General features: G+C 47.5%; 1 protein-coding gene across 1 annotated transcript; it reads right to left on the reverse strand.

The window, feature by feature from the left end:
* Window positions 1–1,517: 1,517 nt before the first annotated feature.
* LOC135908752 (protein toll-like) lies at window positions 1,518–35,237 on the reverse strand. Its single transcript, XM_065440599.2, has 6 exons — window positions 33,940–35,237; window positions 15,910–16,777; window positions 12,403–12,971; window positions 11,902–12,040; window positions 10,499–10,823; window positions 1,518–4,757 (listed from the first exon to the last, which is right to left on the reverse strand). The coding sequence occupies exons 1-6, from the start codon at window positions 34,675–34,677 to the stop codon at window positions 4,460–4,462; spliced, it is 2,937 nt and encodes a 978-aa protein (XP_065296671.2). The 5' UTR covers window positions 34,678–35,237; the 3' UTR covers window positions 1,518–4,459.
* Between the last annotated feature and the right edge of the window lie 15,571 nt (window positions 35,238–50,808).

Here is a 50,808-nt window from a genome sequence, read left to right on the forward strand (position 1 = left end):
CCGATGGTTCCTATCGAACCAGGTGCCCTGAGCTCAGCAACTCAATGCTTTGCTTAGCCGACCATAGCCTACCCAGTGTTCGAATTTGGTGGGAAATGTTAAAATGCACAGACAGACAGACAGACAGACAGACAGACAGACAGACAGACAGACAGACAGACAGACAGACAGACAGACAGACGGACAGACGGACGGACGGACGGACGGACGGACGGACGGACGGACGGACGGACAGACAGACAGACAGACAGACAGACAGACAGACAGACAGACAGACGGACGGACAGACAGACAGACAGACAGACAGACAGACAGACAGACAGACAGACAGACAGACAGACAGACAGACAGACAGACAGACAGACAGACAGACAGACAGACAGACAGACAGACAGACAGACAGACAGACAGACAGACAGACACCAAAGAGTACCTGAAGGATCCTAAGAATGCTAGTAGCATTAAAATTTGTGCAGAAACCACCGGAAATTATTGTCATGCGACAGAATAGCGAAACGCTTCTGGAAAGCTGTTTGCTTTAATAAATAAGAGATCTATTTGCTTTATTAAAGCCGTTCTGAGAGAACTACACGACACACCAGCTGCGCGACTGGGACACCTCGGCGTCTTTCGTACCTATAGTACGGCACTGCTTTTTCTACTCCTGATATAAGCGTTATACCACTTGAGGTCGCCGCTTGCCACCTATGTTAATTATTTCGCAAGAAGCCATCCCTGCTCCAGGATGGTTGCCTGCAGCCACTCAGCATCCCAGCGGAACCTTTATTATGTCGGCTTAGACCTCGGAGAACATGCATAATACATAATACACATCGTACTATACATACATAATATTCATCGGAGAACAAGTCTACTGCTGTCACTGCAGATATTGAGACTCACAACGCCATAAGACGCGCCATTCCTACTAGTTGCACAACTTATGCAGCGGACTTCTCCCACATGATGTTATCTGTTATGTCAAACACTCACAGAGCATGGGCGTATGTGTTTGTCAAAATTCATTGATGGCATCATCCATGTCCTCTCTACACAGCATACAGTTACCACTTCCTGCTATCTACAAACGAGCGACTTAAGTGATCGCTTGCGCCGAACCCTTACAGACATGCTATCAAAGTACTTTTTCAACCAACCACCATGAATATGACTATTGTTTACATTGCATTATTTTACTTCTGCACTTCCCGTCTTGAAACTGCTGGCTATTCCCCCTTCCACCAGAGTTATCTCTAGAACCAACGCTCCCGGCAATAGGCCTTTATTCGCCATGGCATTAACTGCCGATTATGCCCGTGCACTGGTCACCAGCGTTTACTGCGCACGCCAACTTGCAAGCTTACCTTAAAGATCCGCAGCATTTTGACACCATGCAACATGGGTCAAGTGCGTCCACGCGCAAATGAGGCTCCGCAGCTGTAAACTCGGATCGGGCTGCAAGTGTGGTGCAGCCTCCATAGAGTGCGTCTATGAAAAGTAACAACACCAGTCACATAGCAGGTGCAGGATTGAAGTTTATTTATTCTCGTGACAAAACATGCACAGGGGCATCAGAACGAAAAGCCACGAAAAGCGACTTGAACTTGTTCGAAGCACGAGAACAGCCACACCAAACAGCAGCATAAGACATGTGCAAGAGTACTCATTAAAAAGCATCAAATAAGCTAAAGCTATCAACACGTCCGAGAAATCACGTGACAATGGGAATGTTATATGGAGATAAATAGCTTTAGACTGACAGCTTATACAGGCAAAGCGGGCATTTATTTATTTCCTAGGTAACTGACAGTGATTTGAGCGTTGCAAATTAGAAAAGTCATTTACCGCGACATATTGGAAGTCGCCAAGCAACTAGGCAAATTTGCGTACGTAAGATCCCAAGGTATTGGAACATTTCAGTTATTCTGAGAAAAACGCCATTTTTAGGTTGGATTCGGCCAAATGTGTCATTACTTGTACTATACTTTCTTGTGGTTATTAATTATAAGTAAAACAAACTCGAAGCTTGGCTTCCTGTATTTGTTCCTTTCTCATTCAATTGTGTCGGGACGTCGCTCTCAAAATTAAAAGGCACAGCATACGAGCGAGTATGTCGACCTAATTCTGCACCTAAAGTAGTTCGCGTCTCTCCTGCTGAGATTGATTCGGCAAAAATGTGCTTATTGCGCCTACTGTGGTCTTCAGACCAAGAAATATCTGAATACGGGTTGTTGATTAGACTTGCTCATGTATAATTACTCTAAGCATTGACGACGATAAGTTTTCCTTCGCACATATTCTCCCCATCTAGAGCAGTATGTAAGCCTTCGGGTGCACAATAATTTGCCCACCTAAAAAGAATTCTGATCGGGGGGATATATATCCGACTACTAATTTTTTATGTAGAGAGCTGTAATGCCAAAAGACCCACAAAGCGAGGACAAGCAATGTACTGATTTTACGAGCTACTGCGGGAAATGATAATAAAGAGAGGACGTGGACTACATAATTTCGCGGATAACATGGCTGAAATGTAGGCGCGGCCAATGAAATCTTTTGGCATGGCGCATACTCGACGCTGGCCCACCAAATAATGCGGACAGATCGATCACTGGGCGAACGCCAGGCGACAGGTTGGAGGCTGACTCGCTGAGCCCCGGCGCAGAAACCGGCTCTGGTTGCCTGCGTTTATTTGGGAACAAAGTTGAATGCCGAGAGCGTAGGGGCGGCTGCGGCGATTAGCCCGGTGCAGAACTAGAGCGCGTTTCACGTTTCTCGCGCCACATGCAGACACACGGCGCTGATTAATAAAATTCCGGGTTATACGTGCCATTACTACATTATGATTATGAGGCGTGCCGATGTGAGGGACAGCTTGTCCCCAGGGGGTCTTTACCGCGCTGCCTGTGACGGTACACGAGTGTTTTTCTATTCCGACGCCATGGAGGCGTAACCACTCCCACCGATATTTGATCCCCCGGCCCCTTGCTTAATAGCGAAAACGCCCAAACAACATCGGCGGGTTTATTGCGCTTGTGATTGTGGCAGTTGAGCTCTCGCGATGATACAGATGACGCTACAGATGGCTTCCCCCACAGAGCTGAAGTCTAAATAAAGCTGAAATTGCGGATGGACAAGGTTGGCTGTCAATCCGAGTCATCAACGTGTGGGCAGCGGTTGAGGTTGTGAATCCCCTCGGAGACGAATGTGAAATAAGCATAGTGGATGAGGGCAGCAACAAAGGCACGCTCTACGCACGATCTGGCGAGGCCGACGTGTTGGTCTGAAGCGGACATAGCCGTACATACGACCAGCAGAAGTAAAGTGGAACAAGCAGAGGCACAATCTATCCGTGCCTATGGTTGCACGCACGACACTACTGCACAGTAGGGCACAATGTTCTTTTTGGTGGAAGGGTACCAGACCATGGCAGGGCTAGAAGGGCGACGCGAGGGTCTCATCGATGGCACCAGCACTACCTTAGTGGGTGCCACAACTTCCAGTATTTTTGGATCTCGGATGGTGGGCAGGCATAAGCACGGCTGTAGACACAAGCAAAGGCGGCGCAGGGGCTCACTCTGGGTCTGCGGTCTTACCGCTGCCGCGGACCATCGCCGGCGGAAAGAAAGCCGTATAGACGGCAGGCAACTCAAATTAGAACTTCCCCGGACGTAAAAAGGGCGCGCAGGCTTTTATGACGGACTCAGTGCGTCAGAGACACGGGCGAAGGACTCCGGAGTAGCGCATATCTCCATCAATGTAGCATTAGCCGAAGCAAGCTGGTGCGGCTCGACGTGGTGCGATGGCACAATAAGAGAGGCGGTCGGTGCTACACCTGAGGCGATGGACGCCGAAGGGGTTGGTGGTGGCAGGTGTGGTACCGCATGGTCGAGCTCTGGAAGCGGGAGGTACCGGGAACCATAATAGTCCAGCACCGCAGGGCGCAGATCATCGTAGAGTAGTGGGCTGTCGGATGGGACGACAAAAACTTGATGAATTTTGCACGCGAGGGTGTTCACAAGGATGGCGTGTTTCACGTTTTATGCACTAACCCCATTCAGCTCCACGATGACGTCCATCTGTTCGAGCAGCCCTCTAATCCAAAACAGTGGAAGCAGCGGGTATAACTGCGAAGGATTCATGGCAGTGGTCTGCTCGGCGAACGGCGCATTATACTTGGTCCACATAGCAAGAATTCGTGATGGCGGCTAAAGCAACCTGCAACAATTCCTAAATTTTTTTCTGAAAATAAGTGAAGGCGGAATACTTCGCGGTGGCTGCGGCAAGCCGGATCCAGAACGAGAGCGCGTGCGTCATGGCTCGTGCGATACGCAGATGCGCGGTGCTTATGATTTTCGCTGATCAGTATTCGCGATGACAAAAATGACACTGCATTACTTTGTAATGTGCATCGTTTCCTTTTATCCTCTCTCTTAATTCTATGGTTGCAGCTAAAAAGCTATTCAAGCTCAATGTCGCCAGTGCTGTTTGCGGTCAGCTGCGATGGCACTCCCTCGATGATGAGCTTTCTATTAGCTTCTTTCGTGGGCAGCGAGTGCAGCAGCCTGTCCCAGAAGTTCGGCTCACCCCAACGCAGGTAGTTCGCTGCACGCAGATACAGCTGCAGGTCTTCATCAATTGTACCAGGCACTAGCTCGTCCACAACGACAATGACAAGTCGATTGACGTTGTCCAGCAGAGCACGCTGGTGTGCCAACCGGAACTCCAAGCGGCACCAGTCACTCTCCAAGAAGTTCCTGCGACACCGGACGCAAACCATTCGTTTATCAAATTTGTTTTCACTTTTTATCCCACTCTAACGTCAAAATGAAGAGCAGCCAGCAGGAGCAAATACATGTAGAATGCCTCGCTCCTCTGGATGACACGCTTTCACATGTACACCTTTATGCAAGTCCCAATGGCAGGTATGCCCCCCAAGAATACATACCGCAATCTCTATCGCAGGTCACCGAAACCCTAATAGCGGCCAATGAGTGAGGCGAAGGAATATCTTGTCGAAGCAGGACCCGATATTTATGGGCTCTGGTTTTGCTCCGAGAGCACTGGAAAACAGCGATGATGGAGCAATGATTACCTGTGCATTGGAATCAAGCCAGTGGAATGGAGTCTGATGGAATTCAATATGTATTTCATTTCGCAGAATTCCATCAATGTATTAAGGGATAGTAACTTTGTCGGAATGAGTTAAGGAAAAGAGAAAGCAATTGGAGGAAATCCTTTCGGGTCAGCAAGACAAGCCTTGCCGTTGCTACCCAGCCTGGGGAAAAAGAGAAACAGTGAATGAACCCTGCTGCATAGTAGGACTAGAAACTGCCACTCAGGCCAGTGCACCTAAAGAACCGCACTCTACGCGGCTGCCTTCCTTCGCTTGATATTTTGCGCAGTTCTTGCGATTGATACTAACTAAAAGATTGCACCTCTCGATATCTCATACCCTTATGGTTCATTGAAAGGCGAGGTTCTTGGTTTCGGCAGCATTTATACCAAAAATAGCATAAGACGTTATATTGGCCAGTCGCCTGCCCTTCAGGGCAAGCATTATGGGGCGCCTGCTGTTCAGAGGACGTTCCGCATACCCTACCCTTGCCATAACTATGCCGCTCACATTTCCTGGATAAGTATAGTATGTACAAACAAATGCCCCTGAATTCAGGATGGCAGGATGACCACCGTGGTTGCTCGAGGGTAGAGGATCGAATACATAATGCGAACAATGTGGGTTTGCGTCAAGTTGCCTTTTCATAAGCTATTTCCTTTTATCGCATCATTTCTGCATTTCAATTTTCGGAAACTGTTCATTTCCCCTGGGCTTTTCTTGTATTCATTGTCCTTTTGCATCGTGTGCTGTCAGCTCAGAATCGAGATCCTTGCCTTTCCCTATTATCCTAGCTCGCCGTCTGTCATGCATGGTCCCAGCTCAAACGAACCATGTTGATAAAGTGTTGTGGACAGTACTCATAGACCCGCGCGATGGAAGAAACAAGACACTAGACTCGCGCCTTCAGGCATATAGGCTCGAAGATGGTAAACGCACATCAACGTACTCACTTGATAAATACAGGGCAATTCTTTGTGGGCCTTCTGTTCTACAAGTTGGTGAGCCGGACGTGATACCACATCACATTGCATACGTCTACCAAGTTTCTTCTCAACGTGATGGTACCGGCCGTCGATATATGACGTCTCGAGTAAAACGGAATGTCTTCCGTCACCGCACTGAAACTGCCTGATTTCGGGCACTCGGACTTAGAACTCTGGCTCGTCCACATCGAGGCGCAATTTCGCCGTCACCTAGTCACATCTCCGGGGGCCATTTACGAAAATGTCGTGAGTGCGCTTAGCCCGACCACTGCAGTCCGCGACATTTCGCTAGCTCTTCCGCACGATGATCTCTACGACACCTTCAAGCGGGAGGTACTATGGCACAGGGCCGACTCTGAATACCGACGGATTCAACAGCTCCTCTCATCGGAGGAACTTGGCGACAGAAAACTGACTGAGCTGCTCCGCCGCATGACACAACTCCTAGGAACCAGCCCGACATCAGCAGATTCAAAAATCCTTCAGGATCTCTTCTTCCAGCGTCTACTGAACCAAGTACGCATGATTTTATGTGCCTCACCTACTACCACGTCTGACGAGGCCTTAGCGACAATGCTAGACCAGATTATGGATTCTTTCTGTCCTGTGATATCCACTGTTGACAGTTGTAATGCACCAGCTGCGACACAACACTACTTACAGCAGGACTTTGACGAACCCGACAGTTCAAGTACACACCTTGTTCTTCAAATAGAGGAGCTAACTGACCAGTTGGCTGCCTTACTATTCGTGCAAATAAGATCAGCAATGGCATCGCTCGCATTACCAAAATGTGTAACGCCCTCCGTCTCTCTTTATTTGTTGGAATCACGCCATGTATGGCAGTTGCGCACAGCAATACCGTCCGCCATTCAACTTTCCGGGAAACGGTCGGCCTGTTACTGATGACGACTAGCGCTACTGGCCCTACATCAAGCCGTCTCTTCTACGTCACTGAGCGTATTACGAAATTTTGGTATCTTGCAGGTGCTGGTGCGAAAATTTGATCCATTCCCTTTACTTTTCACGGCCACAGAAGACATCGCCATAACACGTGTTTTCTCACTGCCGTAAACGCTTGTACTATTAAATTTTATGGCCGGAAATCTATCACTCTTGAACTAGGTCAGCGACGTCCTTTTCAATGGCTATTCAACATCGTCGACGTCTGCCGGGCGATCATCGGCGCTCACTTTCTGTGGAAGTTCAACCTTCTCGTCAACCTTCCCAACTGCTGCCTTGTTGACTCCTTAACAAACCTGTTCGTACAAAGTATCTCCACGTCCGCACCACATTTGCTTCTCGTACAAGCACACACCGAGGTACGGAAACCGTGGTCCACCATGCTACTGGAATTTCCAGAGCCGTTCGAACCGCCCTCGCCAGATCATCCCATAGTGCACAACGTCACGCACCACATTGTCACTAAAGTACAACCAATGTTCGCCCGACCTCGCCGCTTAGCGCCAGACTGTCTGAAAATTACAAAGCAAGAATTCGAGTATATGCTCGAGTTGGGGTTGTCTCGTCCTTCCGCTAGCCCTTGGTGATCTGCTTTACACATGGTGCCTGAGAAGACGGGTGGTTGGCTGCCGTGTGGCGATTAACGCGCCTTAAACAATGTGATGATGCCGGTAGGTATCTTATGTCCCACATGCACAATTTCAACGCATCACTTCATGGTTGCTACTTCTTTAGTAAGGTGGATCAAGTTAAAGCCTCCCACAAGATTCCTGTCGAGCCTTTTGACACTCCTACAGCCGCAATCATTACCCCTTTTGACATGTTTGAATACCTGCACATGCCATTCGGCTTCCGTAATATCACTCAAACATTTTAGCGGTTCGTCGATCAAGTACTCCGTGGCCTTACTTGTGGCTTCTTCTATTTAGGCGACATTCTTGTATTCATTCGCTCTGATGTGGAACACGAATCTTACCTATCTAAGTTGTTTGAACACCTCCATCAATATGGCCTGGTCGTAAACATCTCGAACAGTGAGTTTGGCGTTGCTTCTATCGATTTGCGAGGCCACCGAGTAGACGATCATGGCATACAACCTGTCCCATCCCGTGTTCGAGCCAATAAAGATTCTCCACGTCCGCCTTCCACCAAGCAATTACGGGCATTTGACGGCCTCATCAATTACTATCCCCGTTTCACTCCTCGTTGTGCTTTACTCTTCCACCTTTTGCACAGTTCCAGCTGGCACACCACGTGCAAGCACGCCTACATTATGGACTAATGCTGCTGAATCTCATTTTCGCCCTGCCGAGAACGCCCTTGATACTACTACTCTATTTGCATAGTGGCTGGCGTCGTGTTTCAACGTCTAGTAGGCAAGACATGGCAGCCTATGTCTTTCTTTTCAAATAAGCTGACGCGTCAAGAAACGCGCTACAGGACATTAGATCGCAAATTGCTAAGACTGCACCTCGTAGTCCTCCGCTTCCGTCACAACATCGAAGGGCGTGAGTTCTTTATGAGCACCTACCACAAACCGCACATTTATGTTATTACCTCTTAGAGTTCCTCGCACAGTCCCCGCGAAAATCGCCACCTTGCATATATCTCCGGATTCACTGCAAATATTCGGCATATCAATGTTGCCGATAATCCCTTGCTGACGCTCTGTCACGGATCCATACAAATGCAAGCCATGTAAATCTTTTTGACGCAGAACAGTGCCTTTTCCACGGGGACAAGCAGGGAGAAACGACACGGACGAGCGCTGACTTGCAACTGAAGTTTATTGCTTGGAACGAAGAATATACAAAAGCTCCTACCAAAAGAAGAAACCGAAAAACCCACACATATATTCACAAACAATCTTACACGCTGCGTCGTGCCGGCAATACATCGTGCCGGCATTGACTTCGACCGCCGCTCTACCACTGAGCGCACTGCCCATGAACTTCAAGTACTCCAAACTGCCAATGATTCTCTGCGCTCAGCGGATACCTTACTGGCCGGCTGCAACGTCCCAGTGATACGCGACATTTCTACGGGTCATCTTCGCCCGTTTGTACAACAGTAATTTCGGCAACAAGTTTTTGACTTACTAGACTCCTTATCGCACCCTGGAGTACGTGCCACACAGCGTCTTGTTACTTTCCGCTATATGTGTTCACCTGTGAACGCTGACCTCCGCTGCTGAGTTCTGTGACGATAAAGCCTTCTGTGACGTTGAAACCATCAGTACGACTTTAAGGGCTTCCTGTATCTCTTGGTCTAATTAATAAAGCAGTAAGTACTAAATAATAAGCAAGTTGCCACTGTTAACCTCACGGCTACAATGTCAATGGAAGGTTTGTGGAGCGCGTTTGCGATAATGGCTTTCAGTTGTTTACGTATGGCTACTCCTTGCGCAGCTCTGTTTTCATGGCTTAAACGAAAGCCGCCGTTGCACGAAAGCGATTGACCGCAACAACTTCATCATGGTTACTCGAAACGAAGGTCCTGGGTACCTGACCCGACGGCTCTTCAGCCCAGAAAGCCATATGAGGTCTTTTATAGTACTTGAAGGCAACAAACATGAGTGCCCAACCATGCATAGTGTGTGCGATTGACCTACACTCTTGTATTTCCTCTCTCCCTGTCTTTAGATGTTACATCTGCGTCCAACGTGTAAGGTAGCAATCAAGAAAGTCCAGGTGACCTGCTTGCCCTTTCTCTCAGGCTTTCCTTAAGCAGGATAAAAGGGACCTACGTAAATGGTTACGCGTCGAGTACTACGGAAACTCGTGTCTGCATATCTGCTATACATAACTTTGCATAACCGCTGCGCTATGTGTCTGTACCTACATATTCAAGGTAGTTTTTGAGTTGGGATATCATCGAATTGTCGTCCCTTGCTGTTTGGCCGCTGCCCTGGCTAAGGCCTGCTAACTAGCGCATTTTTCTCTGTTATACAATTATATACTGAATACACAAGACAGTTCAACAGATATAGAAATTTGAACTGAGATTTCGAATTTCTCGAGCAGGCCTAGTGCGGGTGTATGTCAAATTACCTCCGGCAGCAAATGCAGAATGATACAAAATTCTAAAATTTAGGCGTACGATGCCTAATCATGGTACGAGATTTAACACTCAAACTCCCACATTATTGTGAATGCGAGAAGCGAACAATAGAGCACGGAAATGGGGATGCCAAGCTGCGTTGAAATAATTTTAATAAAATAAGTGTTCGCTAAACTATACAAAAACCTTGTCCACACTGACAGCACACATGCTTCGTTGGGCGCTAGAGCTCGTTACCAACATGGCACACGCGTGTCTACCAAGTACATTCACTTTTTTCACAACCAAAAGGAGAGTTCCATCCCAGACAATCACCAAAGGTTTACTCTAACATCCTCTGTTGTCAGATGCACGTGAAAGAGTAACTACTTACTGCGTGAGAACAAGAAGAGTCCGTCGTGAGCACGCCACAGCATCGTGAATGATGTCCTGCAGAAGGAAGCCGCCCTTGAAATTGCGCTCGTAAGTGCAGCAGGAGAAGCCGTTGGCCTCCAGTCGCGGAATGATTTCTTCGTGTATCCAGTCGGCGTCTTTGCTGCTGAACGACACGAACACATCAAACAGCTTATCCGTGTCCAGCTCGTCCTCCGCGGCGCCCCACGCCAAACCGCACACGCCACGACCGCGTAGCCATATCTTCAGTGCCTGCTTGTAGCGTAGATAAGCGGCCGACAGCGCTAATATGATCGCCAGGATACCTGCTCGCCAGCCAATGCCACGTATCAGTTCAGAGCCATGGATGGACATGTTGTCCGTTTGGTACGTCAAGAAACATTGACGCCTGTGTGAATATTTCTCCGATTGAAAGATAGAACGATATTACCTGGTTAAAGTTTTTCGCTTATTTTGCCTCATTGCGACAATGACACAGATGCTCTACTCCCGTGCACCAATAGCGCTACCCTATACGGGGGGTTACCCTGGTGACTGTTATACGCAGAGCGCTTAAGTTGATGCGCCGCTTCTCGACTCCCATGAGTCACAATGTGAAGCTGCTTTAACCAAGGTGTAGAAAATCCTGATCCAGTCACAGATAACGCACATCTTATGAAACCTCAGCTAAACAAACCATCACTGGGGAATCATTGATCAGAGAATGTGAAGTTCGCCCTCAGAATGCATCCGCAAGTTACCGCCACGTACTTGCGAAACCGAATAGATTCCAGTCTCTTCTTTCGTATTTGCTGTGAACCATCGGCATTAACGTATTCACCGCGGAGCTACCTACAACTTTGAGAGGCCTCTTCAGTAAGCGCTTGGGCACGTGTATCCTCTTGTTTACCCAAAATCCAGTCGATGCATCCGAGCAGTTTAGGCTTCTTGGTTGTGAATCATAGCTCTCGCGCTTTGAGAGGACATTGTATAATTTTACCTTAGATAATAAAATTGACGTTCAGTTTAAGTCAACGAACTACGTTTCCACTGTTCTTGTGAGAGCCCGCGCTCAGCACCTTCGGCAGTATGTGCCCAACCGGCGATCCCCCGCCTTCGCATCCGTCCACTTTCGTGTTCTGATCCATTGAGAAGATCCTGCCGCGCTTTCAAGCCTCCCACACAACTGTTCCCGCAAGGGTGGAATAGACGCTAACGTCGTACGGCCGCCATCGGCCATTGAAATACTCACGTTCAGTTTCCAACGTAGCTATTACAAAACAAGCATAACGAATAAATTACATCCATTTCACCAGGTTGCTGGGATCATTAAGATCACTTTGCTCACCACATAACTCGACTACACAAAGCTCGAAACATTCTAGGAGCTCATAGCTCACTTACCGAAAACGAGCAGGAGGTACACCACTCCTCTTGGTATCACGGGCGGGCAGAGGTCTTTCTGTCCCAACGTAACGAATTTCTTTTGAGACACGAGATGGTTGGAGTTTCTTGCACACATGATGTTTCTGGCATCCGGAACCTATCGAAGATGAGTGCAAGATTACAACCGCATCAGAATCCACTGCATCGGCTTGAAAAAAACATATATTGCTTAATAATTGAGGTGGCATATTGCAAAACATGTTTTCTCTCTTATCCGTACTTAAGAATATTCGATGAACTCCCACGAAGAACTTTTAAATCTGCAATAGCGATAATGATCAACACAGCCTGTAGAAAGAGGTGTACGAGTAGAACAATTTAGTTTACAAAGCAAATCCTAAGCTAGATCCCCACTTTATAGAATAATATTTATGCCACTGGAGAGATGTTTGAGCATCCTAGTAAAAACCTCATATGACAGATACTAAGTAGCACTAGTCACTAAGTCAAAGTTCTCACCACGTTGCCATGAGCTTGAATCCACTGTCTAAACCTGTAGTCCACGCACTCGCAGGCATAGCGGTTGCCAGACAGCCAGATGGAGCTGAGGTTCAGTTGTGTCACCAGCGAGTACGGTAAACGGTTCAGCTTATTGCCGCGTAAGTCGAGGGAATGCACTTTCTCTGGAATAGAGGACACGTTTAGACGAGACAAGGCGTTGTTGTTTAGCGACAGCACTTCGAGATGAGGAGCTGCTTTTTTGACAGTGCCGTCCAAGTATCCCAGTTCGTTTCCGCTCAGGTCCAGTCGTATGGTGCCGTCCGGCAACACGTTCGGAATCCTGCCGATAGTCGCCGACGAGCAGTTCGCATCAATTTCTCGCCTATCGAGAGATTCATCATTGCATCTGCAATGACATCCAGGGTCGCATCCATCCTCCCACCTGAAGAAATCTTCCTGCGCTAATTCGCGCAGTTGCTTTCCTTTAAGCCACCATGGCTGCATGCATGTTGTCATTCTTGTTGTCCGGATCTCACTGTCCGCTTTGATAAGCCAAGCCAACCTGCAGTCGCAGATCAAAGGGTTGTCTAGGGAAGATAAATCAGGAGAGAATCAGAAACAAGTAAGCAGTTTCAACTTTCAAACGTCGCTTCGTAAGCGAACGCTACGTGGGGACAAACTTTTCAGCAGAAGCCGATCAACAAAGTGCTTCGTATTTCCTGTAAGAGTTTCGCGAACAACTAGGCAGGCTGAAGTAGTCTATAATGATGCTGCAATCTCTTTATATCAGCATGCGCACTTGAGTGATTGTCAGTCATTGAAGTCCTGTGTTTAACATTCAGCATTAGGCTATATATCATGTATATTGTCTGAAAGAGTCTAGCAGCGATGACAATCGGTCCGGGCGAACTTTTGGGTTCAGTTACGACTAACAAGCACCACTTCACAAGTTACCACAAGACCGATCACAAGCCAAACGTTGAAGCATTTTAGAGATAAACTTTAAGTAGACGCTGTGTCCGTATAGCTGAGGCAGCTTATTTTTCAGCATAACTTTGCATAAACATTTACACTTTTTTTATTGGTTGCATTGTTGCTGCAATACCTGTTCAACGTTCTCTAACAGCAGATTTCATCGATTGTAGGGGCACCACGCGGTGCACTGCCAACTGGTTTGCTGCTTAGTAGACAGCAGTCGCCTTCACGGATGGATAGCAGCCGTATTCCAATTGCGTCTGCTGAGTCCGCAACAGCCCAGTGAAGCAGTGCAAAGAACGCAACTTTCCCTGTACTAAGAGTATTTTCTGATGAACGCAAGCTCAAAAGTGTGAAAATACAAACTAATATGGCATGTCCAAATGCCGACATCAGTGCTACGGCTGCGTAGAAATTATCAAAGCAAATAGGACATAGTAAGAAGACGGGCGCAAAATGAATTTATTCATTACTCTCAAAGTCACCGCACTGTCCTCAAGTCCACAAGGGATGTGCAAGCATTCCTTGTATTAGGCGTGGTCGAAATTATAACACTGGTATAAAATTTATACCTAGCCTCGGCGATTGTGTCTAAGAGAAGTCGCCAATGCATTACGTGTCGTAATCTCCGAGGTTAAGTTTCTGCTAAACAGCTGTATCTAAAGTTGTTCTCGGTAGTGTGAACCCCATGTACCCGCTGAAATGCAATAGAAGAAAACTACTTTCTGCAACGGTATTAATGTAGTGCCTCAGAGAGAAAAATGAATCAACTGCAATTTTCGTCAGCGCCGGTAAGCCATCGGGACAATGTTACACGGTGGGCGCCGCAAGCAATCGGTCAGTTGAATAACTGATGTTTGCGTACAGTGCTATTTCAAATGGAATAAAAAGAACGAGTAAACAGATTGCAAGCAAAAAATTTCAAAAGAGTTCGGTTTGCGAAAGGTCACTCGCGCGCGTATTTGTCTCTTATTGAAATGTTAGCGTGAAAAGCGCATATTCGCATAAAAAGAAGTTGGCGAACGTTGGCGCGCCAATGCGAAGCCCCAGTATATCGGGTGCCTGTTTTCTTAAATATCACCAACCCCGTTTTCTTTCAATGATGACCCATGCTTGCCCACATAGGCTGCGTTCAATGTGTTTGAGCTGGACTATGTTTTCCGTAAGCGCGACAGGTTCGTGGCACTTACGTAAGTGAACGATTTCACAAGTAGCGGTTGACACGCGTTCTCGGAGTGCCACCTGGCAAAACCAGCATGTTTATGAAGAAGTATTTAAGGCTCATTCCGACTCCGAACAACAGAGATTCTCCCACCCCTTACAACGAGGCCACACAACACTTTTAGCTTGGTAGGAGGGGCTATCCGCTCCCTGATAAGGAACAGACCAAAGCGCAGACAATCACTCACAGACTTTTGTAGACGGGGATATACCCCAGCCCATGTTTATTACACTCGATCTGTTCAGCTAACTTAGAACATATGCTCTGGCGTTGCTCCTCGCTACGAGGCACGGATAAAGCAGACCAGCCAACATGGAATACCTGACTGCGATGCTCTCACTACGGGAACGAAACCTAGGCATTGTCTATGGGGCTGCCCGGCTCGGCCTGCCTGTCCCTATGTGGGAGCGGCCCACTGTGTGATAACCGCGTATCTCAGGACTCACGATAAATTTTTCTATCCATCCATCCATACATTCAGACTCAATCATTATTCGGCATTTTCAAACTTCATTTACAAATAGCGCAGGTTTATTGCTATGCTAGGTTGCCAGTAGTCTTGCTTGTTTCACACGAAATGTAGTTCATGACATTCAAGGCAAAAGTTGTCCATACAGCTTGTACTTAGGTATACCTGTTTTATGCGAAAAAATCACAGCCTTAGTTCTTTGTGTACCATTCTACCTGCCCTAAAATTACTCCGTGGTGATCTCGTGATCATGTTTCTTTGAAGTTATTCAGTACCCATGCCAATCGTTTCATCGCGGGCACTATAACACATATTTATTGAATGTCAAATTATTAATATTATTAGTCATCTCCATAATCATTCCGCAGGCTGTTGAAAATGCTTAGCGACGCCTTTACGCAATATAACGGTACGCTGACCTCCTTCTGCACAGAGTAATGCAGGAAGATAAAAGCAAGTTAATTAAGGCGAAACATCACACAAACACAGCGTTCAACAATGCTCATATGGCTCAAGTTCTACTATCGTCTGTCGCCTATGTATCGACCCTTGGCGCCTCCTTCTCCGATTTATAAGTCGGTCGCTAAAGCTCGTAGTAAGCAAATTTAGCAAGGTGGGCTAGGTAATTGCACGGATTGCTATCGCTCGGTTCCATAACGTTTTGACCATGCGCGGTTTACTGGAGGCTCACAGATCCACAGGATAACGAAGGCGCAGCAGCGCTCGGACCACAGAACAAGTGTTACGAGGAACAGTACAGGAATTGTTTGATGGCGTCATCAGAGCCAAGCATTATTTAGTGGAACAATGTGGGCTATATTCAGGGAAAGGATCCAAGAAATCAAAGGAGGTACGTAACTGTAAATAGTCACAGCCAGAGCGCCCGAGATTTCCAGCGCAAAATCACTTCTTCGGAGGAGCTCCACTTGATTATCGCCTAGGTTCAAGGAAAGCAGGCCAGTCACACCGATGAAAGCCCCTTCCACGTTGGTGATGTTGTTCGCCTGGAGACAAATGGCAGTCAAAGCACTGGTACTGCCAAACTCCCATTTTTCCAAGCTCGATATCTCGTTAAACGCAGCACCCAGATATTGCAATTGGGGCAGATTTCTTATTGAACCGTTGAGGGAAAGCAGTAGGTTTCTGTCCAGGTGCAATCTTCTTAAAGACAAAAGGCCTTCAAATGCGTTCTTTGCAATCCACCTGATATTGTTTGAAGCCAAGTCGATGTGTATTAGGCGAATGTTGTCTTGAAACGTGCGATGCTCAATGCTTGAAATTAAATTGCCCTTCAAATAGAGCTCACGAAGTTTTGTCAGTCCAATGAAGGCAACGCTGATGTCCAGAATCTGGTTGAACGATAGTTTCATTACTTTAATCATTCGTGTCCTATTGAATACGTTCGAAAGCGTCGTTACCTTATTCATAGAAAAGTCTATGTGTTCAAGAATGGAATCATGAGCAAAATAGGAGTCGTTTAAGAATGAAATACTATTATTTTTTAGGTCCAGCTTGGTCAGCTTGCCGAGTAGCTTGAAAGCTCCCGGCATTATATCGGTGACGGCGTTATTGCTCAAGATGACACGTCGAATTCCAGAGTTACGTGATGAAAACTTCGATATAACATTAATGCGATTTTGTCCAAGGGCGAGTTCCTTCAAACATGGGAACGTGGATCTTGATATGCTGTCCGTATCACTGATGTTGTTCTGGGTGAGAAGAAGGACCTGCAAATAAAGAATATACGTTTGTGAGCGTAAAAATTAAAGCACAACTCATTACACGATCACTGTCGACACTAATGTGTTTAGCACTCAAGCAATGTAACAACAGCCCGTATTGATGAAGTCTTGTTTATCCGAAATCCGCAGTGGCCATTCTGAGGCTGACTTTGCTTCGTCTATATGTGACACACACCGTCTCCGGTAGCAGCCTACTTTTGTATGGAAATGGCTTGCAAAAATGTTGCACGTCAGCATGACGGCATGATGTTGACGCAGTGACAACTATGAATAACGAAAAAGGAATAACGTCGATCGAAAAAGAGAGAGCGGCATGATGATGGCAGCAGGATGACAATGACATAACGATTCCAAAATGATGTTTATGGTGTAACGGCAACAAGACAACGACGACATGAGGTTAACGTGATGGCGACGACAGCATGAGGACAACCAGCTGACGAAGCTGCAATGCCAATGATGGCGAGGCCACGGTGGCAACGGCATGAGGACGAACGCTTGACAGCGACTGTCTTACCACCACGCAATGACGACGACAGCATTCCAACCAAGGCACAACCACAACTGAATGAGGTTAGGACGATTACTCTTGGATAATGGGAATTAAAATTAAATTTATCTATGGGGTTTTCGGTTTCAAAACCACGATCTGATTGTGAAGTACCCGTTGCGGGGACCACCGGAAATTGGGACCACCTGGGTATCTTTGACGTGCACCTTAACCTAAGTACGCCGCTGTTTTCGCATTTCACTCACACATAAATGCCGCTGCCATGGCCGGGATTCCATCCCCCGACCTCGTGTTTAGCAGAATGACAAAATTGACGACGGTGCAAGGACGAAGGCCGTGTGACGATGACGATGACGGCGTGAACACAAGAGAATGACGTTGCTCCAGTAATGACGATGATGAAACGACAGCGTGACGATGACAGCCATGAAGACAATTGCATGACGATGATGTAGAAAGACGTCGGCATAGCAACGGCGGCACAATAACGATTGACTGATGAAAGCTTGGACACGCTAGAATGACGACCAGAAAACGACGAAGGCATTATAATGACGACGGCTTGTCGACAATGAAATTACATTTGTGATGTAATGGAGATGGTAAAAACACAATTGATGACGACGCCGTGACGAGACCGGCATGATGACGCTAGCACGACGAAGATGGAACGACCAGGACCATGTTATGGCAATAACACAACAACGAATATAGGACGACGACTGTATAATGGCGACGCAAATGACGATGAAATGACAAAGATTTGCAGGTAGTGAGATCACAACGAGACTATGACCACGATGGCGTTACGACTGCTGTATGATGAAGACCATAACGACAATTACTTCCAGAGATTCGTATGACCAAACTGAAGTGACGGACAGAATGGGCACAATCACGACGACGGTATGATAACGAATGTTTGGTGTCGAGAATTGTTGCAATGACGGGGACACAAGGATAGTCGGGGGAAAAAGCTGTAATGGCGACAATGCGCGACCACGATGGCATCAGGAAACCTACCGCATGCTAGTGGCCAAAGCTATTGCAAAACTTGAGTCACTAGGTCGTCGTAGATGGTGTGACGACAACATGACGACGAGAGAGAGGATACGAAGCAGGAATGATGAAAATGGAGCGACCACGACTGCCTAGATAGATAGATAGATAGATAGATAGATAGATAGATAGATAGATAGATAGATAGATAGATAGATAGATAGATAGATAGATAGATAGATAGATAGATAGATAGATAGATAGATAGATAGATAGATAGATAGATAGATAGATAGATAGATAGATAGATAGATAGATAGATAGATAGATAGATAGATAGATAGATAGATAGATAGATAGATAGATAGATAGATAGATAGATAGATAGATTCAAAACGCCTGAACTAGGCAAAAAATTTTAATCGCATTTAACTGGGAAAATTTACCGCGATGTGCAGTCTTTGAACGTGTGTGTGTTTGTGTGTGTGTGTGTGTGTGTGTGTATGTGTATGTGTGTGTGTGTGTGAGTGTGTGTGTGCGTCTGTTTACGCGCGAGTGTGTGTGTGTGTGCGTGTGCTTGAGTGCGTGTGTGTTTGTCTGCGTGGGCAGGTGCTTAGAGCATTCATATGACCCGCAGATCAGTATTTAAATGTTTACTTGCCGTTTCACCACTCACAATATGTATATAAGCATGTCTCGATCATATTTGTGCCGAGGTAGACATTCCAATTTATCAGATCATCAAGAGCGTGATAAGCATTCGTCTAACCCAAGCAGGGTTTTCTAAGTGCAGCCAAAACAATTGAATACGGTTGCAAAATACTTTCATGTTTATAGTTTTGCGTTTTCACTAAATTCGCCCGCATGCCGTCTTTTGTGAATGCTTGGCGGGGAATCGCAGAGGCACGCACGGCTGCAGTCGGAGGTGGTTACATTCGGGTTGGATCGCTATGCTTTATATGACGGAATCTTCAAAGCTGAAAACGATTGTAAAACTATTAGTTCATACTACGTCAAACCTCTCCAGAATCACGGGATTACCTGATGGATGCGCAGCGAAAGTGGTAGGTTTGGTAAGGTAGAATGACTTGACAGATGGTCCTTTTTAAGAGCCTTCATGGACTGCTCGAGGGCAACAAAAAATGTTCGAATACATGGTAATGGGCACATGGCCTGCACGTCGTGCGGGCGAGTTAGACGAGAAGAGGGATGCGTTAGAATAATACTTCATTTACCAGGGGCAGTTAGTTAACCTACATTTACCATACTGTTCACTCAGCAAGAAATATAACTGTAAATATATGTCTTTTTTTCAGTTCGCAGTTTTAGGCAAATACCATACCGTAAAACCTTTTAATCCTTCAGCGTTCATAAATGGGACGAAATTTGTTGCTAGCGTGCCTTCGCATTCACTACACCGCAACGTGATTGTACAATTATATAGTGCGTGGCACAGCACTGGTAACCCTGTCATGCTATGTACTTGTTTGTTAGCTTTAAATGCGTAAGCACATGCCTGCTTACCCAACGAAAAAAACCATCCGTCCGTCCCGTAAGATGATCGCTTTCAAGATAGCGCCCAAAGCACCGAATGAATTCGAGTTCGTGCTGCCTCTCGCTTCAACGCAAGCTACGCGGCGAGAACACAGAGAGCAACGAAGTTGTCATCCCTCGCCGCAATGAGCCCCTCTCGCCGATCGCCTTCAAGATTGGCGCCCGCACGTCTCTCTTCAACGCGGACTCAATGGCGGGAACACATCGCCCACGAGGCTGTCAGAAGTCGGCGCGCTCTGTCGCAATCGCAGGCAACTCTCAAGATACGGCCCTCGCAGCCGTTCCAGACGCAGCCACAGCCGGAGTGCGGTTGATCACTGTTCATAATGGTTCAACGCGGATGTATAAGGCGCTAAAGTGTCATAACGCCTTACAATGATCGGAACGTCAACATCGCGCCTGGCGCCGCCACCTGTGCAGTTTCCTTGAGTCATCCATTCACCTTGCGCCGCCGTCGGCAGCCATTCCTGTCGCCGCAGCCCTGTCGTTTGTATTCGTCGGATCATGTTTCATAATAATAATAATGACACCGGGCAGCGTAGATATGAGCAAGCAGAACAACACTGACGCATGCTTAGGGAACTCTCACATGAGTTTCTGGGAGCTGTCTCCTTCTAATGATTGCACTTTTACTATACGTTGAGATTGATATGCAACAAAAATTGGTTAGTCAGCGCCTGCATGGTTAGCCTGCTCTCGTCATCATCCTGCCTTTTAGCTCAGTTTTAGCTTTCAATTTGAGTATAATACTAACCAGCCGAACGCAATAGGCGACTACGATTTATCTGAAATCATTGCATTCTATCGTATTACTATACGGAGCAAAGACTTCGAGGTTAACAAAGAAGCCTCACAAGAAGCTAAGGACCGCGAAACGACATTGGAGATTTACCTTAGGCGTAACGTTAAGAGACAGGCAGACAGCGATGTGGATTAGACTGCTAATGGGGATAAACACAGTTTTAGTGCACATTAGTATTTTACTGATCACGCTATCTTCGGGATCTGACTGTCATCGTTCCGTCATCGTTACGCTCTTACGCCGACCATGTGGTCTAATTTGTTTATTAGCACGGCCAACTAGTTAGGTGCTCATGGGCGTGATGCTATCGTGGGGTTTGCATCGTCGTCAATGCAGCTTTGTGAACTGATTCTTCTCACGCCGGCGTCGTCACATGCAGCCGTATTGCATTTGTTGTCACCCAATCGCCGTGATGCTGTCGCAGTCGTTCCGTTGCCTTCATTGCAAAAGCATCGTCCGCCTTTTGTAACTTCATCCTCGCCACACAATCGCTCTCGCACGGTCGTCGTGATATCATTATCCTCATGCCGTTGCCGCCACACCACCTTCGACGTTCAATCGATGACAAACATTTTCATCATTGTATCGTAATCAAGCCGTCGTAATTCGATCTGAATATACCGCCGTCGTCATGCCGTCGTGGTGAATGCGTCTTCGTCAGACAGGTGCTATTGTCTATCCGTTATTATAGCCTCATCGTCATGAGGTCATGGCCGTACCATCCTCATTCGTCAAGCTTCACCATTAACCTCCCGTTAGGCCTACATCATCACGCCTTCGTCATACACGAGCTTCGTTTTATGGACGTCGTCATGCCATTGCCGTAATATATTCCTCGATCAAACATCCTCACTGTGTCGTCGTCAAACAGTTATCGTCACGATTCGCTGTCACTGTCCTCGTCATGCCCTCGTAGTCATCCCATCATCCTGATTCTAACGTCGTGATCCGACTCGCGCCATGCCGTCGTCATACCTCCATCTTGGTCACACAGTCGTCATCAGGCTGTTTTCATCGTGCAGTCGTCGTCACACTTTCGTTTCACGAACCTCATCAATTCCGAAACCCACGTCTACTGTCAGAATGCTGTCGTCATTATAGTGCGGCCTCTTTCATCATTCCGTCTACATGCTCCTTGAATAATCATGTTGTAGTCCATTATTCGTTAATATGCCGCTGTTGCCACGCCATCGAAGTCATTGCACCGTCATAAGACAATCGCCCTTAAGCACCGGTTGTCGTACCGTTGCCGTCACTCCGTCGTGGTTGTGCAAATATCTTCATTGCAGTTTAGTGATCTGATTGTCGTCATACCGTCGCCATCACGGCAATGTCACCATACACGTGTCATCATCCCACTGTATTCACTCCGGCATCGTCATTCTGTCGTTGTCATACCATGGCAGTCTTTCCATCGCCACTAAGCCGTCTTCAGCTCTTCTTCGTCGGCGTGGCGTCGTTCGGATGGCGTCCTTACGCCCACATGCCCATTGGCGACTTTGGCAAGCGAGCAGCACAGCAAGGTGCACTAATACCGAAGACAAAGTATATCATGTTGCCACCAGCATAATAGTTGGTTGCGTAGTTAGTTTGCCGTTTCTGCTGAAGCTGAGGCCGATAACGACGAAGACGCACTCTCCGCGAAGGTGCCGGAACTGGAACTTTCTGCTTCCATTAGAACAAACTTGATAGTTTTTGTCATATATATGGTAACGTGACTGGTGGACATGCTGGGTAAACTGTTCCATGCACTGTGACTGACGGGAAGCTCCCAGCTTAAATCGCAACACGTTCGACGCTAACCTTCGGCACAGACGGCGACAGCTAAGACAACCACCTTGACTTGACTCACACCTTGACCTTGACCTTGACTCACACTCAGTAAAGTGTAAAACCGTGAAAGCTAGTTCAATCAGCAGCCAAATTGGATTTTCTCGATAACGCGTTGACGTTGTTGAGGACTGGCTGACCACTACAATCGCGTTGCCGGCATCGATAACTGGGACGACCACCAGAACCTCCCGTACGACTACTTCGCCCTCGAGGATTCGGCGCGCATCTTGTTCGAAAACCATAAAGCTTATGTGGCCACTTGGCAAGAATTTTGTAGCCAGCTGCGCAATACCTACGGAAGTTCAGACCTGGAAGAGCAAGCAGACCGTGCCCTCTATTCCAGGAATCAAACACTAAATGAGAGTATTGCCATGTTCGTTGAGGCCATGTCGAGGCTTTTTCGGAGCGCTGAAGCCGGCATGGCAGAACAAAGTACGCTTATTGATACGGTGCGTGAAACATTATTTGTTCGCAGGTCTTGTGCGCTGGCCACCAGGTATCGTAGCTGACTTCCTTAACGACACAACTATGGACCGTATGCTACCGCAGCAGTCGTCGCACTCCAACCGCCCAAGCAACTACACGTCTGTCTGTCGTCATCCATGACCACCCCTGATTTGACGACAATAGGGGAGTTCGTACGCAGTATTGTACGCGAGGAGCTGCAACAAATTCATGAAATGTCTGCTCAATCCCACGTGACTACTTTATGTGATGTGGTTCGCAAAAAGTTAGGTAGCTGGTAAAGCCGCTGGTCACGCCTTGAGTCGTAGTCCATCTTCTGACGTACGCCGAACCCTTAAGATCTTCCATGCCAGCAGTCAGCTATCCGGCTCGCACACCCACGCAGCCGACGGAACAACCATTCTCTAGCCCTCGATACTTTCAAGCCCTCTGCCTTCCGCAAGCCCAAGTCTAAACGTTCGGGAATGCATTGTTTGGCACAGTCAACGCAATCGGCCAATCTGCTACCAATGTAGTGAAGCAGGTCTCCTATACCGCGAGAGCACATGGGTTTCGCCCAGACGCACGTCGACACCGTGATGGTAAGCGTCCCCGGCCTATCGTAGAGTACATGGCGAGCCACCAGTCCCCATCTTTTCCGCGTCGCCAGTCCCGCTCTCCATCTCCTAGACTTTCTACGTTACCTCGCCAACACTTGCCGTTGCTCATGGCACTGAGGGAAGAATCATTAGGGCCCCAAGCCCACGCCGGGGAAACCAGGTGAAGCAGTTTCCGGGGGTGAGGCCGCTGTTCACGGATCTGTAAAACACCCTCCTGCCCTGATAAGCAAGCCGACCGCCAAGGATTCTCTTTCACCGCCTCATGCCGTCGACTACAAAGGTGTTTCCGCAGACATATCTATTCATGTTTACGACTACCCGGTCCCTCCTCTCATGGACACCGACGCCGATTATTCGGATTTGAGTGCCGAACTAGCTGCTGAACTGAGAAAGATTACGATGCCATGGCACGGACGAAGCCTTCGGACAGCAGGAGGTCATCGCCTGACGCCGATTGGGAGACGCACCGACAGGCTCGAAATCCGTCAGTCAACTTAGGTAGCTTACTTTATTGCGTTGCGCGAGTGCCCGCTGAAAGTCATCCTTGGGATGTATTTTCTTCGCGAGCACGTTGCTGTTATCGACCTTCTGGAGCTGATAATAACGTTTGCGCACACCTGTGCCTAGGTGCTGCAAAATAGTGACTCGCGCAAGACCCAACTGCGTGTTGCTGATGACAATGTCACAGTTTAGCCTTGAATTAGTATGTTCCTAACTGTCAAAAGCGACTGCGGCCCTAACAGCAGCATAGCTGAAGCAAGCATGTCGGTGCTCTTGGCTCGACAAAGCTGTGTCGCCCTCGGCATTATTCAAGAGAACGGCCGAATTTCTGAGCTTTAAGTGATGAACTTCAGCGACGGGTACCAACACCTGGCAAAGCGAACGGCCATTGCTCACTTTGAATATATTACGGATGCAATAGGTCTTACGCTTGCCGAGCTTTCTGCAACAGCCAAGAGTGACACTGTGGTTGTCAGTGCAGTCAATGCAAATCCTGAGCTCTCAGTCACACAGAAAGAGCGAATACGAAGTATTTTATGCATGTTCAGCGATTGTTTCGCATCCACGTCCAAAGTATCACTGATCCCCATCGCCAAGCACCGTACTATAACAGACCAGACCGAACTTCCCGTGAGTAAGCTCGCCTACTGCGAGTCAGAAAAAGAGCAAGAGATGATTCGTTGTCAAATGAAGCAAATGGTTGACGACGACGTTATTCAGCCCTCAACCAGCCCATGCATGTCCCTCCTTGTACTTCTCAAGAAGAAGGACGGCACTCTTCGGTTTTGTATGGATTACCGCAAACTGAACAGAGTGACGAAAAAAGATGTATGCCCTCTTCCCCGCATGTAGGACTCTCCAGATTGTCTTCGACATGCCCGATACTTCTCCTCAATGGATTTACGCAGTGGATACTGGCAGATAGCAGTTGATGAACGAGATCGCTAAAAGACTGCTTTCGTATCTCTCGATGGCCTGTACGAATTTAAGGTGCTGCCCTTCGGATTATGATCAGCTCCCGCGAGACCTTTGAATCTACGATGGACACCGTGCTTTCAGGTCTTAAGTGGAAATCACGTCTTGTCTATTCAGACAACGTCGTTTTTTTTTTCTCGGAAGTTTAAACAACACTTGCAGTGACTTCAGTCCGTGTTCCTTGCAATTTGATCAGCAGACCTATCATTAGAGCTTCAGAAATTCGATTTTGGTTATCCAGATTTGATGTCCTCGGCCACGTGGTTAGTAATGAAGTTGTTTGGCCAAACACAGAAAAGAGTATGCATGTTGATGCATTTACACCACCAGCCAACAGAAGTGACATGCGTCGCTTCTTGGGCCGCTGCTCATACTACAGACGCTTCGTGGAGAATTTTCGAACAACGCAGAACCACTCACACATTTTGCGAAGGAGGAAATCTCGCTTGTTTGGCGTCCGGAGCATAGAGCGGCCTTCTGCGTTCTTCTGCGCAGCCTGCATACCCCTCCCTTACTCGCACACTTTGATGCAGATGCCGACACTGAACTGCACACAGATGCGAGCAACATCCTACTCAGTGCAGTCCTAATGCGGTGGCAAGATGGCGTTGAACGTGCCATCACTTACGCTAGCCGCACTTTCACCTATGCAGAAATGAAGTACTCTACCACTGAAATAGAATGCTTAGCTGTCGTCTGCGCGATATCTAAATTTCGGCAATATTTATACGCTCGACCGTTCAGAATGGTTACTGACCATTAGGCGCTTTGTTGGCTAGCAAACTTCAATGACCCTTCAGGACGCCGGGCCAGGTGGAGCCTTCGTCCTCAAGAATTTGATGTAGCAGTCGTCTACAAGTCTGGCCCAAGGCCCACTGACGCTGACTGTCTTTCACGCGCTACACTTGCAAAAGTGTCAAATGAAGCTGATGATGACGGTCGTTTCCTTTGTGCGGTTAATATATCTGACTTGGCTCGGCAACAGCGGGACGATTTAGAGTCCGGGCAACTTATGGACTATCTGTAAGGCCAAAGTTGGCATCCTCTACGGACATTCACGCGTTCACCATATTCCTTCTGTCACCACAACAACGCCTTGTATAAAAAGAATTGGACATCTTGTCGTTCCATCCGCACTGGTTGCCGATATTCTGTCCCTAAGGTCTGCCACCAACCAGATCTCGCGGATTATTAAACGAATTACAAGGAGCCACAAGGGCAGACGAGAAGAGGACACGCTTCGCCTCATCCACGCTCTGGTGATCAGCAGAGTAAGGTATAGCATGCCGTAGCACTACCACTCGCCGAACAAACGCGACCAAGAACAAGTCGGTACCATCATCAGAGGCGCGTACTAAACAGCTCTGGGTCTCCCTGTCCCCACCTCAAACGAAAACTTAGCGGCACTCGGGATTCACAACACATTCGCTCAGCTTTCGGACGTGGTTATGGCTTCGCAGTAAGCCAGAATACAGAACCAGAGCCACCCTCCACCGAACCAGAATGGCAATGGAGCTCCGTGCCCTCGATGCGCAACGATCACTCCCGCCTGAGGGCAGAGGCAAGATCAAGGAGAACCACATACCGAAGCACTTTAGTCATTAACTCTGTGAAGGACGACGCAAGGCTCGCAGCGACAGACAGCACCGACAATTGAAGGGTGACCCGTATGTAACGTACGTGGACGGGGCGGCGTACCTTGTAGGGGGCCTTTTCGTGGTAGCCGCCATGAACGGGAGAGACAACTCCTTGACCCTCGAAGCCTCCGGCAGGGCAGAGGCCCCAGCTGCGACTGAAACCCTAGCCGCAGCGTTAGTAATAAACCAAGAAGACACGGTAGGCAGGGAAATTCATATCGTTACCGACTCGGAACCAGCCTGCCGTAACATTATCAACGGACGAACACCGCTTCTGGCGGCTCGGAGTTTACACTCGAGGCTGCAAGAATCCCATCAAACGATGTGGACGCCGGGCCACGCTGGTCTGGAGGGGAACGAAAGGGCAAACGCCTTAGCTCCAGCGCTAATCAACCGAGCGGGGCAAAACCTATCGTGTGAATAATCCCCACTCTTTACCTTCATGCCCCTGCCATCCAATTACTGCGAGCGACTCGAGATCAAGATTTATTCTCCTCCTCACAGAAAGCTCAGCACTGAAGAGGCAGTTGCTCTCAGACTTAGTCAGACCAACACATTCCCAAACCTACATAGATACAGCAAAATGTTCCCACAAACATATCGCGGCATTTGCCCTGGTGCGGCGACACACGCCCTACACTCTTTCACATCTCGGGGGGGCGCGGGGGCAAACCTCAACACTTAAAGACACTTAGCACGTCAATTGTGCGGTGGGAGATACAGCTGACTGGCGATAACCTGGCGGTACAAGAAGCTCTCGTCCATCAAGTACGTCGAACAGCCATGGCCAGTGCAGTCCTGGAAGGAGGACACCACCCACTCGACCTCAACAGCAACGACCTCGATGGTCCAAATAAATTATTTCTCTCCCTCTCTCTCTCTCTCTCTCTCTGTCCGCCTGCCACAATGAGCGCTATTCAGACCATTTGGGATTCGCGCGTACCTCGGCCCGAATTCGACAGTGCTACTGAGGCCTAAGCTTCCGCAGGAAGTCAAGCATTACGTGAAGCCTTGCCGCCACTGCCTACGCCGAAAGACTCATCTTCAGAGCCCAGCTGGTTTCCTAAAGTCTGTTTCACCGCCAACACAACCATATTGTTACGTAGGCAAACGTAACCCACACGCAGACGAAAAGCTATGTACAAGTATATTTACAAGAAAATACGCTTCGCTTCGCCAAGAGGCAACAGCCCGCGCTAGCTTCTCATCGTCGTCGTCGTCGTCTTCGCACTGCTCGCCTTTTCGTGATCGCACATATTGTTCCGTAGCACTACCCCCGGCTGCAAAAGCGCCGTCCCGGAGCGACTAAAGATCGGACTCGGAAGCAGTGTAGTAGGCCTTGAGCCTACTGACATGCACGACATCACTTGATGCCAGAAGATAGGACGAGGTTGAACCCACAGGAACAATTTCGTAAGTCACAGGCGTCACCGGGCCCAGCACGCGGTAGGGCCCTGTGTATCGCGAAAGGAGCTTCTCTGAAAGTCCGATGTGACGGGAGGGCGACCACAGGACCACTAGCGCTCCAGGCGAAAGCTGTACGTCACGATGGCGGGTGTTGTAATGACACTGCTGAGTCGCTTGTGAGGTCGTCAGTCGAGCACGGGCAAGCTGGCGTGCATGGTCGGTGAGGGCGATGGCGTCGCGCGCATACTCGCTTGTTGCGATCGCAGCAGGAGGAAGTGCCGTGTCTAGGGGCAACGTAGGTGCGCGACCGTACAGTAGATAAAATGGAGAAAATCCAGCGGTGTCGTGCCGGGAAGAATTGTACGCAAATGTTACGTAAGGAAGGGCAATGTCCCAGTCGTGGTGGTCTTTGGAAACGTACTTGGACAGCATATCGGTAAGAGTACGGTTTAACCGCTCTGTCAGGCCATTGGTTTGAGGATGGTATGAGGTAGTCAGTTTGTGTTGAATGGGGCAGGAACGCACAATGTCAGCGATAACTTTCGAGAGGAAGTTTCGACCACGGTCAGTAAGCAGCTGTCGCGGGGCGCCGTGAAGCAAGATAATGTCACGCAAGAGAAACTCCGCGACGTCAGTGGCGCAACTGGTAGGGGGGGGGGGGGGCGAGTGATAGCGTATCGGGTGGCGTAATCAGTCGCGACGGCTAGCCATTTGTTCCCAGAGGATGACGTGGGAAAAGGACCGAGCAGGTCTAATCCAACACGAAAGAACGGTTCTACAGGGACGGTGATCGGCTGGAGATGACCGGCAGGTAGCACCTGAGGTGTTTTCCGACGCTGGCAGCGATCACAGGCAGCACCATAGCGTCGAACGGAGCGAGCTACCGAGCGTCGAACGATCGAGTGTCGATCGAGTGTCGAGTGGCGAGCGTCGAACGGACCAGGCCAGTAGAAGCGGCGGCGGACGCGGTCGTACGTGCGGGTTACCCCACAATGTCCCGCAGTGGGTGCGTCATGCATCTCAAAGAGCCCAGTCTGTCGTAGCTGTTTTGGCACGACAAGAAGATCAGAGCCGTCAAGGAGGAAGTTCCGTCGATACAGAATGCCGCACTGGAGGACATACCGGCGAACGGATGCATCGGCAGGTGTTGAGCGCAGACGCTCGATAAGTGCTCGCCGCGATAGGTCTCGGTACTTCTCATCGGCGATGTTAGCGAAGGCAGACACAGAGAAAATGCCGTCGGCGGTACTTCTGTCGGCGTCGTCAGGCTCGTCTACCGGGTAGCGAGACAGGCAGTCAGCGTCCTTGTGTAGTCGGCCAGATTTGTAGGTGACAGAGAACGAATATTCTTGGAGGCGTAAGGCCCAGCGACCAAGTCTTCCTGAAGGGTCTTTCAATGAGCATAACCAACAAAGCGCGTGATGGTCTGTGACAACGGAAAAGGATCGGCCATATAAGTATGGGCGGAATTTCGCAACCGCCCAAACTACGGCCAGACACTCACGCTCAGCGATGGAATAGTGGCGCTCCGCGGGTGAGAGGAGCCTGCTGGCGTAAGCGATAACACGGTCGTGCCCACGCTGGCGTTGTGCCAGTACTGCGCCGATTCCGTGACCGCTGGCATCAGTACGGACTTCGGTAGGCGCAGAAGGATCGAAATGGGCCAGAACGGGAGGCGTTGTGAGATTGTCGATTAGATGTGAGAATGCAGAGGCCTCGTGATTGCCCCACTGGAAAAGGGCATCTTTTTTCAAAAGCTCGGTTAGTGGTCGTGCTATGGCGGCGAAATTTCTCACGAAACGGCGGAAGTACGAACAAAGGCCGATGAAGCTGCGCACATCCTTGACACACTTCGGAACAGGGAAGTGCGCAACAGCATGGATCTTGCCTGGGTCCAGTTGCACTCCGTTCGCGTCAACGAGATGTCCAAGGACGGTAATCTGGCGACGGCCGAATCGACACTTCGATGCGTTGAGTTGCAGACCGGCTCGACGAAAAACGTCGAGGACTGCTGAGAGGCGCTCGAGGTGCGTAGCGAACGTCGGGGAGAATATGATAACGTCATCCAAGTAGCACAGGCACGTGGACCATTTGAAACCGTGAAGAAGGGAGTCCATCATGCGTTCAAAAGTGGCAGGTGCGTTACATAGACCGAACGGCATCACTTTGAATTGATAAAGACCGTCGGGTGTTACAAAAGCAGTCTTCTCGCGGTCGAGATCGTCCACGGCAATCTGCCATTAGCCGGAGCGAAGGTCAATAGAGGAGTAATAGCGAGAACCGTGTAGGCAGTCAAGGGCGTCATCAATCCGAGGTAGGAAATACACGTCCTTTTTGGTAACCCTGTTAAGGTGCCGATAATTCACGCAAAAGCGCCATGAGCCATCCTTCTTTTTGACCAATACAACAGGTGACGCCCATGGACTATATGATGGTTCAATAATGTTCTTGGCAAGCATTTTGCGAACTTCTGCGTGAATAACTTGACGCTCAGCTGGTGACACGCGATACGGGCGGCGATGAATAGGAGGGGCATCGCCGGTATGAAGGACGATCGTTAAAGTAAAAAATATCATGGTAGGAAAACAGAACGCGGTAGAGTTCACGAGCATGCTCGGATGGCAAGTCGGGCGCAATCATTTTCTGTAAGTCAGCGATGGTACAATTTGCCGACTGCGATGGTAGAGGAGCATCGGATGACGTGTCGTCTACTGCAATGGATGCTACTGAGTGATCCGCGAATGAGCAACGCTGGACCAGAGACATCCCGCGTGGCAGCACTTGTGTCGTCAAGGCAAAGTTGACCACCGGCAGGCAGACGCAATTCGCCGTAATAGATAAAACTGTATGATGTACTGTGATCCCATGTGTAAGGAGGACGTCTTACATAGGAGCCGCGATGTAGTGACCGTCGGGGACTGGTGGGGAAGACACTAGGTCAACGTAGGTGAGTACCGAAGGTGGCAAGCGAATGAAGTCGACGGAACTGAGGCGACTGGGGTGCGGTTCAGCAGGATCCAGAACAGGCAGGTCAAGGCGGAGAGTACTGGCGGAACAATCGATGAGAGCAGAATGTGCGGAGAGGAAGTCTAAGCCGAGGATGATGTCATGGCGTAGTGGGCGATGACTGTGAATAGCACGATTGTTGAGCGATTGGCGAAGGAGATGCGGGCGGGACACATACCAATTACGGGGGTTGTTCCGCCATCGGCGACACGGACAACAGGCGTCGTGGCGGGCGTGATAATTTACTTGAGCCGGTTACGAAGGTCAGCGCTCATTACGGACAAATGCGCCCCAGTGTCTATGAGTGCAGACACAGAAACGCCGTCGACTTTCACGTCAAGAAGGTTCAGATGAGTGGGCAACGTCAGTAGAGGATTTGGCGGCGTAGGGAGCAATGCAGCGTCACCTCGATGCGCTGCATCGTCTAGTTTTCCGGTAGGGAGCGGCGTCCGAAGGGAGTCGGCGAATAGGAGCGACGGGACTGGGGAGAGCGAGATTTTCGTTGTTGGGGCGAAGGCGAACGAGAATAGGAGCGGTTCGGTGCAGGAGAATCAGTGGCGGCGTTATTGAAGCGTGCGGCATATGGACGAGAAGGGCCACCTGGGGGGCGAGAGTAGGTGGTATAAGTAGACCGGGTCGGCGAACTCAAGCGACTGTGACAGTGACGAGAAATGTGCCCGATTCGATGGCAGTGGAAACAAATGGGCTTGTCGTCAGCAGTGCGCCATTCAGATGGGTTGCGGAAACGTGGTGGGTAAGGAGGTGCGGGACGGGGCTGAATCGAAGAAGCCGGGTGGGTATCAGGACGATGGGCCGAGCAGATGGTGTGAAGACCCATGTTTTTGAACTCTTGGTGGACAACAGCCTGGACTAGTGAGACCATGACTGCAGATGTGTTGGTGGGACAGGAGTCGAAGGCAGCCGGACAGGCGGCCTCGATCTCACGCCGGACGATCCTGGTAACTTCAGCAGTGTTGTTGGGACGAGGAGTGTCGGCACAGGAAGATGTCGCCGATGTCACCGCGGTGTTGGGCAAACGGGCGAACTGCTGGTCAATACGTCGGCTTTTAGCGAGTTCCAGGTGGCGGCACTCTTTTAAAACAGCATCCACAGTCGCTACGTTGTTGCAAACGAGCAAGTTGAAGGCGTCATCGGCAATTCATTTGAGGATGTGGGCAACCTTATCTGACTCAATCATGTAGGTGTCAACTTTGCGGCACAGAGCCAAGACGTCCTGAATGTACGTGACATAGGGCTCTGTTGACGTCTGCACACGGCCGGAAAGCGCCTTCTGCGCGGCAAGTTGGTGACCGTAGAGTTTGCCGAACAAGTCCCGAAGCTGTGTCTTAAGTGAATCCCAACTTGTGAGCTCATCTTCGTGCGAGCGATACCAAACTCTAGGTGTGCCACCGAGGTAAAAGACTACGTTGGCAAGCATAATAGTAGGGTCCCACCGGTTATTTCGGCTGACGTCTTCATACAGGCTGATCCAGTAATCCATGTCTTCCCCATCTTTGCCCGAGAACACGCCAGGATCACGGAGAGCGGGGAGAGTGATGTAGGTCGTCGAAGTGGCAGCAGGTGTTGGAGCCGGGGGAGTCCGGTTGTCGCCGGGAGCCATGAAGGAAGGCTCGACGTACCGTCCACTGCGAAGCTCCATGTCGAGGTACAGGGAACGTCCACCTCTACCAGATATGTTACGTAGGAAGACGCAGACGAAAAGCTATGTACAAGTATATTTAAAAGAAAATACGCTGCGCTTCGCCAAGAGGCAACAGCCCACGCTAGTTTCTAGTCGTCGTCGTCGTCTTCGCACTGCTCGCCTTTTCGTGATCGCACATATTGTTCCGTAGCAATATCAACAAATCGGTATGGTCTTGCTTGGGTCACGCACTCTCAGTGAAGGTGTCGAAACTTGATAGTTTTCATCATATATATAGAAATGTGACTGTGTATTTCCGAAGCAAGGAAAGTCTCAGGATAGATATTACAGGTAATAAATAAATGCGGCTTCAGCAGCATTGCGCAATGACTACATTGCTTGAATGCTAATTGCATGACCATCGAGAGTCATCGTGAGATGCATTCGGCCGTAATATTTTTATATTCCGCCCATGATTTTCTGCACTTGAACGCGTTCTTCGTTCACCTTAAAATTACAGGCCACTAATATACATTCTTGGCATTAATTAGCTCTTACTGTTAGCTTTCTGCAGGCACAAGCTTCGGAATCGGTTTTCGCCTTATCATTTTATGTTTCATTCATGAAGTACATATCATAAGAAGCCAACAAAAACTGACACGAAGGACAACATAGGGGAAATTACGTGTGCTTAATAAATGAAATAATGAAACGGTACATAATGGAAATTAAAGTGCATGAAAAAACAACTCGCCACAGGTGGAAACCTTCGCATGCATGGAGCACGTTAATCGACACGCGGCGTGCATTTAGCGTGTGTTGCACGGAAATATTCCTGCGAAATTCTGTGGTACAGACAGTCAGGCCTAAGTTATGAAGAAATAATTTCGAAACTCGTCTACAACGTCGTGCGTTTGCCCGCACTTACGCATGAATGCTTGACGTGGTCAACACAAAAGCTTACGGACCACGGGATCCCATAAAACGTTGAATGTCGGAGCAGCATTTTATGGAATCCTACAGAACCGCATTTACTAGTAGAACATGGAAGTGTGAATACGGTGCGGGATTGTGAGGCTAGATACATATTAAGCTTTTTTGTCCACTGTACACGGATTCATTATTTTTTGGCTGCAATAATAGTTTAAAACCTGCCTCTTTCCAGTGCACAAATCATTTATGAACTACAAAAGCCTATATGAGACTAGTGGCTCACCTCTAATTGGGGCAGGTCATTGAACACTCCTTCCACAGACGAAATGCGGTTAACTTGAAGTTCCACTTTCTTCAGCAATCTTGTTTTCAAGAAAAGGTTTGGCGGTAGCTTGTGTATATTATTGCGCCACAACGCCACATAGCGGAGTTTGGGTAAGCCGTACAGATATTCCTCGTCGATTGTCTCTATTTCGTTGAAGCTGAGATCCAGAAACCACAGTTTTGAAAAAGTAAGCATTCCTTGAAGATGCTTGATGGGGTTCCTCTGCATGGTGAGCCTTTGAAGACGCTTTGCAGCGGCCAAACCAAGGGGAACACTTCGCAGTTCATTTTTAGTCAGCCATATAGATGACAAGGTCGTCATAGCACGTGAGACTGCATCCTCGATGTCGTGTAGATTACAATTATTTATGCGTACCGAAAAAATCGTGAGGTTGGCAAACCACGAGACTTGCAACTGCGTGCTATTGAAGTTCTCCAAGGAGAGCTTGTTGATGTAGACTCCCTGTAGCTTTTGCATGTCGGTATTTAATTCGTTACCTACGAATCTGGCGTTACATTTGACTTTGGCACCGTGTTTAAACTCCCAGCACAAACAGAGTGTTAGGGCAGGGCATGTGGTGTTAGCTCCCTTGGGACTAAAGGCATCTGCTAAATATATTGCGAATGCCAATATAAACACGAAGAAGAGCTTGCGCTCATGGCGTGAATCTGTTGGGGACCTCGGATACATTTTCATAACACTCCCTTTAACTCGTCGCAGAATACGCTTTACATTATATTGAATAGGGCTCACCGCTTGTTCGTCGCATAGCAGGTGGACATGTTCTCCGCACAGCTAACTCCAGCACAGCGCCGAACTGAGCACCAGTTGTACACATCGATTATATTTCGTGGAATACAGCATCACTAACGGCGCCACCAGCTTACCAATAGAAACCTGCCCAGTTTTTGCGACTTGTACGAAAATAAATCGGATCATTTACTAAGGTCGCCTGGTCCTTTTGATGAAGGCCTTGTGCTACGGCACTAAGGTCCCTTGCTGAAGTCTTCAGTGTCACGGGCGCGACGAAGAACTTCTCTTTTACATTTCCCGAAAAGCGCAGAAAATACACCTCGCCATAAGAAACTGAGCTATTCGGTGGCTTCAGAAGCACACAGACGTGGCACTTCGTTCGTTTAAACATGCCGAGCTCATAATAACATATTACGAGTGAAATCTTCAGGGATGTCACAGGGTTTTTCTTGTTGGATAGATTCTGCTAGCTGGCACTAAAAAGTCACAGCAGCGTCCGCCAAAGAGACAGCCCTCAACGCGAATGCCCATTCCGTTGAGACAACAACGAGAGTGCCAACGTTGTTACCAATGCGGACAAGTTAAAAGGAAAGACATCCTGCGGATGCCTGGGAAGTTGTGGCCGGATACAGCTGCATCGCTGCAGTTGATAACATATCCAGAGTCAGCCCTTGCGCCAAGCCTAAAGTTTTGAAAGGGACACTAAAGGCAAATATTAAGTGAAGCTAAAATGATAGATTAGTGCTTGAGAATCTTTAAGGCGTAAATTTTGCCACGGGGCTGAGAGTAGCCAAAAGAGATAGGAAATTGTATTTGCAAAATATATACAGAGAGAGACGGCTGCAGGCTAGATGGCAAGACAACAACACGAGTCGTCTTCAGCGTCTTTCTGACGCATTCTTCCACGCTCGGCAGGATGCATGATGCAGTTAGCGGGAATAACACGTAACATAGAAGCCCCGCCGGCGAGGGCGCCGTCTCGGCGCTTAAGGGGCAGCAGGATCGTGTCTGGCAACAAAAGGCTCCCGCTGGGAGACGTGCGAGATATCAGCTGCACACGCGGAAGATGATCGCCTCGTCAGTGACCTGGCGCAAGAACTTGTAAGGCCCGGAGTAGCGGGAAAGAAGGTTGAATGACAAGTCGATGTGGCGGCAAGGCGTCCCGAGAAGGATCAAAGAGCCCGGAGAGTAATTACCGACTCTGTGATGGCGATTGTAGCAGGCCTTCAGGGACAGCTGGCAGGCATAAAGACGATCCCTTGCAATCTGGCGAGCCGTTGCAGCCCGCGAAGCTCCATCGCAGGCGTAGTCTGTAACAGGGTGCACAGATGAGGGTAAAAGAATCTCGAATGGCAATGTGGGATGGCGGCCAAACAAGAGATAAAAGGAGGGAAAGCCAGCGGTGTCATGGCGTGAGGGGTTGTAGGCACGTAAGACAATGTGCAGTCCCAATAACGGTGGTCTGAGGAAGCCTAGATGGAGAGGATTGTGGTCAACTGTCAACTTTTTGTTTATCTTGCACGACTTCTTCTGAGGCGTCTTCTTGTACTTTTCTAATCTATAATTAGCATGCGGACACGTATCGCAATGTTTATAGTGACTTGCCACGAGCGGCACTAGCAGTTTATTGCTACCAAATACTGGCATAAAATTGATTGGTTATTTATGACCTGGACGTACGAGTTCACAATACAGCCATGAGAACAAAAGCGAGACTGTACGTAAGAGCCATCAGAAATTTTGCAGGGTAATTATAAAAACGAAGTGGCCCAAGCAGGCAGCCTTGTGAAACCGCAGAAAACACTGGAACGAATAAAGAATTTAAAGCGCATATGCACATGAACTGCTTCCGATGCGACAACTAAGAGTCGAGGAAACTCTAGATTTGATCCTTGAGTAAATTCTGTTCAAATATATCACCAATTTTTGTGCTCCTGGTCCAAGGCTTTATCGAAGTCCAGAAAGTTTACATCGACTTGCCAACATCACCCCAGGGTTGTCAATATTTCATTAATTGATAAGTAACCGTGTAATGGTGGATAGAACACATGTAAAGCTGTGCTGGGTCTATGTAAGAAAATGATTGTTCTATAAAACGGAACTCACGTGCCCTCTTCATAGAAAGACCTGTTCTTAGTTACGTTCTGAAATTGCGTTTTTCTTAGATTGTGTTTCTAAGCCCGACGGCACGGATTGAAATGCAGGTCGCAACGGCTGCATTTTGATCACGCAAAATGGCCCAACGCCTACGTACCCTGCATTGGACGCACGATAAAAAAATTCCAAGTGCACACAATTAATCCGCCGTCTCCCAGGATAGCATGCATCATATTGTAGTTTCGGCGCGCAATTTTTTTTTCCACGCGTAAACTCTGGATATATTGAGGAGAGGTGATTCGGCTCCTCCAAAAGTGTCATTTGCGTGACACGGGGTTGGAGTATGTATGGTGAGCCGGGTAAATTTCGATTGGGTAAAGTACAGGCTAATGCCTTCCGTGTTGATTCCTTGGCTTCACTGGGTGTTAACTTGGCAGGTGAGTTCCGCCGGGTTTCACTCTACCGCATTCGACAGCTGGCGCTCGGGCTGAGCAATTCCCTTGCTGCGATAAAGCTTGGTCAGAGATGGAACCTAGTCTAAAACAATAGCGAAAATATCTGCCGAGCTGCCTCTTTAGGTGCCGGTGGCGTCCTTGATGTCCTTGGGTTAAGGGATAACAGGAGGAAAGTAAACATGCCCGCAGAAGACATTATTAAAAGGCGATTGGCGTTTCGGCGGCAGAAATGGTTGGTTGGTTAGTTGGGGTTTAATGGCACAAAGACAAATAATGCCATGCTGCGCCAGTCACAAAACAAAATAAAACGGAGAGTTAGGGCAGGTAAACCTGCTTTACATTATAGTTGGTGTAAATAATCAGTTTTTTTTTTCTAAAAAGTCGATGAGGCTAGGAAATGGCACTAGGGGGTCATCTTCTAGTAATAGGGCAGGGTGTAATAGAATGTGCAAATTATACAGACTGTGTAAAAACCTCCGTCTCAATGTATCGATGTGTGGACATGTTATTAAGATGTGCATGACTGTAAGAGCTTCATTGCATTTTTCGCAAGTTGGCGGGTTTTCTTTTCGGAGAACGAAATTGTGCGTCAGATGTTTGTGTACAATTCTAAGTCGACACAAGATCACCTCGTAGAATCGTTGCTGGCGACTGCATGATTTCCACTCGCCAATTACAGGTTTAATAAGTTGTAGCTTGTTTTCCGTAGAGTGGTCCTACTCGTGTTGCCATTTTGACGTTACGGCCTTCCGAATCGCATTGACACTGTCTTTATATGGAAGTGCTGTACATTGAATGTTTTTGTACGCTGCCATTGACGCGCATCTATCCGCTGCTTCGTTACCCAATATTGCAACATGGCTTGGTACCCAGCAAAACTTAATTCATCTGCCATATTTGATCGACGATAATGCATTCAATATATCGCCTAACAAGGGTTCCCTTTGGGATTTCATGTGTAGAGCCTTCAGTACGCTTAATGAATTTGTGTATATGACAGTGTTTTCAAGTTTGTCAGCAATGATCTTTTGAACTACCGTCCATATTGCGTACACTTCGGCTGTGTAGACCGAGGCATGCTGAGGTAATCGAATACTTGATTCCCAATTTTCGTTTACGGCCCCCACACCCACGTGTTTGTCCGTTTTAGAGCCATCAGTATAAAATTCCATTTAGTTTATATACTTGTCTCGAAGAGCGCGGAATTCTTGTATAATGTGTTCATGTGGTGTGTCTCTTTTCTTTAAGTGTGTTGATGTCCAATCACATAGCGCTATGAAATCACACCACGGGGGTAAAGGTTCTGGCTTTCAACCTGGAGGACTCCCCGAGGGATGTCATAATCCCGACAGTATTTCTCGTATCACAGGATAGGCGGCCTAATCATGTTTGGTTTATTTGTATAATGTAAGCGTGAGCTGCACTGTGTGACGATGTTGTAGCATATGTGCTGTGGTGAGGATCGGATTCTGAGTATGTAGGAAAAAGTTAGTAGCGGTCTGCGATGCTGTAAAGGAGGCTAATTACATTCAACATGTAAGCTCTGTATAGGTGACGTTCTGTAAGCACCGCATGCCAGTCGTAGTCCTAAGTTATGGACTGGATCAAGTCGTCTGACGTAAGATAGTCTGGCTGAACCATGTGTAATACTACCGTAGTCTAATATGCTACGCACCAAAGTGCGGTACATGTGTAGCAGGCATTTACGGTCAGAGCCCCACCGTTTCCGGGAGAGGATTTTTAGAATGTTAAGTGCATTGTTCGCTTTCATTTTAATATTATTGATGTGTGCGAGAAAGTTCAACTTTTTATCAAACCGGACACCCAGAAACTTGTGTTCTTGTTTTACGGGTAGTGTGGCATCCTGCAGTTTGAGGATAGGATCTGCTTGTAGGCCTCTTTTCTACGTAAAGATAACAGATAGTTTTTTTTCACTTGAGAAGCGAAAGCCGTTTTCAGATGCCCACTGCGCTAGCTTGTTTAGTGTAATTTGAATTTGTCGTTCGCAGGTTGCCATGTTCGATGCACGACATGCAATTTGACGATCATCCACTTATAGTGAATGCATTATAGAAGATGGAATTACATAATTGAGCGAGTTCATTTTCACCACAAACAGTGTTGTGCTCAATACGCATCCCTGAGGTACTCCGTTTTCCTGAATAAATACGCTGGACGTCACCATTCCTAAACGCACTTGGAATGTTCGATCGGACATGAAATCAGCTAGGGATTTAATCATTCTGCCGCGGATCCCTAAATCCGCTAAATCCCTTAAAATACCGAACATCCATGTTGTGTCGTACGCCTTTTCAAGGTCAAAGAAAACTGTGAGACAATATTGCTTGTGTAGAAACGCCGCACGTATCTCGTGTTCTAACCGAACTAGATGATCTGTTGTAGAGCAGCCTTTCTTGTACCCACACTGATGATTATCGAGCAGGTTCTCAGTTTCGAGGATGTATGCCAATCTGATGTTTATAATGGATTCATAGGACTTGGTGAGACAGCTTGTGAGTGCTATAGGTCGGTAGCTGGTAGCTGTTGTAGGATGCTTTCCAGCTTTCAAGAAAGGGATTAAAATGGCTTTTTTCCACTCATTCAGCATTTTTCCTGTTTCCCAGATTATGTTAAAAAACCGGAGCAATGTCTTAACTGCTTTTGAAGATAGGTGTGCGAGCATTCTTTATTGTACTCTGTCCGGACCTGGCACTGTTTTTTTTGCCAGTAGTGAGTACTCTGTTTATTTCAGGAAGTGTTAGGGGGGCATTATATGGCTTCTCAGAACTTCCTGCTGTCGGAAGCTTTTGTTTTTCTGCTGATTGTTTATACTTTTGAAATTCAGTGGAGTAGTTTAGTGAGCTTGATACGTTATGGAAATGCAGTCCTAATATATCTGCTTGTTCTTTTAAATTCGTTTGCGTACCTGGAGGTGAGAGTATGGGGATCGTATAAAGAGCGTACTCGCTTCTAAACTTATGAAGCTGATCCCACATTCTTTTGGATGTTATTGAGCTATTGATGGAGGATACATACGTTTGCCAAGACTGGCTTTCGGCTTGCCTACGCGTGTACCTGGCTTTTGCCTTTGCTTTTTTGAAATACAGGAGGTTATCTTGTGTTGGATATCGCCGAAAGATACCCCATGCTTTGTTTTGTGCTTTTTAGTTTCAGTGCATTCATTCGTCCACCAGGGTTTTAGTTTTAACGCGATAGCGTTAAGGAGCTCGTGTCGCAGAAAAGCCGGTGTCGTCGGCGTCGGTGTCGGCGGCGTTGGCCGTGAGCAATAAATCCCAGCAGGCCCTTCATGAATAAAAAACAACTTGCAAGATGGGCTGGGTGGGAATCGAACCAGGGTCTCCACGAGACCCTGGTTCGAGCCGCGAGTTCCATGCTTCAAAGCGGTACAAACGCGCCCCTAGTGAATGCGGTGTTGCCTTAGAAACGAGCTCGTCTAAGGCTCAGGCGTGCGTCGCTTGCTCAGGCGCACATTTCATTGCCGCGCCGAACGCTGCGTTGCTCGACGCTCACCGCGTCCGATGCGGGGCGCTTAGTCGCTGCGCCGATGGCCATTGTCTTACATCCCTTGGCGGGTCGACGGGAACGCTGTCGCGTTCCACTCTTGAAGGCGAAGCTTAAGCGTCCTCCTGTTTTTTTTTCCTTAAGAAGCCGGAGGATTGTGGGATCGTCTGTTCTGCTGCATCAAGTATGGAGGCAATAATCTTGTCATTCATTTCGTCTATTGTTTGATCATCTGATATGTGATCAAGACTGGCCTTCTCGCTGAAGAGAGGCCAGTCTGCTAGATGGAGTTTCCAACGGGGTGGTCTTAATGGTACTGTAGGGGAACGAGATGTTTCTTTAATAATGCCGGGCATATGATCACTACCATAAGGATTGTTAATAACACTCCATTTAAAATCGATTAACGCAGAAGGAGTGCACAGCACCAGATCAAGACAGCTCATAGCTCCTATGCTTGGGGAGCAGTAGGTTGGCGCACCAGTGTTTAAAAGGCATATTTCGTTAGAATAAAATCTTCAAGTGTTTGTCCCCTGGTGTCGGTTGTTTTGCTACCCCATAATATGTTATGAGCGTTAAAATCACCTGCTATTTAAAAGATTTGGGTAGCTGGTTTAAAAGTAACTCCAGATCTCCTACAGTGAAATGTGAATGTGGTGGAATGTACATTGAACAAATGGTAATGGTTTTATGTGCTAAAACCGCGACAGCAATGGCTTCCAAGTGAGTATTAATGGTAACTTCTCTAGCTGCAATGTCGTTCCGTAGAACTATAGCTACGCCACCCGAAAGCCGGTTCGCCTGGGTATGATCGCACCGTACAACAGTGAATCCTTTTAAAATTTATTGTGCTTTTCGCCTAAGTTTGTTTCTTGTAAGCACAAGGCCACTGGAGAGCAGTCACTTAACAGGTCTTTGATGTCACCAAAGTTTTGAAAAAGGCCTCTACAATTCCAGTGGATAATAAAAGCCATATTGAAATTGAAAAGTCAGAAATGGCACTACGGAAAAGTAAGAGGTGGGATTATAGGTGACATGGATTAAAAAGGCTAATACGAATGAGCGATAAACTTTAGGTTATCGCTTTCTTATTTTGAATGGTTACTTGGATTTTCTCCCTCTTACCGCGCTCGAGAGAGCGCTTGTCCTTCGGTGTCAATGACACCGGTGCTTTTGTGTCGACCTCCATCGCTCCCTATGAGGCGCTGGAGGACCGAGAGTTTGGCGCCGAGACACGTGCCTCGGGCCTTGGAGTTCGCTTGATATTAGGGCCCTGCGGGACTGGTGTTTGCTGGGCCTTGGAAGAGGATGGAGCAGCGTCTGCTGCTTCCATCACGGGGGCGGGAGGAGTCACTGCAGCACCACTGCACGCAGGCTCGGAGGACTCCGGAGGTCTCTGTGACGCTGCCCTCGATTGCGTCACATCGGCGTAACTTCTTCGCGGAAGATACGATAGCCGCTTTCTGGCTTCAAAGAACGATATTTTTTTCCTTCACAGTTAGTGCAATTACTTCCTTTTCCTTTTTCCAGCATGTACAAGACCGCGAGTAGCCCCACAAGGTGAACCCTTGCCGCCGTGGAGAAAGGAAGTAAATGGAAGAGGGAAGAAGACAGGAAAGATACAAAAGTGAGAGATAAAGACGAAGGTTTGATGAAAGAGAGGGATAGGAAGAGGCGGCTACCGATTTCCCCCGGGTGGGTCAGTCCTGCGGTGCCGTCTGTGTGAAGCAGAGGCCAAAGTGTTGTGTTGCCTCCGCCGGGGGGCCTTAAAGGTCCAAACACCCAGCATCAGTTCAACCCCCAGGATCCCCCTTTCTCCAGACACAGCTAAGCCGCGCACGGCTACACAAGGGAGGGTCCAACCCTCGTGTGCTCGGGTACGTGGTGTCGCAACACACCAAACGTCTGCTGACGCAGACGCCCCTGCGGGGGCGGCAGAATTGTTGGGAGCCCACAAATAACGGAAGCGTAAGGTCTCGATAGTGGCTCCAAAACTTCGAGAGAGAAAGGGTTGTTGTGAAGAGAAAGACATGCTATTTTTTGCTGAAAACTCTTTGACTCTTTAAAAATAATGTATAGATGAGAAAGACAAGGTAAAAAGGAAGAGCTTGGTGGCGTTACTAATTGTCCCGTTTCAAAGGGTACGCTCACAGCATTCATCCTTTCATGCATACATGCCTGCAACTTGGCAATTTAGGTCGCCTATTGCTAGAGCGATACTCCTGCTCCTCCTCCTCATTCGAATCCATGGATAAGAACTATTTCGGCTGCAGTCCACTCATGAGGTAAACCCCGTTATCCATACATTGCCTAAATGCAATGAATACATAGTTGACGCAGCATTTTATTTAACAAAAAAAAGATGGCGTTTGAGATAAGGTGAGGACACGGATATATTTTGTTCCACATTTAGCACTAAAGGTTAAATGCCTGCATCTGATAATAAAAGACTGGAAATCACGTATACAATAGGATGAAATTCAGCGTCTTCACCAAATAACGAAGGAAACGTGTTAGACGCTTCAGCGATACACTGCCGCTCGATAACTCCGACATCATTCATCATCATCAGCCTGGTTACGGGCACTGAAGGACAAAGGCCTTTCCCATACTTCTCCAACTAGCTCGGTCATGTACTAATTGTGGCCGTGCCGGAATCTTGGAAAAACGCTAACATAATCCTAATCCATAAGAAAGGGGACGCCAAAGACTTGAAAAATTATAGACCGATCAGCTTACTATCCGTTGCGTGCAAAGTTTTTACTAAGGTCATCGCAAATAGAACCAGGAGCACCTTAGACTTTTGTCAAGCAAAGGACCAGGCAGGATTCCGTAAAGGCTACACAACAATAGATCATATTCACACTATCAATCAGGTGATAGAAAAATGTGCGGAATATAACCAACCCTTATATATAGCTTTCATTGATTACGAGAAAGCGTTTGATTCTGTCGAAACCTCAGCAGTCATGGAGGCATTACGGAATCAGGGTGTAGACGAGCCATATGTAAAAATACTGAAAGATATCTATAACGGCTCCACAGCCACCGTAGTCCTCCATAAAGCAAGCAACAAAATCCCAATAAAGAAAGGCGTCAGGCATGGAGATACGATATCTCTAATGCTATTCACAGCATGTTTACAGTAGGTATTCAGAGACCTGGATGGATCGTGGATCGTGGATCCTGGATCGTGTGGTCACAATTCCGTATCATGAGGCATTACTGCTTTCGCAACAATAAGGACTGTCACCTAATCAGGCAGGCGATTCGGTCCTAATGACACTTCGAGCAAATCTAGAGGTGCTAATTGTTAATTTCACTTGCTTGTTGTAAGTGTGCACAACTTCTTCAGAAATAACCACAGAAAGTTTGCACGTGTATATTACAGTGGAACGATCCTGTGAACCAGATACAGGTAAATGATGTCAAGGTGTTCAGACACCTGGATTGGGAAGAATTGGGGATAAAAGTTAATGGAGAATACCTTAGTAACTTGCGATTCGCTGATGATATTGCCTTGCTTAGTAACTCAGGGGACCAATTGCAATGCATGCTCACTGACCTGGAGAGGCAAAGCAGAAGAGTGGGTCTAAAAATTAACCTGCAGAAAACTAAAGTAATGCTTAACAGTCTCGGAAGAGAACAGCAATTTACAATAGGCAGCGAGGCACTGGAAGTCGTAAGGGAATACATCTACTTAGGGCAGGTAGTGACGGCGGATCCGGATCATGAGAAGGAAATAATCATAAGAATAAGAATGGGCTGGGGTGCACTTGACAGGCATTCTCAGATCATGAACAGCAGGTTGCCATTATCCCTCAAGAGAAAAGTATATAATAGCTGTGTCTTCCCAGTACTCATCTACGGGGCAGAAACCTGCAGGCTTACGAAAAGGGTTCTACTCAAATTGAGGACGACGCAACGAGCTATGGAAAGAAGAATGATAGGTGTAACGTTAAGGGATAAGAAAATAGCAGATTGGGTGAGGGAACAAACGCGAGTAAATGACATCTTAGTTGAAATCAAAAAAAAAATTGGGCATGGGCAGGACATGTAATGAGTGGGGAAGATAACCGATGGTCATTAAGGGTTACGGACTGGATCCCAAGGGAAGGGAAGCGTAGCAGGGGCGGCAGAAAGTTAGGTGGGCAGATGAGATTAAGAAGTTTGCAGGCGCTGCATGGCCACAATTAGTACATGACCAGGGTTGTTGGAGAAGTATGGGAGAGGCCTTTGCCATGCAGTGGGCGTAACCAGGCTGATGATGATGATGATGATGATGATGTCCCTGCAAACTTCTTAATGTCATCCGCCCACCTAAGTTTCTGCCGCCCCCTGCTACGCTTCCCTTCACTTGGAATCCAGTCCGTAACCCTTAATGACCATAGGTAATTGTCCCTCCTTTATACATGTCCTGCCCATGCCCATTTCTTTTTCTTGATTTCCAGTAAGATGTCATTAACTCGCGTTTGTTCTCTCGCACAATCTGCTCTTTTCTTAACCCTTAACGTTACACCCGTCATTCTTCTTTCCATAGCTCGTTGTGTCGTCCTCAATTTAAGTAGCACCCTCTTCGTAAGCCTCCAGGTTTCTGGCCGTAAGTGATTACTGGTAAGACACAGCTGTTATACACTTTCCTCTTTAGGGATAATGGCCACCTGCTCTCCATGATCTTGGAATGCCTGCCAAACGCAGCCCAGCCCATTCTTATTCTATGATTATTTCAGACTCATGGTCCGGATGCGCGGTCACTACCTGCCTTAAGTAAATGTATTTTCTTAGCACTTCCACTGCATCGCTACCTATCGTAAACTGCTGCTCTCTTCTGAGACTGTTAAACATTAGTTTTCTGCAGAATAATTTTTAGACCAACCCTTCTGCTTTGTCTCGCAGGGACATCATTTACCTGTATCTTGTTCACAGGGTCGTTCCACTGTAATATATACGTGCAAACTTTCTGGGGTAATTTTTGAAAAAGTTGCGCACACTCACAACAAGCAAGTGAAATTAACAATTAGCACCTCTAGATTTGCTCGAACTGTCATAAGGACCGAATCGCCTGCCTGATTAGGTGACAGTCCTTATTTTTGCGAAAGCAGTAATGCCTCATGATACGGAATTGTGACCACACGATGCTACAAAAAGGCTATGAACCTTGAACCATTGGTGGGAGTGAAACCCACGACCTTTTGTATTAATTAAGGCGGAGTTAATTAACACATATAGTTCATTAAGGCGCTGGAGGACGCTGCCATTAGTGGAAGTCGAAACCTCAACCTTTCGTGTTATATTGAAGGCGAACCTAATGAAGGCACAGTAAAATAAAATCGAGTTAGTTAAAGCACTCGAAGCCGCAACCTCTAGTGGGAGTTGAAACCACGACCTTGTGTTGTGGCATAATCATGGCGTAGTGGTCGCAAGCTTGCGCAATAATTAAATTAAATGTTCTAGTTTTACGCACCCAAACCACTTTCTCAATATGAGTCTCATCGGAGGGGGGGGGGGGGGGGACTGCAGAAATATCGACCACATGGAGTTCTTAACCTGCACCTAAATCTAAGTACACGGGTGTTTTCGCATTTCACCCCCATTGAAATGCGGCCGCCGTGACTGAGATTCGATCCCGCGACCTCGTGTTTAGCAGCCAACACCACAGGCACTAAGTAACCGCGGCGGGGGCTGTCGCATTCTGCCACGTAGGGATAACTAAGCACACCTTGAATTTTTAACATCGCAATAACTGCTGAATTTCTACAGGAATCCTTCTGCTGCTACATCTTTTCGCAATTTCTGGTTCGTTCTTCTTTTATGCATTCATGGACTGCAATACTGCAGTGAAGCGGAAGGTCACTCCCGCCTAACAGACCATTAACTATGCATGTTTCTGGCAGATTTTGTCTGAATCTTGTTCTTAGTGCTAAAGAACGCTGTCGCCGTCGGCGTTGCTAAAGTTTCGTAATGTTGCGGAAGCACCAGGCACAGTTAAGAGCACAGGGGTTTATTTGTACGTCGCATCATTTGATCTACTCCGTCGTTTATAACTCCTCTTTTTTCTCCTTTCAGCCGTGCCCTACTACCCGCTAATGTATAAAACCAGCGACGCGCTAGAAAATAAGTTAGCCACAGATGGGCTCCCTTTGCGGGCAAGTGGCCGTGGTCGCTTGAAGAGCTGGTCAGACGGAGGGATTGACAACGACAGCTCGATTTATCTTTGCCATAGCAACTGTGTTTTCACGCTCATCGCTCGTGAAATGGTGTTCAGAACATTTGATGAAGGGGGAAGGACCTCCCTAGTGGGGCTCAGGAGAGCGACGAGACGTGTCAAAACGGACAAAAACGTCTGAGGACGCTCGCAGGCAAGAGCGTAGGAAAATGGCGTCCTTATTCGTGTAAGCAGAGGTTGATGATGGACGGAAGTTGCACATAAAAATTGCGTAGCCACTGGACAAAAGCCAACAGATCCGAAACATTCGGCCCAGAAAGCCGGTTGACGAGGTCACCGGGAAAACGGAGGGAGCAGCCGTAAACCATGTCAGCTGCAGAGCAGGCGCGTTCTGGTCCGAGTGTTGACCGAAGGCCGAGCAGCACGACTGGAAGGTGCGATACCCAATCGTCCGCATGAGGCTGCGCGGCGAGTGGAGCTTTTAAGTGTCGGTGTAGCCTCTTGACGATGCTCTTGCATGCAGGATGGTAAGCGGTTGTGCGAATGTGCGCACAACCCAGAGGGGATGTTACAGAGGACAAAAGTGGCGGCTCAAACTGTCTGCCCCGATCAGTTGTCGCCGCTGATGGTGCACCAAATCGGCTAATCCAGGGAGACAAGAAAATATAAACAAATGTCTCCGCGTATCGCCGCAATGGCCTGTAGGGGCAAAGTTTGAAGCAGGCGATCATAGTTGCAAAACTCCGAAGTGACGCGATGACTGCGAAATTGTTCTAAGCTTGTACGATTCATAACGTGGAGTCGGCGAGCCATAGCTTTGGTAGCGAAGTAGTAGCTGTAGCTTCGCTTCTATAACACCCGTAGAAGGTACCTGACCAGTTGCGGGTGTAATAGGAACGGAGTTGAGGTGATCAGGGGTGTGAGTTTGACCCATTCAAGGTCGCATGGGACGTACGACTCACCAGTAACTGTGGAACCACCTAGAACAGCTAAAAGCCCCGCGACTTTATTTGTACCTCCCTTCACTTTATTTACTCCATCATTATTATCTACGCTGTTTCCTCCCTTAAGCTGTAACCCACTACTCGATCGTGTAACAAACCAGCGACGCGCCCGAAGAAAAGTTTGCCACAATTGCTTTGTCAGACCTCCCGACCTGTCTTTACAGCGCATTTTATTATGTGTCCATTTTGCGACGGGATATTCCGTGCAAAGCATTTACCGTAAGGTCATATTCGCCTATAGTTTAAGAACAAAGTGCCAATTCAGCCTTGGAGCAAGAATTTAAAGGGACACGTTTTGGTGTTGCACAAGCTGAGGAAGCTTGAAGGAGTACGAAGTATCAAGCGAACTCTTCCGTACAATCGCCGTTGTGCGGCGACAGCTTATCGGGCAACGTAAATGCCCTGTCACTACATTATGTTTTGTTACTGTGGTTGCTTATGCACCACAGTTTTACAACCTAGTGTTAGATTTTTTCTAGCGTCCCTAGAGACATGTTCCTATACGGTCCACTAGGGTGACAAATTCAACATCAATGTGTCTCTTTATGATTCGTATGACTATAGATACCGATGAGTATATGGTCTTCGACAAATTGTTTCTCGAGCTTAAAGCTCTCTATGCCACTCATCTTGAACGCTCATGTCTCCTTTCCCTCGGTAGCGTTGCTTGCCCTTACATGACCAAACACACTGGAATGTATTCCACATCGCAAAGCTTGGACAGGACTATTCGAGATGCCGCAGTTGCGGCGCCCGATTTGTGATGACTAAATGTAGTTCTTTCGAATATTAACTGGAATGTTTCGCGTTCTTGTAAATCAGTTCCGCGGAAGCCCGAACTTTCAATGTTTGTCATATCATTTGTCACAGTGCTTGAATTTACCGATTAATTCGGTTGCGCTCTGGCGATGGTTAGCTAAGGTTGCACAGGGATCACCGCACATAAGGTCCGCGTGGGCCTTTCTAGCATGTTCCCTTTGGTAAGCAGTTCCCTTTGGTAAGCTTTTCGTGACACCTTTCTGTTTCGTGAACCTTTCTCTACTTTCCGGAAAGCATCCACTTTATGCACGACACAAAGCATGCGGGCTAGCCGACCACTGGTGATTTTAACGAGTTATTCTCACATGCCAGACAAATAAGAGTGACTGCCAACGACAATTACCGGCAGTGCATTTATTTATTTATTTATTAATTCATTTATTTCTCTATCTATCTATCTACCGACCTATCTATCTATCTATCTATCTATCTATCTATCTATCTATCTATCTATCTATCTATCTATCTATCTATCTATCTATCTATCTATCTATTTATCTTTCTATCTATCTATCTATCTATCTATCTATCTATCTATCTATCTATCTATCTATCTATCTATCTATCTATCTATCTATCTATCTATCTATCTATCTATCTATCTATCTACAGCATACTGCAGACTTTAATTGGCTCCTGACCGGAGGGGCGAAACAGAAAGACAACAACAGTACCAACAACAAAAAGCATAGCAAATTACGTTGCAGTAAAGAGAATATGTAGAGAATGACACATAGCTGGAACTGGAAATAACTCTGCAACTGTCCATAAGCAATTTCGACAAAGGCACCAATACTTGTTGGTAGCTCAGTCGGAAATAAATGCCATTGAGTTACTGTGCGCAGAAACAAAGAATATTAAAAACATTGACTCTAGCGTTGTACGATGCTAGGGATTCCGCTGATGATTTCTTGTTAGGCGTGTTATGGTAGACTTAATAAATGGATCAGTTCCCACGGAGAGTTTGTTATTTTTAATAAAGAAAAGTAACTTCAATCTTTGAATTGTTCTTCGTATTTCCAGTGTCTGTACGTTCTGTTCTCCATGAGGGTGGTGAGAGAGTTAGTAGAGCGGTATCCGTTAAGGATATATTGAACAGATTTTCCCTGTACGATTTCCAACACTCCCATGTTATGTTTTTGTAGGGGTCCCAGACGGTGCATACGTACTCGAGTTAGGTCTGATCATTTAGGTGTAGGCTAAGAGCTTTGGGCTAGTAGGGACAGCTTTTAACTTGCGCCTGAAGGAGCAAAGCTTCTTGAACGCTGACGTGCTTATTGTTGATGTATATTTATACTAGCTAAGAATATTGGCTATAGTAACATCTAGGTATGCGTATTCATTAACTTCCTCGAGCGGGTGAAATGGAAGTTTACATGAAAATGATAGGTGTCTCTTTTTATTTGTAACTTTCACGAAGACTGTTTTGTCATTGTTAATCATCATTTCCCATCGATTGAACCAGGAATTAATATTCTGGAGGTTAGAATTATGAATGCCTTGATCTTAAGAAAACCTGATCTCATTAAACAATGCGCAATCGTCGACAAAAAGCCTAATCGGCACTGGTTCACTACTCATATCAACAATCTCATTAATGTTTATCAAAAATCTTCTCGGACCTGTTTAGAGTGTCAGCGAAGCTATGAACTACAGACGTTAGTTGAGTGACTGTTGAATGTCCATTTCTAAATCTGTGTTGAAATTAATATAGAATGTTTCTGTCGCTTAGAAAGGTGGTTATAGAAGCGGCAACAATGTGCCCAAGGAGTTTAGAAGAAGAAGACGTGATATTGGACGACAATTTGTTAGCTATTATGGGGTTTTACATGGCAAAACCACGATCTGATCTTGAAGCGTGCCGCAGTTGGGGACTCCAGAAATTCGGACCACGTGGGCTCCCTTAACCTGCACCTAAATCTAAGGACACCGGTGTTTTCGCATTTCGCCCCCATCTAAATGCGTCCGCCGTGGACTGGATTCGATCCCGCGACCTCAGCTCAGCAGCCCA

Source organism: Dermacentor albipictus, chromosome 7 (genome assembly GCF_038994185.2).
Source record: "Dermacentor albipictus isolate Rhodes 1998 colony chromosome 7, USDA_Dalb.pri_finalv2, whole genome shotgun sequence".
Taxonomy (NCBI): Eukaryota; Metazoa; Arthropoda; class Arachnida; order Ixodida; family Ixodidae; genus Dermacentor; species Dermacentor albipictus.

What these genes read in the sequence shown, in the direction of transcription:
- LOC135908752 (XM_065440599.2), bottom strand. Translation starts at nt 34,677, where the DNA reads ATGAAAATGTATCCGAGGTCCCCAACAGATTCACGCCATGAGCGCAAG. An exon ending in ATGACCTGCCCCAATTAGAG is followed by an intron (nt 16,778 to 33,939) that starts GTGAGCCACTAG and finishes CTTTATTTGCAG; the next exon opens with GTCCTTCTTCTCACCCAGAA. An exon ending in TTCAAGCTCATGGCAACGTG is followed by an intron (nt 12,041 to 12,402) that starts GTGAGAACTTTG and finishes CATCTTCGATAG; the next exon opens with GTTCCGGATGCCAGAAACAT.